Consider the following 72,089-nt stretch of genomic DNA (forward strand, 5'->3'; position numbering starts at 1 on the left):
GGAAATGTGGTGACTGGTTCTCAAATAAAAGGGTTGAAATAAATGTTGAGCAGAAAATGCTTTGACCCTGACCGACCCCCCCCCCCCACACACACACACACACACACACACACACACACACACACACCCACACACACCCCCACACACACCCACCCACACACACACACACACACACACACACACCCACACACACCCACCCACACACACACACACACACACACACACATTCAGTTGTGGAATGAGCTGAAGCATCGCAGCAATATAATTTGGGTTTAGTTTGGATAACTTTGAGTAAGGCATGTGATTAAGTAACACTCCTTGCAGCATAAAACCAGCAAGCAAAAAACAATTCCAGTAATACTGTACCCGCCTTTCCTTTGGGAATTCCAGTTCCACAACGCTGGCATTGCTGACTGCGTGTCAGGGGTCCTTTCAGATGACACAAACCCTGTATGCTATTTAGATATTATAAGCATTGATCCTCACTAGAAAGTTAGAGGGGGCCTGATTAGCAACTACGAATGTCTGTATCCAATTTGTGTGCAGTATAAAAAGTTGTAAAGGATCGTTCGAGTGCACCTTCTGCAACTTTCTAGTAAAGGTTCCCCATCCTGCAAAATCCAACACCATTAAATCTGCTGGTGCTATTACAGCTGCTATTCATTCAGTGTGTGCAGATTTTTCTGTCAATTCAGACATTTGCAATTACAATGAAGAATTAAAGAATAAAGAATATATGTACCAAAACAGATTGTTTCTAATAGAAATATTTCTATTTTAGGTCCAAAGCTGGCACTGGGCAATGGTCTGTGGGAAAAATACTTAAAGCCAAGGTGGTCCCTACATTGGGAAAAGGCTGGGATCCACCGGATTAAAACAAACACCATATTCCGTCAAGCAGGTCCTTAGCTGTGTGTTGTAAAAATGGGCTGTATGGCATTGTATCTCAGCTTTAACAAACACCACCATGAGACTATGGATTACACTGTCTGCATGTACAACGTCTTCCCCTGTATGTCCTGTAGCTAAACCGACACCCTGCTTTAATTGTGGGAAGGAATGCACTTCCTGTCAGTCTGTGATGACTAATGCAAAAGGTTACTTCACCGTTAAGGAAAGCCACAAAAAAAAAGAAAATTCTTAGCAAGTTATTGCTTGAGAAAGCAAACATCCATTACTTAGAGTGATCACATCTTTTTTTTTATTGTGATTAATTGCTGGTATGTTCTCATACCATGTGCCATCTGATGCCCCAAATTCAGAGAGCCAGATTTAAGACCTCCTTTTTAGTTTAAGGAACAGTACAAAAAAAATAAATAAAAATTGCCGACTGTTTAATACCTAGTTTATATTAAAATTATAGCTCTGTGACATGCATTCTAGTACGAAGCAATTCTACGCTAAGAAATGATCAAGGCATCTTTATCACACTGTTCTGTCATTTCTTCTGCTACCCTCCCTACCTCCCTCTTAATCATGCCAGGGTGTTCTCCCAATAGACAGTGTGGTTGGCAACCTATGCGCAAGCATTAAACTAGCAGTCAAAAACAGAAATGTTGTCAATTGGTAGAGCAAAAGACGATGTTGTACAAAACATGCGTTTGCATGGAAACTGGACAACAGTAAAACTATTAAGAAATTATATAAATAATCTAAACAGGCAGAATACATAAACTTTTGGGTTGTTTCAAAGGTTTTGTAGACCAACATAATTCAGTTAAATTAGTGTGGATGGTCCCAGATGTAAAGGCTGTATTTCCACTGCACCACCCAGGCTCCATTGTAGGTAACCCTAAGTGATTAAGAGCTAACAGCATGGCCTGCATGTGCTTTATTGCCAGTGTAGTAAGATCCAAAAATGCTAACAGAACCTTTTTTCAGGATTTATAACCTCAAACCAAAGCTGCATAAATGTTTTGGATCTATAAGCAGAAATCCAGATTGCCTAGGTTCAGTATAATTTGAAAGAAGATTTGTAACAGGCAATTGCAATGAACCACCCCCACTGCCATTGTCACTGCTTACTTCTTGTACCTTAAAAGGTTACGTAGCATATGTCTGTGTGAAAATAATTACACCTTTTAGAACAAGAGTCAAGTGAACCACTTACAATCAAGGAAAATCATTACATTTTAGAAACTTGGACAACATGATTGCTGCATCAAATTACTTCAACATATTTGCCTACTTAAATTTAGCACCGTCTTTCTTTGTGCTCGGTCTCCGTCTATTCTGTGTGGGGTTTGTTTGTGTCTTAGACAAAAAAAACATGTTAAGCAAACTGGCAGGAGGTATTGGCCTTCAAGTTAATTCTCCTCAAACAGCAATCAGCCATCATTCTGTAGAGATACTGTAGGTTTCAGCAAACGCCCGCAACATAAAAAATGTTCAATAAAGCTGCCCTTTTAAAAATACCCCTGCATAATAAGTTAATAACCTCAAAAATAGTGGCCCAATATAAACCCGTGGTGTAGACACTTTAGGATGAATTTTGGAAAGGGTGTGCATTAAATAAACATGTCCTGTGTCATCTCCTCTTCCGCGGTGTTGATCCAACTGGGAGGTTATCTTTTGGCTTGTAACTCATAGCAGGACTTTGTCTATACAGCAACTGGTTTACGGGCTTCTTGATTTTTCTTGCGGTTGTTTTTCCAGACTCATCTGGGGGTTGATTGAGGATGGGCTTCCATGGAATAGGGTTGTAAAAGCTTGGAGCTGGATATGAGTTACTCTTATAGTATCCTGCAATGACAAGCGATTTGATATTCCTGAGAAAAATGCTACATATTGGTAATTACGCCAGCGTTTGACATAACGCACCACTCTGCACCCGACAGATATCTCCTACACTTCGACATTACAGGCCTGTTTATTTGTCACACAGAGTAAAGATCAGCTAGGTCATCAATGGTGTTTAGTTGTCATAAATAAAATTAAAAAAAAAAAAACATTTTCAAACACAGTAATAGTCATCTTGCCCAAGGTTGTTACAACTAAATTGCTAATGTTTTTCATCCTGTTAAAATGAAGATATTAAATAATACACATGTATTGTTTCATAAATGCCAAAGGGGACAAGTTCTGGGTAATAACCTTTATCAAGTTATGCAAGTTTTAGGGATTTAAAATGGGTGAGTTTTTTAAAGCATTATTATTATTATTATTATTATTATTATTATTATTATTATTATTATTATTATTATTATTATTATTACTTCTCTCACTCATACCTTTAGACAACTCAATCACAAATTATTTTGACAAACTAGTCTGCTGGACTTAGCTTGTACATTTATCTAAAAACATTCAATCAAATTCTCTTGAGGTAAGTAATGGTCTGTGGGATAACACCCCCATTCCCTTGCACAGAGTGCTAGAAATGTGTCATCACAATATGGCATTGTATCTCTCTCACAACAGCACAACACAATGCTCAAACCCATCTGGTGCAGACAGCACAGCCAAGGGTCTGTTTTTTATCAACAAAATGAGCAGTGGTGACTGCTGACAAGGCCAGAGGTCTGTCACAGGGTGTCAAACAAATATGCTGCATTGATATTAATAGAGGTGGAAAATATTCAGGATATGGGATACAATCCATCCCCACATGCTGACTGTAATGCAATCAGTCTCACTAGGTCAGCATGCATCACAAAGCTTTAGTTAGTTATTGTGGCTTTTTCATTTGCATCTCAAGCACGGTGCACTTAGCACACTACCCTTGGGAGCACAGGAAACATTTACAACTGAATTCATAATGTCAACAGGGGACAATGTAATGGAATTGTTGGGTTATAAGAACTGTTGTGTACTTAAGAAAAGCAGACAGTACCATAACATTCAAGCCAAGTTACTTACCACGAGAATGACGATAAGATTTAAGCATGTTCAAATATTATGCCATCTTCTCTCCGAGACTTTCACAGGAATAACAAAAGACATCTCTTTCAGAAAATGTGCCTTTGGAAAAAAGAATAGGTTATTGCTCAAGGAAGTCAGTGTACTACAGATTCCACATGCATTATTCAAATAGTAATATAATAAGTTTTTTTGAAGCAGACCATTACCTGTAAGTTTTCCATTGGCACAGCAAAAACTAGTGGAGGCATGTCGCGGTTTGTCCTTGCCACTTTTTAACCAATTCACAGGACCTCTCGTCTGCTTTTCCTCTCCTCCCTCAGCTCCATTTCTCTTGTGGCTGCTTCTTCTTAAACATGATAAAATCCTCTTGGTTTAGCAGTGAAATCGTCTCATTTAAAAAGACCCTGAACGTGTTGCTACCCCCACAATGAACCATATCATTTCCTTTTTCTTTAGCCATGCCTGCTATTTACTTTCTTTTTGTCTTTTCAACTGCTTCTTGGTTTCAGTCTCTTCCACCTATTTGCTTTTCTTCAGCTCTTTTGCAAGATTTGCCTTTGACAGATTAAAAGATCCTTGTTATTTTTGTTTGCTGTGTTAAATGTTTTTTTTTGTTTTTTTTCATTTATTTTTGTGAGATTGATCTGTTTAATGCCATTCCCAGCTAATGTCTCTCAAGGCCAATCTCATGAAAACTGCTGTAAATATGAAATGTAAAATGTGTTACATTTACTGAAATTATTACTGCAAATCAAGACAAAGCAATTTGAATGTCCCTAACTGTTTGACCAACTGCTGAACACATAAGGACCGTGACCTCATACACTACAGTGCCATGTGGTCTACTTGAACTTTGCTTTTTAATACACCAAGACAAGTCTACCAGATTCTTTTGTGCTACTCAGAACAATTCTGCATTATACCTAACCCATAGTTTCCATTGTGCATTCATACATACAATTGTCCTTTACAGTGCTAATGCCTTCACAAAGCTCTTTGAAGGGGCTATACAATAGAAAGTGCACTACAGAAGCTTTGTCATTTTAATTATAATTATTGTTTACATCAAGTGAATTAAACCGAAACTCAGATGCCTGAATAAACACGTAATTTAAATGTGCATCTTTTTTTCTGATTTGCCTGATGCATTCGGAAAGATTTATGCACTACCTTGCCCAAGGAAAGTGATCTGTTTCGTCATAATAATTATAGCTTTCAAAATGCCAGCTCAAGCAAGAGTTGTTTTAACCAAATCAAACCCTTGAACAAAAAGATTGATCTGTGTGATCCTTTAACTTTTATCCTGGATTATCATACAGGTCTTATGTCAAATCAAAAAGAAAAGGGTTGACTGCAATGGTCTTAAAATCCATACCAGATTGATGCACGTATGTGGAATGATAGTTGGAGTATAACTGGGCTGGAAAACTTGTAACGAAGGTTGAGAAGTACAGTATAATATGTAACAAAAATCTATAAACATTAATAAATAAAATTGCAGAAGTCTATTTTCGACTGAGACAGTTCAAATCATGATGGCGCCTCATTTTTCAGACGTAATGATTTGTGATCTTGGCTGAACTAATGGGGAACACAAACTAATCCATCTCTGAATTATCCGCACACAGCCAAGTGGTCAGGACTAATCCATCTTAACAATACCAACATGGAACATTGGATCAGACCCCAACTTGAAACTGTTGCTAGATACCAAAAACATAGCAACCAAATGCGTAGAAATGACACCCATTAAGGAGGTGTAAAAGCACGTGGAAATGACTCCACTGAAGCAGATGCATGCGCTTGTATGAACAAAGAAAACTTCCCACTGTGATTTATAGTTTCTGACAACATGTTGTTCAGGGCAGGTCTTTTACTGTGTAAAGTAAATGCGTTGTGTGTTTTAGTTTTTATTTTAAACACTTGTAAAATGACCTTTGTGTATTGGGAAGGCTATAATTAAGAAATTTGCCACACCTGCTCACCTGCACTGCCTCCTTGTTTAAACATGTATCGGACATCCTTTGAATATAATCTGCCCATATTGGATGCCTCAGTCTGTCAGACAAGACACTTCCATATCAACATACTGCCAAATTCAACAAACGGTTCACCGCGGTATTGACTTCAAACCATCTCATGCAGTGCAGCTTTGTCAAATTGTGGGGATGGGGGTCACATGGTGACTTGTAATTGTACATGGCATGATTAAGCCTTTGTGTGGCTTTCTTTCTCGTACTTTCAGCATCTGCCTTTTGCTCAAACTCTCTGTAGTTGCGCCAGGTGTAATTTTACAAGATTTTGCTTGGAAAAGGCAATTAATTGGGCAAGCAATTTGATGTAGAAATTAAAACATTGGAAAATGTCTATAATCTTTCAATAAGTTAAATGCATGGGATTTAGACCAAATCCTTTTTTTTTTTTTTTTTTAATTCCGATTCCCACAGATTTGTAAACTTGGTTGCTTTTCTGGAAGGAGATTCCGCCCCTAACCAGTACGTCACCAGCATGCACATAAAAGCTCTGTGAATTGAAATTAAAAATATGTGAGTAGGGGTTTTTCCTTACCCGAGTGCTGAGCGGTTCATAATCAGTTCTGTGGGGTGCATGGTCAGGTTGGAGCAGCTGGGCTCTCCCCCCCAGCACAGTCATGCTTGGGGGACAGGCCATGTCTCAGCTGTGGATTTTCATTAAATTCAATATTTGGGGGTTAGGTGGCAGAGTGCCACTGTGGAGCAAGTTAATTATTTATTATCATTTATTCATGGTTTGACAGCTTCGCTTGTTCAAAGGTGCGATGTTACTGGTACAGTTCTGACCATTTGGCCAGCAAGACACCACAAACCAAGCGAACCCCTTCTTGACGAGCAGGCTGTTCCAATAATTGTCCTCCTCTCCCTCAGCAAACAGTTTCACAAAGGTCCCAGCAAGTAATGTTCAGTAAAGCATTCTCATTTCACCTAGAGGGAGACTCCTCGGGTGATTTATGACAGCCTGCCATCTACAACCCCTTTTACACTGCCACTCCTACCCAGGTTCTGGCTAACCGGGTCACAATCCCGCGCACCTGGGTCAGTTAACCTGGGTCCCAGCGACCCACCTCGGGACGTGGGTTGACACGCTTTGACCCGGGTTGAGCCTGGCGGCTGTTCGTGAGCCGACGCAATAACACACAGCCACGCCTGCGTGAAGGTTTCACTTCCACAAGGAACTTTTCTGTTTAATGTGTTTAGCCATATTTGTGTTGATTGAGACACAGCATGAGCCAGATTGCAGCAGGGATGAAGAAACATTTGCTCTAATCAACATTTGGGCCTACGGTTCAATCCAGAGAAGCTTGGATGGAAGTGTCCGTAACAAGCTGCTTCCGGGGCACTGATACACGCGTTGTGTGCTTGCGTCTGTCACCCAGCCCAAACCTGCTTTATCAAAATCGGTGTGAAATCACGTACCCAACCTGCATGACACCAGGTCCTGACCCAGGTAGGTTCTGACCAGTTTGAAAGGATCTTAAAGAAAGGAAAAAATGTAATCAATAGTATGCACATAGCAGTTGTGAGTTCACAGGCTGTAGCCACGTGGACTATTAAAAAAATATTTCAACATCATTTATTTTTTCTCTTTTCTGTTTTGAAGGAGATTCACTTTCTAACTTACCTATTTTAATATATTTAATTGGAAGCTTTTATTTTTTTATATTTTAAAATCACCTCTGCCGTATTTCAAGGCAGTGTTCAACTTTCTCCCCTTACTAAAACACAAGCTCCGACTGTCATCTTAAAAACATTTTATCAGTAAACTAAATGGTACTTCTGCTTGAGTTAAACTCTGGGTTACATCCTAATTAGGTTTGGGGCCCCAACTCAATGGACATTTTAACTGGAGGAAAATATTGATGAGAATTTCTAGGCTAACGCGATAAAATGCACATGAGGAGCGATACTGTATTCAGATTAAATTAACACTTAATCAATGAAATCTTCAGTGAACACAAATACTGTATAGTTTCTCAATAGTTAGTTAATCAGATGATTTTCCATCCAAGTTCATTATATTGTGACACACTAGTCTAACACAAAACCATTCTTTAGTCTTAAGCATTAAATGACATTCATATTCGGATTGGGTTTCATCTTTTGTCTTGAAAAAGTTTAATTTCCATCAGTCTTTGGAACTAAAAGATTATCCAGCCCTTACATATTCAAATAACCCTGCTATAAATAGGATAAGATTGAACTTCTGTTTGGCTGACCGTGTGTTTTCAAAACATTTTTTACTCTGATTGTGGAAAACGGAAAGTGGTTGCCAGACTTACTCTGGGGTACAGTACAGGGGAACAATACCATGTGCATTCAAATAAATGACACAATCAGGTTGGAAACGTATGCAAGTGCAAACAAACAAACCAAGACATTAAAAGCAATGATTTTCTTTTATATATGAATGGTTTACAAAAATTACAGTATACAGTACATCCATCCCTTCCACATTTATAAACTACAATTTTTATTGTTTTAATATACAATAATTCCAAAACTGCGCGACAATATACAACCAGATTTATTTACAAAAGCAACAGCGAAAACATCTATAGAAAAAATACAAATTTATCAATCCTGCTACTGGCAGCCACAACAGTTCAGGAGGTAGCTTCCATTGTTATGCAATGTATCCCATTAGGTTTATTTTTAGTAATTTTTTATTATAGTTTTTTTTAACCTATCAAATAATTTACAACATACACAAGCGCATACACCTCAAGTTAGGAATTTATTTGATGCAGATTATATACAGTTCACACCTTATTGTTTATTGTACGATTTTTCTTCTTTTCCAGGAATGTTGTTTAAAAAAAACATCAAAAGGATGTGGCAGTGAGCTTGCAATCCATTAAAGGAGCTAACCATTCACACTTCTCATTAGCATCACCATCCTTGTCATTGTGATAAAAAGCTGTTGGTTCATTTCATGTTTTGTCTTCCAGATATAGTTACAATACTGCTGTTTTAAAAAGAGGGTGATGTGTAAGGTGTACCCAATAAATGGTCCTTTCAGAAAAAAAAGAGCAAAAAACAAAAGCATTGTTTTAGCCCTTGCTAAGGTCTGCAGTATTGAAACACTTACTTCATACAAGAGCCACTAAAACTGAATTGGAAAGCATAAAGTAAATCATCATTCCCAACACAGGAAGACATTAAAATGAATTATTTGTTAACCCAATTTCTACCATGTTCTGCCCTAAAAGACAAGCTGCCCTAAAGGGACAACATTCTTTTAAATGAAATGCAGCCTACCTTGGCACACAGCACATCACTGGAAACAAATATGAAAATAAAAACAGAAGCAACAAACACAACAGTACATAGAGCTGCAACGGTTCACTAACGGCACTTCACTGACCCTGTTGCCATCCAATGCATTGAGACTGCTGAACGGTACATCTAGTTCCTCCAGGGGGAATCCACATTCTCCAAGATCTGGACATTGTCTTCTACATTTCTCTTAGGCTCCCCTCTACACTTCATTACTAATAATATATATATATATATATATTTGTTTTTGATATATTCTATGTTAAAGTGCTTTGTCCTGAGCAACTCAGTTCCTACTAGATTCTCTTTCACCGCAGACATGCGTTACACAGGCTAGATCAAAGAGCCTACAGAGTATAGTTAAGAGTCAATGTCACTTAGAACTGCTAATGTGACAGCAATACAGAGCCAAGCTTAGAACACAGTGGGTGTTAAATGGCTATTGCGGACTCGTACAATGAGGGATTTTGCTGATCTAGCATGTGTTACATATGTCTACAGAAAAAGAAACTGGTTGGAAAAAACATTGAATCGTATCAAAGCACCTTAACACAGGCTATATTAAATTAAAATAACATTTCAGTAATTGCAATAAAAACCCTTCTGAATGATTGCAAACAGTAAGTTAGCAGCAACACATATGTGGTTTCTGAATACAGTGTAAAATAATTGCGTTTGACTGCAATTTTGGTTTCTTTACATATCAAAAAGGCCAAGTTCTGGAGATATCTCAAATGACTAGCAAGGGGAAATCTAATGTCAAACACAAGGTGTTGTGGCACAACACAACAAAGCAGAACAGAACAGAACAAATAAGGGACTTTTCTGCACAATGTCTTCATATGAAGTGTCCCAGAAGGGAGATGTACTGTAGAAGCATGTGGGCCCGTTTCGTCCTGCCGTGGAGACTTCAGCCATCGATCAGGGGATTGTGACTAGCAACTGTCACCGTACACCTATAGCAAAAGCTTACCTACACCTTAACCCGCTAATTTCAAAAAGTAGGCGCTTTGAATGACAGGCGCGATAGCTGGCAAATGAAAGTGCACAGTTAGTGCAGATCTTTATGATTGACAGTCATTTAAACGAATGACAACATTCTAGCGCTGCTTCAGTCAACGAGATCTGTCAGAACAGGGTGAAATGGCAGTGATAGTGAAACTACAGCACTAATGGACCACTGAGATGACTGACAGCGACCCCTTTGCCAGAGTAGAACGGAGATGGAACAGACAGCAAGTATAAAAATAACACAAACTACAGATGGGATTTCAAAATTATTATTTTTGGTAATAATGATAAAAAATAATTGAGTGGTTTTACCAAGGTTTATCCTATATAAATTTCAAACTCAAATTTTTTGTGAATTTGACGTTTACCTATTAATATCAAAAAGTAGTAAGCCTAGATATAACCCATCAGCATAGAATTACATGTAGAAACACATTATCTAATATCTATTTCATTTTAAAAATCCTACATAAAGTTAGGAGGTAGCTACCCATTTCCTCAACTGAAATTTGTTTCGTCTTGGATTGAAAATAAAAGCAGAATGTCCCTCGTATTGTAAATAAAAAGCTTTTGCTAAGGCAACCATATCATTCCGAAGAGGAAGACAAGCCAACAAAGTGAATCCAAAGACAGTTCCAAAAGTCACAACGACTGGGTTAAAGATATCCAAAACCTTACTTAAACAAAAAAAAAAAACGGGAAACTCGTTTTGTTAAAACAAGGATTCATGGCTCAAGAGAAAGAAAAAAAATGTATTGCCAAATTCCCTTCTTAATAGGCAAGTCACATACTGATTACAAAAGTGTTTCCTGAACGTTGGCATATAGAGACACTACATGCGTTTCATAGTGTTTATTGTTTATTAAGTATCTGAACAGTATTGGTTTTGCTCTAGTCTTTGATTCTTGGAATATTGTACGAGTAGTGGACCAGAGGGATGGCGCGGCCCTGGTAAAAGCAGGCCCGTCCGCAGGCCTGCACTTGATCCGAGCTGTCCGAGACAAAGGAGTCTCCCTCGTCCGCGTACTCTGACTGGGCCGACTGCGTGCCACAGTCCGACCAGTAACCGTCCGCCCGCTGGCAGGGCACCACTGCCAGTGCCGGGCAGCTGTGAGACTTTACCAAGTGTTTACAGGGCATGGGCTTAGCGAGCATGTACGACTCGCAGCAGTCACACACGGACAGGCTGCCGCTCTGCAGCTGAGCGTAGATGTCACAGTCGTAGTAGAAATCCTGCCCCGCCGAGCACCCGTTCTGCCCACCGGCAGCAGCACCCACCGACTTGCCGGTCCTCCACCTGCCACAGTGCTTGAGCTGCCGCCAGTCCTCCTTGAACTGGGGATTGAAGAAAACATAGAGCACGGGGTTCAGGCAAGCCGGCAGGGGGAAGAAGATGAGTGTCACCGACTTCATGATCTCCGGGCTGATGGCGATGGCCGTGATCAGAGGGGCGAAGGAGAAGAATGCCACAGGGCAGAAGAAGATGCAGTTGGTGAAGATGAGCCAGGCCACGTGCTTGATCATGCCGGACTGTGGCGTCTCTGACACATCTGTCTTTTCGAGGCCGCAGTAGAGTTTGGTGTAGATGACGGCCATCAGGAGGTAGGCCACAGAGTTCAGGAGGACCAGGGTGACCGTGAACCCCAGGGAGGGAGTCTCACCTGTGGGGAAGGGCAGGCAGAGAGGGGAGGAGGAAAACTCGCCTACGTGGAAGAGGGGCAGGCAAGCCGCAACCATGGCAAAGAGGCCGACCAGTCCAGCCATCACCTGGAACTGCCTGTGCCGGCAGCTCTTGCCCTTCTTCAGGATGTCCTTCATGGAGACGCTGCGCTCAGTAGCTGCCAGGGTGAGGAAGAGGATGGAGGCTTCCGAGGAGAAGATGGCCAGGAAGCCTGTGGCCCGGCAGCCAATGCCCGTCTCCCACCAGACACCGTAGTCTGCGAAGCGGCCCCAGGACACCACGTCCAGCCCGCTCAGCATGCCCGTGTACGCGCCCATCAGCAGGTTAGAGGCAGCAATGAGGCCCACGAAAAGCTTGGCGGAGGACACAGTGCCGCAGGGGGCGAAGGTCGTGACGAGTACCAGGATGTTAAACACCAGTGCCACCAGGCAGATGAACCAAACCGTGAGGCGAATCATCCAGCTGCCCAGCAAGTGCTTACATGGCTTAAAAGCGCCTGCAAAAAGAAGAGGTTAGAGATTATGACATAGTGTTCAAGTAACCAGTAGTGGTACAAAACAAAAAGGATCAAGGACTATCATGTGTTACTTCGCGTTTCTTCATAGAATTATGTATAAGCCTTCACTTTTTAAAAAATAGGTTGAATATATGATCTTACCTGGAGAAGGTGTACAGTGCACAGAGAGCTGAATTATTTCCCCTTCATCTTCACTGATTATATCACCTTAAAAAAAGAAACACTTTTTTTTTTTAACAAAAAATTAGCATGAAACAACTGTTTGTTTGGTTATAACAACTTTTCTTCTATGGTCCCAAGCTTGGTTTGAAGTAGAATTTTGTAATTCCACTCTGGACTTGCAATATCAATTATTCTAAGTTCCTATATGGGTATTCTTTTGATTTACCAGATTTGTTTGGATGACTTGTTTTCAAACCTCAGCATCCAAAATCAGTAGTGGCCACGTTTTCAAGTCCACTAGATAAATGTCAGTGCATTCACTATGACTTCACCAGGATCTCAAGATGCTACAACTTACAACTATTTTAAAACGGACATCCTGGCATCCAGAGCCATAAGGCAACACAGAAGTATTTAATGTAATATACTGTTAAAAACAGAACAAGACGTATACTGAAGCCAACAATGACATGTCGGCATCCCTTACCTGTTTTTTTAAGGCTGCCGTCCTGTTTACTGGGATCTTCCACATTGGTAGTCAAGTAGGAGTTGCATCCACCAAAGGTACAGCACTGGTAGGCATAGGGCACTGACAAAGTCCTGTAGCGCCAAGATAATAAAACAGCAATTATCAGTCTAATGTTTCAGCAAGTGTTTAATACTGACCATGTGGACGCACAGCTTACCACAGCTTATTTGCACAGAATAAAAAGTTCAGTTTGGTTCTATTTTTTGGCTGGGGGTATCAACAGTACTTAAAAGAATGCTACCCCTGCCAGTGTGTTGGATAATTTTGTAGTTTCTTTACTGGGCTATTAAAAATGAACCGCTATATAATTCATTCAACAAGCTTTTAATCATTGGCAGATTTTTTTCTCCCTCCACATTTTATTGTGTGGCAATAAGAAAATCATTCAACAGCAGTCAAGCGAGAAAATTAAGTCAGTATATTACTACTTAGTACTACTTAATAAAATTTCTTAAAAGTACACTATTGCAATCAATAGTAAAACCTACAACAGCACGATTCTTACTGTGGGACTATAGAAAAAGTGCACTGCAAAACTAGCACTTTGGTCAAACAAGAAATGATTATTTTTGCCAGGTTCAGGTGATCTCATTTTTGCTCAGTCCCTTTAAAAGGTGACAATAGAAAGGGGGGGTTACTGTATGTACAGAAAACACATATTTAACACTGCCCCTTTAAGAACCTGGATGCAATTACAAAAGGCACCAGGCGCCCCCGACAGCAATATCAAAATCTGAGTCTAGGAAATGAGGGTGACAACATTCAGTTGCCAGACGGCACGCTGTACAACTGAAGCTGGCATTGAAATCGGTATGCAGCGGCGATCAGAGTCAACACCATGCCCTGCTAACCCCCCCCCACCCCCCCCGTGCATAATGAAGCATGTATTCATCCTTGCTAACTGCGGAGAAGCAGCGAGCTCTAAGTAAAACAGCCCCAGACTGTGTGCAATCCACACATGCTTTGCATCATAAGCTCGTTCCCACTTCTGCTCCATCAATCAGTCCTTTTGTTGATGCACAGGAATGCTACTTTTTATAAACACTTGACAGCCATCCATGAAAAGTAAGTTAACCAACCACAGGGCACAGATGCAAAGAAAAAGTGGTGAAAAGTGTTAGACTTGGATATTATGAACCAAGACAGAATGTTCCTAAACAGTATGACTACAAAACAGCATGCCATATCATAAAATATATTATAAAAATATATATATATATATATATATATATATTATATATATATATATATAATATATATATATATATATATATATATATATATATATATATTATTTTAATATCTATATATAAATATTTATGGAAGTAGTATTGCTTATGTGGATGAGGGGAAAAAAGTTACAAGAAATTTATTTCAGCAAGTTTTTTTTCCCCTCACAGCTAATAAAACAGTACCTTTATATTAAATGTGTATCCAAAGTTTAACTATGTCCCACTGAGGCTCAGCACTTGATTGAACAATAGCATAAATTATCAAACGCTTCCCCATCACAATGTTATGTGACATTATGTACAGAGCCAAAAAAGTGAGAAAAATATGTTTAAAAAATTCTCCTCTGTTGCTACTTTGAGACAAGAAAGTCCCGCAGCTCACAAAGGAAACCGATTTCGGCCCATTAGATTGATTCAAAAAGGAAAAAACGAAAATGTTAAAGCTAAGCTCTCCTTTACTGACAAGCTACTAGGGAGAATAAAACACAAGAACTGAAAAAATTAAGTTTTGTCGAAAGGCAGCCATCCAAAGCTAACACTGAGCTGGTGGCGATGGAGACAGTTTAAAGCTGCTTTCAGAAGCCTTGCTAGAGTACCTGAGCTTCTTGAGGTCCTTGGCTGCCAGTAACCCTTTCAGTGCCAGATTGCCTGCTAGTTTCAGCTGATTCAGTCCAGTCAGGCCCACAGTTGGTAAGGAATTCAGCTCATTGAAACTCAGGTCCCTAAATCAGAAGCAGACATCCAGGGTTAGAAGCCAACAAGCCATATGTTTTAGTAGGAAAGACTCTTGAAATTAAATTGCTGCAAACTATAGTAACGGTATAATAATTCCATATACTTACAGGTTAGTTAACGCAGAGAGTGATAGGAAAGCATCTCTTTGAATCGAGTCGATCTCATTTCGGCTGAGGTCTCTGTTAAATAAATAAATAAATAAATTTGTAAATAAAAAGCGGCAGAACTTAATTCAGCAGCTTTTTATTTCTTTATTTATTTATAATTAAAATGTTTATTATTTTCAATGAATAACTTTAAAAAGGCCATGGCTAGGACTAAAATATTACATGCACTGCAAAAATGCATACTCATAGCCAGTGAAAAAACATTAGCATGCATCCCTGCCCTGTCCAGAGGGCCGCATCTGCTGTCGGTATTACAGGGTTAAACTACCACACTTTACTGCAATACTCGAGAGCCACTACTATATAAAAGACAGACGGAGGGAGTGCATTCATCTGAAGCTCTAAACACTTTGAAACCTCTTTTCTTCTTCTGAAGGGATTGCATGTCTGATCCTTGCCTATAAAATCAAGTCCAAACACTTAAGGAATGCACAGAGATGCACCTGTCAAGATCCACACACACACAACCGAGCGCGGCCCTTCTGTCGCCTGTGATTAATACCGTCCTGGAGACTCATCCATCACTTCAGAGTCAGACTGAGGCAAACCCCCAACGCTTTTGCAATAAAACAGATCAGGCTGATTATTATTAAAAGGAAGATGTCAAAACTCACAGCAAGCGGAGGGAAACCAATCCTTGAAATGTGTCTGCCTTGATGTCTTTGATTTGATTGTGCTGTAAGGCTCTGCAAAAGGGAACAAAAAGAGAGGGGATTTATAGCAAAGACAGACAGACCTGAAGACTTATTGATGCTTCTTCCCATCACAATCCAAGTTCCCTCAGGGATTCATTGGCAGGGTCATGTGAGTGTGCACTAAACTACACTCCTGCTGTGCCATTTTTTTTTTTCCTTCCCAGTTGTCTTTCTACTCTACAGTATTTGAAAATTCCGTACTAAAAAATGTTTACCATATCAAAGCACCTCAAAACACGGTGAAGCATGGGTAAGCATTGTAAAAGAACAGAGCGGTATGGTAAAGCACATTAATAAACATGGCAAAGCAGGGTAAACTATGATAAATGCATAATATAACCATGGGGGGGGGGGGGGAGCATGGTAGAACTGCAAAATTAACTCACAAAATTTCGGTGGTAAACTTTCAGAAGGGGCGACGCACTAGAACTTGGGGGGAAAAACTGAAAAATTCTTGGTTTTGTGCTCTTGTTTCTTGTGGGGTTTAAACATCCCACTGGTACAGAAGTATCACTGGCAAGTTCATAGTTCCAGCACCTTATGACTAGTATTCTTGCTTTCATACCCCGTTTATGATCTTTGCTATTACTCTGAGCAGTTACTCCAATTCTCACAAATTGTGTGCTTACTTTTTGACGCTGCTCTTCAAAACTGTAGTTCTAAAAAGCTTCTGAATTGCAGCAAACATGCGCCATTGTTTAAAATGCCTCTATCAGGCTGCTTTTGTAACACATGCAGAGCCAGTGTGATTTAGTGCAAAGAACACATAAACAATATGACAGCAGCTACTTTACTGGCATCTCCTCTGTGGGCTGGACCAATAATACATGCTTGTAATGAGGAGTGGCTTGGCAAACTAGTGACACACATTTTCATTCTCTCTCTTTATTATATTACATATCCATATGTATATATAACCGTTTGGAGTACTGATCTCCTCCTAACAGTCTGTATGGCTTTGGTTAAGTGGTGCAGCTGTATTCCAGGTGAAGCAGACCTTAACAACTATTAAGAAAGGTAGAGCAAGCCTTAACAGCATTGGATAATGAGATCACACAGCTATCCTACCACTTTCTAAGTCTCCCTTTCGGTAAACATCTCGAATGCAATTCAAAAGGCAGAGCAGCTGATATAAAGCAGCATGCAGCCACCTTGCTGGCTCCCTACTCAGAAAGGCACTAACACCCCTACTCTGATCTAGTGCTGTCGCTGGCAAAGAAAACAGTTTGAAAGACAGGGACGGTGTGAATTCCAGAGACTTACATTTCTTCCAGGTTGGCACAGCTCTGAAAACTCGGGAGATCACTTATCTCGTTGTACGACAGGTCCCTGGGAAAAAAAAAAACAAACACCACACACATCAGAGCCTTTGACAGCAACTTCAAAATGAACTACATCAGCAACGCCAATATACTTTACACAGCTGCCCTTATAAAAGCTTACCACACAAAATTTTTGTTTTCCCCATGTACTTTTATCTATTTTTACATTGTACATTTATCATAGTTTACCATGTTTTCTAATATGCTTTACCATACCTCTCTGTGCTTTAAAATGCTTAGCTATGCTTTATTACACTTTGCGATTATTTTACGGCTAGAATTCTATAAAAGGGTGCAACTAATTCTCTTCTGAATTAATTAATCAATCCTGTCTGTTTATCCAGATAATTAACAAAATACCACTCAATCCCAAGCACAGCACTTTTTAAAAAGAATATTTACCCACTGCAGTGCATACCTGCTTTTAAAAACTACAATGAATGAAGTACTAGATAAAAGTTGCACATTAAGTGTGCCCAGTTCAAATAAATTGCCAAATGATGCACTACAGGATAAGATATGACACAGCAATGCACTAACATTGCATATTTTTTGTCTCATTATAAAAGTGAAGCCCGTAGTGCATCCTTAAAATGCTCATGAAGCGAGTTGAAATAGCTGCGTCACATTCCATATTGCAGGCATTTACAGCCAGGCTGACTTACAAGGTGCGGAGTCTCTTGTGATCCTGACACAAGGTAATGGGAATGCTGCTTATCTTGGTTCCAGTCAAAGTTCTGCGGAGAAAGTATTAAAATTAATACTTGGATTAAAAGAAAAAAAAAAAAAAAAGAAAAAATCAATAACTAGAAGTAACATTTAAAAAAAGACACAGAGCCCCAACCCTCAACTCAGGAGGTATTGAAAATGTTTTTTCTAAAGTTTGTTTTCATGGAAGTTTGATTCTCATCACACAGACTATCATATCAGTTTCATGAAGATCAAACTTCATTTTGTTTATAAAAACAATGCTTAAAATAACTCGGTTCAGGTATGAACAAATTAAGCAAAATGCACAGCAATATCCCCCCCCCCCCTTGCTAAAATGTTACCATGACTTGGGGTCCAAAGTCTTAAACAACTCTGCCAGAATTTCACAGTAAATTCACTTGCCACTAGCTACTCACAAGCTCTCCAGGTTCACTGTGCCAGTCAGGTTGGGAAACCACTGCACCATGCCAGCTCCTCGGACAATCCTGAAACACAAGGCAAGCAGGAGGAACATCAGCAAAATCAGCAAACAGGGATGGAACTAAGACTTTCACCCATTCCAGGTTTTACTACGAGCTTGATCAGTGTACAGGTAACAAGCGCAGGTGTGTCTTATTAAACCCATAGCAAAACCAGGAATGGATCAAACTGCTATGCAATGGGAGTCTTTTTTTCCCATCCCTGTAAAGGATTAGAAATGGAACAATTTTAAAAGGTGAGGATATTACTCCTTCAGAACCAGTACTTACAGGGAGTGCAATTCTGACAAGTTCTGGAAGGCTGAGGTGCCCACAAAAGAAAGTGGGTTATCGTACATGTGTCTGGAAAAAAAGTAAATAAATGTAAGTATTTCGGTTATTCTGATATATGAATACAGAATCTACAGCACATGCATTTTCTGGATTTTATATTACAACATACACAGCAACATAAGTTTTTAATTAAAAAATCTTCGACATGAGTCCACATAAATGTATAATGGTGAAAATGATCATCTTAATTGTCATTCGTACTAACTATTCTAGAAGTTTTAAAAACATTATTCATTAACATTATTGGAACTGCATTACAGACAGAGAACTGCAATTCACTTACATTGCTCTTAGCAGTGGGGTTCTGTTGAAAGCACCTTCAGGGATCACGGCTATGTTGTTACTGTGAAATCCCCTGGAATTGTGATAAAAAATTTTAAAAAACTGATAAAATACACAAAAAAAGTGCAATTCTACAAATGGGGACCTCAGCTGCCTTGGAGAGAGTGTGAAGAATCAGAAGAGGCCAGGCAGGACATTTCCTTTAGGTAACTGGCTGCACATCACACCCAAGGCCCAAGACCCAGCACAAGAGAAAAAACAGAAGCTGCAGGAGTAGGTGGCAGCAGTTAGCTACTAGAACACTAGACTTGTGGTGCACTGGCGGGTTTAGTGACCACCAGTTCTGTGCCTGGCACGAACCAATATTATTTGTCCATTTTAACACTTCATTTAGAAATGTGTTTTTAACGAGAACTTGAAGTTTGAGTCTAAAGCCTCACTTGCATGAGATATTTATAACTTGAAAATGCTGAAGACATTGTGCATTGCATGCAAGATTTTTCCTGTTTGTTTGCGTGTGTGTGTGTGTGTAAATACTTTCTGCTCCTACCATAACACAGATCTTGAGTATTTAAAAGGTTGCTGACAACTATCTAAAACTGGTTTTCTGACAAAAGGTAAATCATTAAACCTTTGTTGCTTTTTATGGGAAAAAAAACACAGGTTTCTTTCCATAAACAAGCAGTTTTAAGAACGGTCAATTTAATTAGAAAAGAAAAGTTAATAGGATCATGGGGGAGAAAAAAAAAAAAAAAAAAAAAAAAAAATCAGATTCCGTGCTCTGGATCAAGTAACAAAACACCCAAGTTATTTTTCTTTATTTCAATGAAAGGTTTCACAAGCAGGTTTTTTTTTGGAAGCGTAGGCCCCATCTGGTAATTCATCAATGTATCATCTTGGGCAAAACTTCTCACAGGTCACCTGAAGAGCACAAAGAGGCTTCCTGACACACACAGCTGGGAGAAAGAATTGAAGGGATGCAGAATGGATTACCGGAGTCCAATCAAGCAATGTTCAGGGTCTCTTCCTGTGACTGAGTGTTTGTTACTCTATTACTATAGCAATGGCATTGGAAAAACACTTACAGCTCTTTGAGGTTTGGCAGGGATTTGATTGCTCCAGGAAACTCAATCAGGTTGTTGTAGTTTAGGTCCCTGTGAAAGAAAGGGGGAGCAAGGAATTACTGAGATACACTTGAACTGTGCCGTACCGTACAGCATGCGGGAACAAAGCAAACTCCGAGGATTGGACAGCAGATACACTAGTCAGGGCTTTGGTATGTATTTTATCAAAACGGAGATAAAGCTAAATTTTAGCCAGTGTTTATCCAAGTACTGCACTAATGGTTCCAATCACTTGATTCACCTGACAGAACAGTACACTTCGTACAAATCACAACAAAAATAGTTACACATTTATTTGTGCATCACTTTAGCCCCAAATGCATTTTCAAACCCGTTTCTTGGTCAGAGGTTTGACACTCCTATGCGCACAGCCACCATGCTTGGGTGACTTTGCTTGTATGGAAGGATGTTTCTCTCAATTCCACATACCTCAGAGCCGTGACAAACTAAGATTTTTTTTTTCTTTTCTAACTTGATGGAAGCACACAGGGTCTTTCCATCTCCTGTTTGAACTCTGGTCAATCTGTCGATGAGTGTTTGTCGTTCTGGAGCCGATGATCGCGGGTCAGAAATGCTTTTGTACAGTTTATGATTTTGTGTCTCTTTTAGAAACATTGAGGAGAGTCCCGGAGCGGGAATACCCATCTATAACCTTCCATTCCCCCTTTATTAGAACCGCAACTTTTATCAGTCTAACCTACTTGCTTTATCAGGGGTTTGAATGGGCACACACAGAACCCTGTTTATTTATCATGTGGTCATCTCGTCACTTCCAAAACCCAAGATAACAATATTATAATCCAGAGAATTAGACTCATCCATGACTACAGCTTTAAGCAATGGCCTGTTTCCGTGTTTTTTTTTTTTTTTTTTTTCAAACAGTATATAGCTCATTTTATTAATGAACTGTCAAGACTCCCTGATGAAGACTGTAGCTGTCAGTGACAGTTTTTAGTTTCTCCAGCAAACGTTTTATTTTCCACTATGTGGAAAATGTCAAGGCGTTTTCATCCTCTCATCCCCTCAGCAGCGGGAGGAAATGAACAATGAAAGGGAAACGAGATATGGATCTTGGACGACGTGATATTTATCTTGGCAGCAATTATTGGAGGAAGTTGGTACACACGCTTCCTGTAACAGTAAAAAGAAGGAAAATGTTCTACATATCCACAAGTTCCACCAGTTCAGGGGACAATCCTGATTTTAACAGCAGCATGTTAACATGCAGGGTAGCTTTGCAGCTGGAGAACAGCAGGGAGATACATTCACGCCTGGCACTGAAACAGTTACTAACCCGTTGAAGTGAACTGTACAGAACCAAGAATATAATTTACTTCAAAAGCTTCCTGTTTCTAACAAACTAAAATGTAACACATTAAATCAATTCATAATGATTTTAAACAAAAAGGAGAGCACAAACACAGTTGATTTATTTGCAGGGGGCCACACCAGGAAACAATGGAGGAACATCTAGTGTGTTTCAGGCAATTCTTTAATGGCTGCATGCTTTGCACTGAAGGTTTCTTAAAGCTGTGTCCACGATGCGGTGACATCATGTGGAATATTGCAATACCGACGTAGTGGCAGAGAAACTGAAGCCACAACAATCTACACCTCACCGATACAGGTGCATAGCTTTCTAACCACAGCATAAGAATCTGGGCCATTATGAAGACTGTGAGAGAGCCTGCTGCAATCTGTCTTGCAGAAGCAATTTAGTTTGAGACTTTTTTGGTGAAAATTTCTGTTCCTCTAGTATCAGTGTTCATTCTCCTGAGGTATTAATCTGCTCTCTGAATAAATATCTGCATGCATCAAATTAAGAAACGAGAACAGTCATTTAACCCTTTAGTAGCTGACCTGATACTTAAGAAACATGGGTTAAGGAATAGATCAAGTGTCAAACCAAGTAACTGAACCTTCCATGGTCTTAGAAGGGACTAGACCATAGTGTTCTTGTATAGATAGTTTGTTTTATGTTAACCTGTAATGTCCATATATATATATATATATATATATATATATATATATATATATATATATATATATATATATATATATATATATATATATATACACACACACACACACACACACACACACACAAATACAAGCCTGTGTGTGTGTGTGTTGTAACATGCAAAACAGCATGACAGTGCATGACAAAAACATTACCATAATGCATGTATATTATAAAGCAATTATGTATTACAGCCACATAATTATGTTTGCATTATGATATGAAATCAGTGCAGCACTCGTGCATGTCCGCAACATTACAACTCTGTCAGATAATGGAGGATTAACTGAAGAGTGTTGATTGCACAGCAGGGTACTTACAGTGTTTCCAGGTTGTCTAATCCAGCAAAGCAATGGTCTCCTATCTGTTGAATTTTATTGTTATGAAGGTGTCTGAAAGAGGGAAAACACTGGGTTATTAGAGAACATTACATACACTGATGAAATCTGCAAAAGCAAGGCTGCCTGTTCTTGAACATCTCATTTCAAAATGAAGCTTTCTTGCCTCTGATGTTTTACAGCAGCTCAATCTTTCTTACTGCTTGAATCTGGTTGCAAACCAGACGTCGGTATCCAGTCTAGCTGAGAAACTCTGCACAGCAGGTGGAATTATATTAAATACATTTTAGCTCAAAAATGAAACAGAAGCAATTAGTTAGAGAGCGTCTGTCAGTCTGCATCTGGAGTGGAGTCAGGTTTGTGTCACGAGAACATGTTCCCCAGGTTATTAGCAGCAAGCAGCAATTCCAATTCTTTACCAGCCACAATCATCCACTGCACATTCAGCAATACTCAAAGAAACCATTAAACATAGCCTACCTTTTCAGTATTGCAATGCACAGCATGCCAAAAACTGCATTTGTGTTCAGAGAAAACTGTTATACCACATGCCAAAAAACCAGGGCAGAATCAAAAATCACAACATTTCTAGAAGGAAAGTATTAAACCAATGAAGGAGTTAGTATCCACTATGTAGTAATGCTAACTGAAGACCTTGGGCTCTGTTTAAAAAAAAAACTTTGAGGACTGTATTAAGGATTTTTTTTTCTATGACTGAGAATGACTTCTAATCAAACTCAAGACATTGAGAACTTGTAGTTGAAACGTTTGAAGAAGAATTGCAAGCATTAGCAAATAGGAATGCTTTCGAGCATGAATCTACGTAGACTGTGCTCAATGAAAGGGAGGAGGGAAGTGAGCACTCACAGCACCACCAGACTGGAGAGGTTTGCGAAGGCCCGGTCCGGGATGTTTGAGATTCTGTTGAGTGCCAGCGTCAGGGCCTGCAGGGAGGGGAGGTTACTGAGCGGACTGACTGGAACCTCAGTCAGGCTGTTATCATCCAGCCACAGGTGACGCAGCTGCCCGAGACCCTCAAAGCTGTCCTCCGGGACCACCGTGATGTGATTAGCATCCAGTCTCCTGGGGAAGGGAGAGAAAGAGCATAAAAGGATTTAGCGACAGGTAGTTTATTTTATCAAATGCCTTGTCAACTTTTTTCTTTTTCTATGGATGCTCATTCCATGGATGCTAAAATCCAAGAAGCTGCAAAGTTCTGAACAGTAGGAGTCCTGCTATATGCCTACTGTGATGGGTAAATCTACATCTATCTATATACATATACACACACACATACATTATATATAATACATATTATTAGACACTAGATCTTGGGTATCCCTTTTCTGTTGTGCCTAGCTCCACGCTACTTCAAAAAACAACAGTTTGAAAGCAATGACCTCAGAAGGCAGGATTTCCAAAAACATATCAATCATTTTACGACTATGAATCACGTTGGCTCTGTGTAAGCTTTTCAAATGCTTGCTACCAAGAAAAAAATACCTAAAATGGGTCGTGGAAGGGGAAAACCAGTTTCACTATAGCGGTTGACTGTTTAATTGGGAAAGTGGCAGTCATGTATTACAAGTGATACAGTACCTGTGTAGTGCATTGTATTGTATCGGGTGGGTGGGACTGATCAGGCTTAAAAGTACAGTGCCTGCCTGCCTTCCACACCAGTGTAATGTCATTGACGTAAAGACAGTGCAGATGTACGGACCCTCATTGTGAACAAAGCAGTCACAGAACCACCCCCCCCCCCTCCTCCTCCTCTTGCATTAAGAGCCAATAAATAAATAAATAATAAATAATAAATAAATAAAGACCCAGATAAGAAAAGGCCTGCGGCTCCCTTAGGAGTCTGCTTGAAGTGACCTGTCTCCCTTTTCTGTCTGTCATGTTATTACTCCTCCCTGGAGATCAAAGGCTTTTCCATTGAGTGGCTGAAAACATACCTGACAGATCTCCTCTGACATTGCTATTCATCAATTCCATTTGTTAAAAGACACCCCCCTTCCCCTTAGCACCGACACGCAGGGTTTTTAATGCACACATTCATCCAGCCTGTGATCATAAATTTGTTTAAAATCAGGAGTCATCTCCCCATAGGAACAAAAGCTGTTTATAATTAAAAAAAAAAAAAAACTAAAACACACACTACTGTGCAGGCAATCCTATCTAAAAACGGACAGAGATGTTCACGTTTAATCATTTTAAAAGCTGTGAAAGTGGTTTCTACAGATACAGTGCCTGGAGGGCTATTCAAGAGATATAAGAGTACAAGTAAACGCATAGGGGTTAATATTGCAACAAATTCTGAATACACCCCCTCCCCACAGATAAACACTTACATTATATTCACTAGTTTGGTTTACTTGGTCACAGACAATTGTCATTTAGTTCATAAAAAGTGTAGATAAATTAAACCTGACAATGGAAAGAGTTACACCAGTTACAAAGGGTCTCATTAAATTATAGCTGTATTTATCCAAATTGTAGATTGTGTTACTCTTATATAACTGATGGCTGCAAGGCAATGCAGGGAGAACATGCTCATCAGTAAAACTCAATGTATGTGTTTGTAACTCTTCACTTACTATACAAACGTTAAGAAGAAAAATGCAATTTAAAATGAAATACTTCATACTAAAAGTTTGTGTCAGATGGAAGACGACGGAAAGTTAAGAGACCCTGACTGACCACATAAACATTTGAAAAAGAGATATTCCCAACACAAGTCCACAGGCACCGGTCTTATTGGAACCACATGTCTGGAAGCATACATTAAAAAAAAAAAAAAAAAAAATAAAAAAAAAAAAAAAAAAAACTGCCATCTATCTTCTGATTTGAAAGGTAGTTTGAAGCCGGATTATCTTTCCTTCTTATTTTATTTCTTTTTAAAACTGTAATGTAAACAAACATTCCTGCTGTGTTATTTACTGCCGTTTCCACTCTCCGCAAATCACAGCCCTGTCCGACCCCTCTCGCGTCTCAGAACGTTCCGGACTGCGGCAGGCTTCCTTCACGCCACACCACAGAGAGATACTGTCGAGTCGGAAGACAGTATAGCTATTATTTTCTACAGGCAGCTCAGACATCATTGTTCTGCTACTGACACACAGGCATGTAAAAAGTAAAGCATTCTACTTAATCCTAAAAGCAAAAAGTAGTACAAAATAAAAAAGTGAAACAATGAAGGAAGATATTCTGTACCAGATTCTTAAAAGATTTTTATCTCAAAAAACAACAAGACAGTGACACCAGGAGCTCGGCGAGACAAACCTAGGAGAACCTAGGCAAAGCATCTGCATCCCTATCTCTGCTCATCTCTCATGCTAACTGATCGCTATCATCACTGCAACTTTGAGACATAATAAATGGAAGAATATTTTCAAAAACAAGGAGCAAACCTGGGGTGTCACCACTGGTAAGATCCTGATGCACATCTATAGCAGCATGGATTCTATTGGCAGTACTAGCTGTGTTTGTATTTATCATTCAGAACCTACTCAGGTTGCTTTAATTACTAAAGTTTTTTTGCATAAAAAACTTCTGATTGCAAGTTATTTAATCTGTTTAGCTCTTAGGCCCATGAAAAGAGAACATATATACAAGGTAGAACCACTTTACATGCAAATATAGTAACAGGAAGTGTTTGTATTAACGATCCAACAGGTTGCCAAGTTACCAAACATGGATAATCCTCCAAATTACTCCCAAAGTTATCCAGGCTTCCTACAACTGAAAGCAGGACTAGCTGACCAAGACTGCAGCAATCTCAAAGCGGTCTACCACCCTCTGAAGAAAAGTTTTGAAGCAGTCAGAACCTTCAGAAATGGTTAAAGGAAGGGGCATTTGTGGAAACGAAGAAAATGGCTACTGAAAACAAACTCTGGTCCTGTTGTTTTAATGTCCTGCACCCTACTCTTTCAGTGACTTCAAAAATGGCTTAATGTTCCCCCTCCACAAACTCCTTACTAAAGCAAGTTCCAAGCATACAACATTTTGTATTCATCCAGAACTAAAGGCAGGGCTTGTCATTGGAGGTCATTTAGGGGTCATTCTGAGAACTATGTTTAGCTATAAATGCTTGCTTCCTTTTCAGAGTCTAAAACAGGCATTCGACTTTTCGGACATCCAAGGACACTCAAGAGGGGAGATCTAAAGTTACTCAGTATATCACAACCTCTTCATGCTTTGACTTTACGACATGATTATTAAAATTAATTTTTTTTTTCTTGCAATACGCCCGGTAGCAAGGTGGGCTTATGACTGACAGCATGCACTCACAGGTTTAGTACAATACCAGAAGCACCCTGTCAAAATGCATTACTTAAGCTAAAAAGCTTAACCCCCTTAGGAAGAAAAGAACAATTGCCTGATTATGGAGCAATCCAATGGAGTGGTAAAGGCCTAATGGTTGCTGTCAAACCCTGTGCATCTTCCCGTGAAAACAATTTAGCAAACTGACTTTTATTAGCTGACAAAAGCCAGTAGGATGCCATAATAAAGCCAGGTGTCAGAAAATTAACCATCCAGAGGCTGCGTTAAACTGACGCATTTAACGCCTGTCATGCATCAAGCGGAAATCAAGCCTAAAGGGAAAACAATTACGTTCCCCAGACTTCAGACTCTGCCTCACCTTCCCTGATGCATGTTCACCACCTCTTACAGCCCAGCTAAGATAGTTCACTAAGGCATTCCTACTGCTCTCAGCTGGTAGAGTAAAACTACAGGACAAGAAAGTGAACACACAGTACCTGTTACACCAAAGAAAGCACTAGTCAAAACGTTTGTCTACTTGACAGTTTTACTAATTGAGTGTTTTCAAGGTATGGTTGAACAGCTAAAGTGTTCTAGGCCATAGGAACCAAAAGGGAGGCTTGTCTATTCTAAATTAGAGCAAACCGCATTCCCAGACCAGCCACTATTAGTACAACTATACATTTATGATCTACAATGATCCTGTTACGGTTTCTTTAGCTGAAACACATGCACCATATTCCTGTGCACAGCGCATGTTCCTCCACTGTAATGGTTTTTGATAATCCCTCATTGTTATTTGTTTTCGTCTTTTTTTGGAAATCACGTTGCTAATTCTTCTTTTCAGGGTGTTCCTCTTCTAAAAATAATCTTAATCCCTCCCAAGGCAGACAGACAGGCAGGCAGGGCATTGGAAAGTAAAGGAGGTAATTATGCTCAACCCTGACAGCCTGTTATTCCTGACACGCACCTTTGAGACAAGACCTTCATTCCAAATGGCGCCAGATACAAGTTTGGTCTGAAATATTTCCTATGAGAAGGTAATTCTTACGTGGGCGAGGGAGTGCGCTGCGTTTTAGGTTTCAACCCAGGAACCTCCCTGGATTTTACGGGACTGACCTGAGATAGGGTTTGGTTAGCTCTAATTGGGGGTACCTGCAGTAGCCCTAAAGAAGTACACTGCATGTTACATGCAGCTGCATCCATTACACTTTATAGATGGTTCGTCAAGGTGGATTTTACTGTATGAAAAAGCCAATATGCTTTTACGCATTCATAAATGAAAGACTAGAATAGAAATAACCTCTGCTATTAGAAGCATTAGTTCCCTAACTGTATAATTATCAATTTTTGTCCCACATGAAATGTTAGGACTTCTAACTTGGTGTGAAAAGCATACTGTATACATTGAAAATCATAACTCATTCATGTTTGGTACTTCATTGGAACGATTATTTACATACATGTTAGGAGTTAACATGACTGATGTATTCAAATCCTCAATGTAACAAGAGTAAAAACAGGACATTTGTACTATTGTCTAATGGGCTCGGAATAACAACCACAAGCCACTGTATTGTGCACAGAAAAGCAATGCTGACCAAAAAATGAAGCTCCCGGTTAGTGTCTGGAGTGAGAGGGATACTTACAGGGACTGCAGGGAGGTTAATCCTTTCAGCACCTTGCTGGGGACAGTCTTCAGCTGATTGTTCTGCAGCATCCTAGGAAACACAACACAAACCGGGTGAACCAGAGGCAAAACCTACCCTCGTATTAGGGAGCTTTCACTTGACTTAACAATTGGTCTTGGTGTAAAACTATCAAGCATCATCAATGAATCCATTAATCAATTAGATCCTGTAATGTTTCGGGTACGGGACATGCTGCAGCCTCCTTCCACTAAACAGGAAGTACAGGATAATCTGCTTCCAGCCCCATAGTTAACATACAGGTTCAACTGAGAACTGGCTCGTGAATCAGTGGGGGGTGGAATCACTGGGGCACCACAGCTCTCAATTCTACAAGAAGAGCCACTTTCTGTGTTGTGTACCAATTAAGAAACAACTAATTTAAATCGATTCAAAATTTGATAATTACTGGGTAGCATTTCCCTTAAAATCTAACTGCTCTCCAAATTGACTCTCAACACAGATCTGTGGTTTGGAGAGCTTCTGTGGCAAAATCATCGGAGGAATGTTCTGCACAGGACAGTGATCCTACTTCTCATTACAACAAACAACTGCCTTACACCCCACAAAAACACTCGCGGTAACCCCTTCCTCTCCATCTTTGCCAAACTGAGAAAGGGTTGTATTAAAGTTAAGCAGGAACCATTGTTTTAGATATTTCCTTTTCTCTAGTACTTCCTCTTGTTGTTGCAGCAAGTCAACCAGATACAAATAGTTTAAATACAGAGCAGTACTTTACATGACACTGTTTGTCCTACCTTGTAAAACAACTTGGGCCATTCTTGAAAACAGGCAACAGGCTGGTGTTGAAATTTAAATGGAATGTACGCATGAAAAAAACTACATAGATAAAGAATGTGTAACTGTAACCATAAAACTGGGGGAACACAAAGCCACATTGTGGATTGGAACTTGGTTTCAGGAGACACTGCACGGCTCACCAGGTGAGACTTGGGGGTTGATACAGCAAAGTTGCCTCAAGCTTGGTTTCCTAGAACCAGGTTACAGGCCAATGTTCCTGAAAAAGTGGCTTTATGTTCTCTCAACTTTATACAGTTAGTAAACAGTGGTTATGGACTGCAGCACAGACGGCTTTGATAACTGTAGCAGTGCGACTCAAACCAGGCTGAGCTCTGAAAGTTTTGGGATAGTTAAAGGACTTTAGTGAGGTTTGAATAGTCTGTCCTGCCCCTTCAGAGAATGTGTAATGATATGCACTCCAGCACAGTGGTGATAAGGACTTGTGAACAAGCATTGTTTCCATCAGTTGTGCAATGCAAAGCGAGTGATAAAGGTAATCTCTTCCTGTTGCACGTGGTATTAAAGGCAGATGTTTGGAAAGGGAGGCGGCTTGCGGCTGCAGATTTGCGAGTTTCTAAACTTTGAAGTGAATATACAGAGTTTAGAAGCATACATACATACATACATACATACATACATACATGTGTGTACGTGTGTGCGTGTGTATTGAGTTGCATTTCTGTTACTGAACTAGCAGGTAAGACTGACCTAATTCCGTTTCTTAAGTGTTCGTTATTCATCGACAAATTAAATCCCAGAAAACCACAAGCACCACACCTAACAAGACAAGACTCCTTCCTTAACGTTAAGAACACTGTCTACAGGGCACAGCCTTACAGTGGCCTGCTGATCACCTGGCTGATGGATCTTTCTAGACTAAGTGGTTATATCTTATACAAGAAAAAAACACACACCACAGGAGTCTGGAGATGTAGACAAACCTGTAAACAAAAGATCCTGCTGTGATACAGCCATGCAATGCATTACAACACACTTACTTGCTTGAACATTTTTCTATTTCCTGTGCCTTCCTTTTTTTAAACACATAGGGCTAGACCACCCCCACCTGGATACCAAACTGCCACATTTACACATACAGCATATTTCTATGGTTGGAGTGCAGCTGCATGGGGGCAATAAGATCAGCGTGGCACTCTGGTCCTGTATTGCAGTCGAGGCTGCGAGAGTGTCACGTAAATAATAAAAGCAGTCATTCCTAAGGAGATCACATAAAAGCATCAGAGGTTTGGTCTGACCCCAGGTGTTTTATGTTGAGGTGTGGCAGGGGACAGGGGGAGGATGTGGATTGTGCCAGCTCCAGCAGCCGTCCCTCCTGCCAATGCCAGAAGCTGGGAATGCTGAGAGGCTGGCAGGGGCGTGGCTGGAGTTCCGTCATTACTTACAGGACTTTGAGCTGGTGCAGCCCAGACAAGGCCTCGGGGTGGATGAAGGCAAGATCGTTGCCAGCCAAGCGCCTGCAAGAGACAAAAAAAACAAAAACAACAACAAAAAAAAAAAAACACAGTGGACATGTCAGGACTCCTGGGTCTCACAGCACAACAGGAAAAGGAAATGGCGTTCCAATCAACCAAGCAGAAAACTGTACTCAGGACGTGCCATTAAAACGCACAAAGCAACGGCTCGAACAATTTATTCCCTGAAAACAAAATCAGCTTAATATAAATGTCCCTGTACCACAACACTTCAAAAGCTCTTTTTTTAAACATAATATAAAGAGATGGTCATTCTGTTCATTTCAGTGCTTAAGGCAGGGATACACCATAAATACATAATGAATCCCTGAATGTAAACAGACAGTCACCATAGTTTATGTCCTTGTTTCATCACACACTTACTGTCCAAGCACAGCTATCCATAACAAAATGTAAACAGCGATTCTTTACAGTGAATCAAGGAAACGGAGACAGGGTCCTTCAGATCTTTCAAGTAACATCTTTGTTTATTTATTTATTTTATTTACAAGAGGTTGTCTCTCAGAGTCCTTTCTCCTGATGAGAGTCAGTAAATTACACGGGGGGGGGGGGGGGGGGGGGGGGGGGACAAAATCATGTGAGATTTCGAATTCTCACTCTAACTAGATTGTGAGACAGGTGCCAGAGTGTGGCGGTAGAAGATGAGCGCTTTTCCTGCAAAGCGCCACCAATTCTTAACAAGAGCCTGAACAACGTTTGAAAATTTAAATAAATAAAAAATCAAGAAGCTCAAGACACGACACTCAGAATTTATCTGAGCATTCCATCACTGCAATGGAAAGTTCTAATGCAGTCATGGCGATAGGGGAGATTACAGCAGTGCAGGATGTAAGTAGAGCTGCCACGCGATGCAGGGACAAAAAGCAAGAGAATTGCTATGTTTCCAGTCCACTTTCCAACTGTGTGTTCTTCCTCTCCTCCTCCAGCTACTATATATTGATAAACTGTATTCCTGTGTGGTCTCAATCTTTGATATGATGGTTTGCTGTAGGGCTAATACAGCAAAAGCAGGTTACATACCATAGCACCTGGAACAGCAGCAATGGACTACTTGCCAAAAGCGCACCAATACTGCAAGATGCAAATTTGAGCAGAATGGGATGACAATAACAGTTTGCAACTGCAGCTACTGAAATGCAAATGGAGCTTCAATAGAAGTAGTAATACAATAATTAATACACAATACACCTTCCGTATTCCCGCTGTCAAGACTGAAAGAGACTCCTAATACCTGGTGATAATATACTGAAATTTACCACTACAAATACCAGCACTAAAAATATCAGAAGTCACAAGCAGCTCAAGATACAATGCTGTTCTTGTTAAATAATGTGGGTTGTTTTTTTTTTGTGTCAGTTGGTTTTACAGCTTTGTGCTCTAAAACTCGAGAAAGGAATGGGTTTGTTGTACTGTTGTTAAATTGCTAATCTCCACTTTGTACAGGACAGGCATTTAAAAAACTTTCTGAAAGTTGAAGAGTTTAAAAGGACTGCAGTAAATTTGTCAGCGTCAATGTGTGACCACATTGTGTTTCACAAACAAGCTCCGACCAAGTACAAGCAAGGCTTATGTGACTCAGAATGGGAATATTTAGTCTGTCTCACGGCAACTCCTGTTTGCTCTGCCTACTGCAAGTAAGCAAGCAAGCAGTGAACTGCATTCCATTTCACTTCCGTTTCTCCCTGGTCTGGCCTCAATTCAGGGAACAGGATACAACTAGTCCATTACTCTGGAAAGAGTTTGGAAAGCAATTTGCAAACCGAGACAATCATCCATCCGCAGCACTAGAAACAGCATGCAGTTTCTACCCTCCTCTCTCTCCTTTTGCTAAAGTCTCACACCACACAGACATGTGGCGTTGCAATTTGAATATAAAAGGCAGCTAACTCCGTGTAACTTCTAAAATCAGTTTCCTTTATGGAAATGAGACCTAAAAAAATCGTAAAGGGACACGTGTAAAACCAGCCCCAGTTAACTGGTTAGGGTTACCAAGTGTAACCTTTTGAATCTTTTGAAATTGCGTTTTAGTAAAAAATCAATTTTTGTTGTATTTTGAAATTTGAGTAGCTACCCCCTCCTTCACTTTAATTGACTTTCCCCCCATTAGTACAGAGGGGAGTTCAAGTTTCCTTGCTTGATATTAAATAAGGCTTCATCCTCCCAGTCCACCTTAAGAAGCTCAACAAGTGAAATTTATAGCTAAACCAATAAAACATGACCAAGTACACTTAGAGATAAGCAATCATTATGCAATCTTTGCACTGCCAGAAAGTTTTCTAAAATTGGGTCTCTTAACTTACTGGACAGAGCAGCAGCTATGTCCGTGTAAAAAAGCACAGTGCTTGTGTCTCTTTTTGAAAGGCATATATGTAGAGGCTAGCCAGACTACAGCACTGCAAACAATTTTTCTTCGGGCCAACAATTCATAACCTGTCTGGGGACCAAAGGTTATCCATGGAAACAGCTACAGGAGAGTGAAGTTCATGTTTAGTTTTAGCTGAAACCTAATTCCTGCAATCTTGCAGAAGTACCAGGAATATTCAGGGTTGCTGGTTGTCATTAGATGTTTTTTTATTTATGTTAATAAAGAGGTGTGTTCGGGAAAGAAAGATAAGTTTGGCCATTTATTACCAACCAAGTACAATGTGTAGGTTTTTCCCACCACATGTCTAAATTCCCCACCCCACAAAATATTTTGATGATAATTAGTGAAAACAGGGTGAACTTGAAATTGTGGGATATAAAATCAGTACTAACAATGGAAACTAATTCTGCTCTAAGGCTTTTTGGCTTTTTAAACAAATCTCCACTATAAAACAGAGACCTAGAAGTGCAGTCTGTTGCATCGTACAGTTCTGTAGAAAAGTCACAAAGTCATCTGCTGAACTATTGGATTACTGGAGATAAAAGGGAAAGGCTCATAAAAAATAAAAAAAATTCTAAAAGGCAAATAGTTTGGTTTTGTGTTTGGCATGTTCCATTTGTTGTACAAGCACCAGAGAAGTCAACATTTACTCATACGTTATTTTGCAAAACCGCCTATACCTTAAAATAAAACATAACTTGATTTCTACAAGGCAAATTTAACAGATAAACAAATTGCACCAGTTACAGGCTTATCTTAAAGATCTAAAGTTCAACAGGTTTGAAACCGCATGTGTGTTTATTGATTTTCATTTCTGTAGATAATTAACCCTGTCCTGCATGACACTTTTTGAAAGAATTATTGTTATTACTACCAGTGTTTAAAGTATGATCAGAATCTAAAAGCAAAACAGAAACCCATTTGCTATAAAGTGGGTTAGGGTTAAAGTTAAGGTAAGAGTTATTCCCTTAGAACACCATGATTCAGGTTAGCTGTTACATATTTTAAAGTTTGGAAGCCTAAGAAATTTGATTCAATATGTTTTGGTTTAAAATTAGTTACACAAATACATGAAAATAAAAGGAATCCACCAAGTGCAAGCACCCCCTCTAGACAGCCAGCTGGCTTTGCCCAGACACCGCAACAGCAATGCATTTCCAGCATCTCAGACAGGCTTGTTTTAACATGACCTGCGTTCTGCAGCTTGGAACCGCCATACAGGTTTCATCCACCTGCACTGAAGAAAAACACAACACTGTCATCTGCTTCTGCGCTATTCCTTTCACACGCCACCCTAGTTGAAGAGCAAACCACCTCCTCCCGACATAGAAGCTGCTGCTGTTTATTAAAAGGAGGCAGACTTGCGTCAAAACAAAACACCAAAAATGACAAGTATGATTATGCACGAGCTCCAACTGCACTGCAACTCATTCCACCAGTCGCGTCGCCAGAACATTTGTGCATCTTGTTCTCTACTGTCAATTAAGAGTCCACTTATAATGGTTTCGTCTATAAAGCAAGCCCTTTGATGAAGTCAAAGCAAACGCCCCCCATGTACCCCGTTGTCAAATCACTTAAACCAGTTATTAATGAAAAACTGCCAAAGGCTCAGACAGATTAGTAGTACACACATTTACTATATATATAATTTATCAACACAGGGCCTCTTGTTACATGAAAGATTAGTTGTCATTATGATAATTGCAACCATACAATTAGAAGGCAATTTGTTTATATTCATCTGCAGTATAAATTTCTTAAATAGTTTTCAGCAGGCAATTGCAGTAAGTGTGGAACAAAGAGATTTTATACAGGTAGGAATCAGCAACGAAGATACAGGCTTGTGATCAGGGAAAGAGATGAAAAAAACATCAAGAGGACTAAAATACAAATAAAATAAAATAAAAATCACTCCTGGAAGTGTGCAGTGCAGGGGTTGATCTGATGCTTGTCTGAAACGGGGGTGCAAGCCTTACATTTCCCCACTGCAGCATGGAATTACAAGCAGGGGTTTTAGCCCTCAGGACACATTGTACTGAATGAATACGGACTTCCTGCATCCACTTTCACTGCGAGACTAGTTTTTATTCTGAAGATTTTGAAGGTATTGGAAATGGAATTGATTAAAAAAGGAACAGGAATTGGGAATAGATTTTAAAAAAGGAATTTTGGGGGGGGGGGGGTGGAGGAATTGACCCCAACAACCCTGAACAAGTGAATGTTTCATAAAAGTGAAGTGACGATACTAATTCTACCCCAGTTGCAAAATCAGTATTTCTAGCCAAAAGAAATAAAGAAATCAAACTAAAGCAACACTTTAGACGTGCTTTGTGGTTTGGCTGAACTAAAGCGTGTTAAAGTTTGGTTGATCTCCATTTGTTAGCAGCAATACAGCAACACCCAACAGTGCCAATAGCAATGGCACTTTGTAACTTTGTTATTATAGTATCTGTTGCACTGCATTTCATTATTTATTTATTTATTGATTAACCACCATATATATCGCATGCAAAAGGCTCTCTACCTTGATGCATTGCAGGCCATTCACAAACAGCAGCATTAAAAATATTTTTAAAGACAGACAAAAACACACCCCCAAGCCTACTATTCTGGCCTTTGCAAATAATCATTTGAAAGCAATTTTCAAAAAGCCCTCGGAAGGGCTAACAAAAACGAGCTCACATTACACATTTGTTGTCACAGCAGTTAAAGCAGCACAGCTTTGCCAGGCTGATGCCATGTTTCGCTGGCTGGCAGCATCAGATTGCTATTTGTAGTCTAACAAACAATTATGAAGAATAACAAGGAAAAGCACTGGAAGCTGTTCTGGGGCACAACGGACAGCTGCGTGTTTGACTGCATTCTGAAGGTAGCAGAAACCATAGGGCACACAAAGTCAATTAACTTTAGTGCTGTCTTTCTAGAAATTCAATGTAATAAAAAAAAAAAAAACCAATAATCTTTTCACAACATTGAACATTGTCAGTACCACAGCAAAACAGCTAAACCCTTTTTTGTACAGCATGCTGCAATACTGGGGGTTGCAAGAAGCAGGCAATATTGTATTTTTGAGAAAGATACTTACAGTTCTTCCAAGTATGGGAGGTTTTTGAAGACTTCGGCAGGCAGCTCTGTGATGTTATTCATACTGATATCCCTAGCAAATAAACAAAAAGAATGGGTATAATAAGAGGATAATTCAGAGACGTCAACATTGGATGACTTTATGAAAACTTACCCCCCCCCCCCCCCCCCCCATTTCCCCGTACAAATCAGCAAACAGTGGCATTCTGCTCTATAGAGAATGTTAACTTCTGTTTAAAACAAAAGACATGAAAGAATCCCTGAACTCCCAACCTGGCCCCCATTCCTTAAGGATGTTGTAACGATCCACTCCACTCCGATACCTATCTGCTGGAAAGCAACCTGACACCGAATGACAAAAGGAACAATACAGAAGTAACTCTTGTGGTCTCCGATTGCTGTGAAGCTATTTTATAATAGTTATGTAATTCATTTACTCCACAGAAACAGGGTATTTGTACAGTAGCTGCATTTGTCAGGACAGCACATTCATCATCCTGTCATTGGTGTCCAAATAGACAGGACTTATTTTAAATCCTTTGTGATGCACCCCACCCCAATGCATTGATTCTGGCAATTCACCTACACGCCATTGCAAAATATCGTGGAAGTTGATTGCGGGTTGTGTTCTGACAGGAGGAATGGTAAGCGTTACTGTCAGCAGATCCAATGCATAATAATAATTAAAAAAAAAAATAAAAAATACTGGAACTGCCTGACCTCAAGTTTAGTTAAATGGACAGTTAGCCAACTGTCTCCCGAGAGACCTAGTTGCAGCAGCCTAAATATTCAAAAAGCAATGAGATAATAATGAAAGCAGTGCCATTAACCCAAACAAATAGCGCCTAATTAAAATAGCAATAACTAGACTCCATTAGGAAGAACACACACATGCTGTTCGGTGTTTAAATCAACTCCTTACGAGACTCTGCGACTTACAACAGACACGCGATGACTGCCTCACCAGGCACCACACTAGCCCCCTCAACCTTAAAAGTGTGGAATAAGTAAGAGCAGCCAGAGGCAACAGGGATCTGCATTAGCACAATCCCAGGTCTTGGCTTCATTCTGCACACAGATCACCTGAGGCTCCTACAGTAGCTCCGAGTATGTGGACACAATTTTAATTTGGATGCAGAGGACATGTGCTTGCTTGAAAAAGTATGCATTTAAAAAAAAAAAAAAAGATTAAAAAAAACGCATGTAGGGCATATTCTCCAGCAGCTGGTGTAATTAGCAGATAAGATTTGCCTGCATACAAAACGTTGTTAGGACAGATCTAAAACTGGAGCAGATGACTTTTGGTTAATCATTTCAGCCTCACTCTCACACACACACACACACAAAAATCTCACAAAGACATACTTTACCACAAGTTAGGATTGTACTAAAACGAGAAACCCTAGCTCAATCTTTCCTTTACGGTTGCAGGAATAGCTGTATGAAAAAGTTCACAAGATGAAATGTTGGTGGTGAAACAAATTTGCCAAATAAAATACATTTTTAGAAAAAAAAAAATCACCCAAAAGTTTCTTAACAAAAAAATAAAAATAAAAAAAAAAAATTAAATTAAAATGGCATTTTGGGCTTCAAAAAAAAAAAAAAAAGTCTTTAAAAAAGTGCCCAAATGGCAGCAGCAGGTGAAAAGAATTTAAAAAAGATAAGCTTATCCGTCCTTAACGAAGTCAAATAATTCTACTATTACAATCTTGGGTTTCACTGGGAAGCCATCCCAAGTGCAGTCACTGTGCACGTGGGCCATATGGTGAGGTTGCATTCGGTTTCCTAGAAATCTGATTAAGAGCACACGCTTGCCAGGATGTCCACCATCCTTCACTACCATTATTTACAATCCTTCAGTTATCTTGCTATTGAATTACAGGGCAGGAGATTTCAATGCGGCTTTCAAAAACAACAAAAAAAAAAAAAAAAAAAAAAAAAAAAGAAAAAGCCACTAGCAGAGTCACGAGCAAGCCCCTACTGTGGTGGCAACCTTGGTGGTATCTCGGTAACATTCTGCTTCACAAATCAAACCCCTGCTGCTCCACTTCTTTTTTTATCTGCTGACAGGCTTTTGTCTCGCTGCCTTCCTTAAAAGGATACAGTACAGAGATTCTGCTCTGAAGAAACCACAGGTATCTAGGGGGCTGCCCTGTTGCCCAAACTGATGTCGATTTCTGTACATTGATTAACCAACTGATAGAATACAGATCAAGGGCAGACTTTCACGTTCTAACCACGTTGTAAAGGATTTAATTTAACAGATAAAATGTATTTTCTTTTAGAAAGTCACTCCAGGATAAGGCCGTACCTGGTATGCTAGAACGAATCCCTGGTTCAAATTTCACTTCAGATGCAGTTGGCACCTCCAAACTATTTCACCCCCTGATCAATGCAACACCCCATGATTTAGTATTGTATGGAAATGGATACAGACATTTTCCTGCATGTAGTGTTCACAGTTTAGGAATAAATACTCAACACCTTTTGCCAAATTTCTCTTTTTTGATGTGTGTAGCAATAAAAACACACAGAAGCCCATCAAATCGAGCCAATTTTAAAATCCTACATCCTGTGGCTTGGATCCAGAGGTTTTACACACTTGCTTCAAGTTGCAGAGTGTAATTGCAGTTTTTATTGGTCTCACCTGCAACCAATTGCTATAAGAAGTTTTGGCCCGTGACTCAATGGGATTCTGTTACCCCCCCCCCCCAATTAACTATTGATGTATATAAAATACTGTATAGGATGCTATATGATACAAGCCAATACACTCCAGAGCAGCTACCCACGAGTGAAAACCAGCTTGTATATAAGAATCATTTTAAAAAGTAAAGCTCATTTTAATGTGATGCCATTTCAATCCGTCTGGTGATCGGTTGAGATTTTTAGACATGGATGACTATTTTTTTTATTTTTTACTGTCTCACGTATTAAATCATTCATTTCGGGGGGAATTTAACCCCATAAAACCTCCCCCCCTAGCTATGCCACTGTTGCATAGGAGCTGGTATGCATTACTAGTTAGTATCTTTTTATATGGAAAACAGGAAAGGCAAGGTTGTGATGGTCAAACCACAATCACCACTCTACGCCTGCACTCCTAGACAGTAAGTAAAGCCTTGCTACGTGATGCGTGCAGTTGTTCAATTAAGAAACAGAGAAGCAAAAGAAGATCCGCCTGTCTGAAAGCAGAACATTATCCAAGCAAACATTTAAAAGCAGATTTCGTCTTGCATGCAAGTCTTCAGAAGCGTGCCCGTCCCTGGGTTTTAAAAGACGCTGGAGCAATTGTGCAGTGAAAACTGATAATCCCTGGGAGAATGACAGCTGAGAAGAACGTCTGTTCTCTCTCCGTCTGTCTGAAAGTGCCACAGAGCTTTATAAAAACCCTCTGTGGAGCAGAGGATCGTTTCAATGCAGCACTTTTTAAACCCCTGGAAAAACCTCCTGCAGGAAGTTTCACTTGCTTGTTGAAAGATAATAGCGTGTAATGATGTAGGCTCCATTCAGATCCAATTAAGACAGCCGGGCCAATTGCAACTAATGCTTTGGTTTGCTTTTCGTCTCTCTTCGGTACTTTAGAACCAACATTTGAAGGCAAACAGGTCCCTTTTTAATGGATTTTAATAGGGTGTTCTCTGCATTATGCGAGAATTGTCCAAACCACTTTTGTTTTTACAATATGAAGCCTGTTCACCTTTAGGACTCTGCAAATGTAAATGCAGTCCAGAGGTGTGATGACCATTGGAGTCCAGTTCAAAGTTAAAAGACAACATCAGCTTCATTTGCACTCTCAATAAAGACACACTGTTTCTGTACCCAGGAGGCGCTATAGTAATATGAATATTGCTATGCAGCCAACTTATTTTTATGGAGCCCAACTACAAAAACAGCATGTTACTCCTAGACCCACTGGGAGCATTCACTCCGCTTCAGCATTACAATTACATGAGCTAATTCCATTCCTCGAATACTCCGCCTCGAGCTGAATGCACATATACATGTCAAGTCCTCAAGTCAAGAGGACCGCTTGTCGGTACCTATAAAAAAAGCACTTGTTTGTGTGCTGCAGGAGAGAGATTAGCTCATTATAGAGTCATTCAAATGCACACTGTGCATATTATGCCCTATCAATGCACATCCAGTTGTCTTCATCTCAATGCATATTATCCATTGCAGCAACCAGTTCACTTTTGCAAAAAAACAGCAGGATGTGCATCTGATATCTTTTGGTGAACGTCGCACTAAAATAAACAATAAAAAACTGGAACATCGCTGCCTATGATACCATTTAAAAAATAGGACAGCTTGATTGTCACTTTTTTTTGCTGGGTAATTAGCTTTTTTCCTATTTTTTTTTTAAACCCATTAATGCCATTGTCCTAATTTGAAGGGCAGGCTACTTTGTAATTTTTTAGGAGCGTTTCAACGGGCATCTACCTTTTATTTTAACTTTCTCTAAATGGTATTGTGATAACTTATTAACAGCAAATGTAAGGTCTAAATGTAATTGTTAATTCTGCTTTTATAGTCTTTCAGATGCTTTTATGATGCCTCAGTATAAAAAAAGACTTTCTTTTGTGATCTTCCTCCCCACAGTGATGATAAAGCTCAATTTTCAGCGTGTTGAGAGTTATAGCTGGCATGAAATTTCACTGCTCTGATTACGAGTACGTCTAACTTGACTGCCCTCAAATAGGACCTGTCATTACATACAGCTTGTGTTCTGATATTTTTTTCAAATAAATTAATTTGGTACTTAGTTTGGTCATCTATAGTAATGAACCACGTGGGAGCCTGACAACAACAAAAATGATAACAATAATAATAATATGATTAGCCTGCACAATACACCACCAACATTAGTATTGGAAATTGAGAAGTGTCTCTTTAAACAACATCTCCTCAAATTAAATGATGTTTTTGGCTCAGAACATTGGTGAATGCATAACATCTGGAGCAAAGGCTAGTAAATTCTTGAAATAGCTGCCAGATTGGTCTGTGAACACTGGCATGCTCATGTTGGTCTGTGGAATGCACTGCGCTGGACTGTGCCGCTCGTGTCAATGTTTTGTGTTGCAACTGTTTGGGAAATTTAGCTCAAGTGGTCTCGGATCATTCTGCCACAGAATCCTCAAAAAAACCCATACCTTTGCAGAACCAGATGGGAAACTGAGCACTAGCAAAGAGGTTCTCAGCGAAAGAAGGGAGCAGCACTTAAAAAGGGTTATTAAAACACAGCAGCTGGATTAACCTGTGAAGTGCCGCCACTGTCCCAAAAGGCTCCATGGTTCACCCTCAGGCCAGTGCAAGAATACTTACAAAAACGGAAAGCTAACAGAATTACAACCAATACATTGATCAAACAGACAAGCATGTGCTATCCTGGAAAAGATGTTGGTAACCCTAATAACCAGTTTACCATGGTATTTATCCAATTTTACCAAGCTCTCACCCCCCCATTGGTTGTACTATGCATTTACAACAGCTTATTTATTTATATATTTATATATTTTGTAATACCTCGCTGTTCTTTCCAATGCTTCCACATTGCATTGCTTTTACTCTGGGAATCCTGACCAACGCACTGTCAGTTAGGTGGTTACATTTTTGCGTTTTGCTTCACTGGCCGCTTCACCCCAGCCTCCCTCTGGAAGTTTCTGTTGAAGATTTACAGCTGCTGCATCCCAGCATTCCACTTCAGGGAGCGCTCGCAGCTGGCCCAGCTCAGTTCTGTCTCCATTTCAAATACAGACAGCATCGGCATATGAATCTGCATGTGCGGCTGGCCCAATTCACAGCAGAGCTGCACCCATTAACCAGGGCGCATTTTACTCTGGGGTTGTATAGAAAAGGCAAACGACGTGCATTCGGCACCTTAACTGAAACATGCCACAAACATTAAAAAATGACCACCAACAACAGACGTGGACTGGTGCCGCTGTATTCACTCCTTCAACTCCTGACAAGGGTAAGCAGCGTGTACAGTATTCAAAAACACAAACGTGCGTCACAGTTCGCAATAGAATACGCTATAAATAGCATGTCAATGCTGCTGGATCACCGCTGGCATATCACAGCTTGACTTGGACGGAGTACTACACTGCAGCCAGACTTACGGAGTGGAAACGTTCTGCTTTTTTGGCCTACAGCCACACAGTGCTCCAGACACCTACAGTATGCTGTACTGCTGGAAGCCAACCCAACGCTGAGGAACAGTGGAATGCATTTCTTTAATTGATAGAGAGGACAGAGAGATAGATGGGGAAATAAGATGGAATATCACGCAAAATACAGGGCAATAATAACCTTAACGGCCACCACTTCACTGAGAAATAAATAAGGAATATGTTTTTTTGGGGTTTTTTTTGTAACTACTCATACAATTCTTTGAGGTTGCCAGAAGTTTTAAATTATTATCAGCTAGTAATAAAACTACCCTAGGTGGGTCACAATGCTACACACTGGGAGGTAAAAGACTCTTTTATGCAAACATAAACCTCAGTGTGCTTTTAACACATCTGCTATCCATCAGTGACAACGGCTTTGTAATTGACGCCAAAAACATCAGAACTGCAAGTTAAAATCAGGTGCTGCAGAAAGCAGGGGATGTACACGGGACGACTAGGGTCTGGTCTGATCTTTAAACAAACTGTCCCGAGATGGTTCTTCTGACAGCTGTCATTACAAACCAGTCCCCAGGTCACTGACACAGAATCCTTTAAGATGAACTCTGGGATTAGACAGCAACGGAGTGGTCAGGACTACTTGGGGGTGGAAATAAAAATAAAAAAAGTTTGGTGTGATCATGTGTGCTCCTCTTGGTACAACTGAAACTCAAGAGGATGCATGGGTCCCACGTTTCATCAGCGCAGTGCTGGTCCAGGTTATTTGATCCGGATGAGCAGCAGGGTGGGGTTTCAGGGTACCTGGGATTAATCGTACCTAAATTGTTGAAATTACATTTCGATTCAAGAAAAGATAACAGTAACATTGGTCAATTCAAAAGGGTATAATTTGCAACTTGAATTAAGAATACATCAGTAAATGGAGTACACATACAACCAGACTTTTTATAAAAGTACATAAAATTACAGACTTATTGCATGTGTGTATAGTATTGGGCGGATAGTAACTTTGGATGTCCAATAAAAAGCAACAGACACCCAGGGGCGTTGGAACTAGGGATACTGGAGGTGCAGCAGCAGCTTTGCATGGCTTCCATCATATGCAGGGGTTACAGTTTTGTTCAATGGCTTTCAGCACCCACACTTCAAAAATGGTTCCAGTGCCATTGCAGGCACCGTTGTGTTATTTACCTACGATTTTATCAATGCTGTTAAATACTAAAGAATTTTGGAAACACAAAGATTTGCATTCCAGTGTGGCTCCCAATCAACATTAGTTTTAACTAATAAAAAACAGTGTTAATAAAACAGCATGTTGTGTGGTCGTGGAATCCTATTACACAACAAGATCGGTTACCTGATCAAGAGTTGCAAGTAGAAATGCCAGCTCTCTCGTCGGCGCTGCCATGAACAACAACGTGGTTACGAGTGTCTCAATAAACACGACCGCAGGTAGTGAATTCTAAAATCAGGTCTATGTCGGAGGCCAGCCACCTTTTTGGGTTTCAGGATTACACACGGGGGCTCAGCTATTGAGCAGTGCAGAACAGCAGTGGCTCTCAAGAGCTAAAGGATGGGTGAGAACACTGAGCAATGACTGGAACCAAGAGTGGCCATACTGTACGATATAAAACAAACTATGGAAGGTAGGTCAGCATCACCAAGCCATTTAGAAAAATAAGTGTGCCTCATTCCTCTGCCTTACTGCAATAAAAACAATTACTGACAATGGAGAAAGAACTCAGGAGAGAGGCACAGAAACTGCCTGGGTTCAAACAAGGGGTCAATAAAGGTTTTAATGGGTCAATGACACTTTTAGCTTCATAATGGTCATTTACCAGAAGCTGTGGGTCACTCAGTTAGGGCAAGGAGATCGTCTCCCAAGCCAACTCAGATCCTTTAGCTCCATGTTAATTTCATCAGACAGACCAAACTGCTCAGCTTGTAAAAGCCATTTGATTAAAAAAACACAATACGACATGTAGATTAAAATGAGTCTCTTGCTTGTATTTTAATACGACTGCATCCTTGCCAAGCCAGAAATAGCAGGACTGTGTGATATTATTCATATCTGAATGAAGGATCTGCGACTGGGAATCAGCTTCAAAGCTAAACTAGGCAATGAACAGAAAGGGTTTCCATTGTGGGATGAACTACAAGTGGGGAGGTTGTTTTTAGGTATCGGCAAACAAGTAGCTTCAACAGCTGCCTCACATTACAGTACATTGATCGTACTCAACTTTTTATTGCCAACCAAAATTCATAAACACCAGTGCCAGAGCTCCAACTTGTTCAAAAAGGGCATTCTGTACGGAGATCACAACACCAGCATTTGTGTTCAACTTCTCCACACAGTCCCAGAATAAGGCAAAAAGGATTCTAATAAAAATTATCAGATTGCTGGTTGGATTTGGAGTGTGTTTGTACAGCACGCTTTTTGTATGCTTAATACAGGTGACTATTTAAAACTAGTTGAAAGTGTGAAACTGCTACACAAAAGGAGTCTCATTTCAATCCATATAATAATAATAATAATAATAATAATAATAATAATAAAATAGTTTAAAATAAATGAGCAAAAAAAAAAAAAAAAAACACACACACACAAAAAGGGTCCAACTCACTATCTAAAGCCCCATTGAGTAAATCTACATTCCATAAAACCAACAATTAAATGTCATCAGAATCAATGAATTATTGCACGCGATGGCTTGTACAGTTAACGAGCCATGCATTCTGCTGAAATGCTTCAATAATAGAGAGTGCGGCTGTGCAAGGTAACTGGGGCGGTGGGGGCATTGGGGGTCCCTGAAATAAAGGACTAAGCACCAGCTTTGCGGGCCTCAATTAAAACATTAACCGATCAGCCTTTCGCCTTGCTACTCTGTCAACACCTTACTCATATCTCAGTACTGTATTAAAATAAATAAAACGGCAAAAAGAAACAAAAACGTGAAACTGAGCTTCATAAACTAACATTTATTTACCCCGCCCGCAGAATCGAGCTGGTGTAAATAATAGGCAGCTGGTACAAAATGATATGCTGCACAGTGTGTGCTTTCTGTTGGGGCATGGACCCTGCTTCTCAGAATGACTAAGTGAACACTATTTTAAATCTGAAGTCCAACATTATGGAACAGAGCTGTTTAACCTCACTTGGGCAAACAGTATTTCTGCCTTTAAAAACAACTCGCTAAACTATAACTGCACCTAGTATCTCAGCAACTTCGAGCCAAACGGCAACATGAAACACATGCCGAAATTTACATCACATACTTCTGTATGTGCCATTAATTACAAGAACATCTGGCATAGATAAAGAGGTATTATTTACAGCCAATAAAAAAAATATATAAATACTGTATATTCATATAGATTTCAGTGATTATGTTTCCAATTTAAAAAAAACAAAACACGTGCGTACATTTCAGCTGCCGGTTGCCAGTGGTCTACTGCTAACATGTCAGCTTCAATACAAACCCCAAAGTACTCAAAGCAGACATGACAAATCCATATCAATAATGACTGAACAGCAAGGTTGAAATATCCATATTAAACAACGTAATTCTGCAAGTGGCAGCGTGTGTCCTTTATATGCGTTATGTTTGCAGTTTAAGTTTAAAAAAAAAAAAAAAAAAAAAAAAAAAAATTAATTTAAAAAATAATCCCAAATACATATGCACCAGTTCGCAGGTTATGAAAATATTACTGTGTCGACATGCTCCAGACCATATAGAATAAACTTTAACTTTAAAAAAACAACAAAAAAAAAAAACCACACTAACTGAAAACTTAAGAAACCAACGACTTGGTAGACAGTTTCGATACTCTGCACTCCCCCAATAAGAAACTCTGCATTCTATAGGAATGAGATTTTCAGCCGGTTGCTGAGCTGCAGTGATTTAGGAAGCTTGCTCAGTGGGCTCTTCTGCACTTTGGTTTAGTTCAGCCTCTCGGGGAAGCTTGGATAATGACACAGCCACTTGTACAAACACACATAACTGAAAAAACCAACACTAACTGAAAACTTAAGAGACAAGAAAGTAAGGGAAACCAACGACCTTCCCTTGGTAGGAACCGTTTCGGATTACCTGCACTCCCACAATAAGAAAACCGGCCAATTCTAAGGAAAATGAGAGGATTGGATTTTAGTGCGGTTTGCGAGCTGCAGTGATATAAGTGATTTAGGAGCTTGCTCAGGACGTGGGCTCTCTGCATTGGTTTTTTAGTTAGCCTCTCGGGGAAGAAGCTTGGCTGATAATGGACCCACAGCCCTTGTTACACAAACACAATTTTGATTACTTCCACACTCGTGTACTGTTATTACAACATTGACAGTTATCAGAGTTGTGTTTGATTCCTTCCACACTGTACTGTATACAACATTGACAGTCCTACCAGAGTTGTGTTTAAAACCTCCTCTCTTACAATGGTGCATTTTAGAGAGCCAGGCTCAGGAACAGATAACCCTGTGTGTGGGGAAGGGAAAGGGGGGGACGATACCCATCTCTTGCAATGAGAGATTTTAGTAAATGAACAGCTGCCTGCAGCGTTTCAGATGGTTTTCAAGCCAAGCTAGTTCTTTTCATTGAAAAATCGCCTTAATATGGTTTGGTCGCAAATCCGTCGTTCAGCTTTGATACAGGACCTGTGATCCCCTGGTATTCCAGTCTGTGGTTCTAATCACTGAGCCAGACTTGCTCCTTTACGAACATTCCATGCAATCTTTTGAGTGTTTTTCTTCATAAAACAACAGGAACAGGTAAAACTAATGCAAACTGAAGTAACTCTACTGGTGACCAGGCTTAGATTCCTGTGTAACTGGCTTCCAGTTTTCTACCTATCTATCTGTCAGCCCAGTCGCACTCCAGCATGTGAAACACCCCCAGCCCTATCTATCACCAGCAGGAGATACCCTGCAGACTAAAAGCTTCAAACAGTTTTCACACAGATTTCATGGGAAACAATGAGGTAATCAAATGTAAAGGGACACTGCCTTTGGAAATTTGGTGTAAAATCTATAGCTGGAGGACAGCACACAGCTCTCCATTCAGAAATCAGGCCAGCACAAGGGCCCTTTGTTTACCCACAGACTCGAACAGCCAACCCTCTAATAAATACTTACACACTAAAACTATTGCACTCTGGAGCAACTGCAATTACAAACATCTCAGAAACTATTCGCAGAGCAATTTACAAATTAAAACGCATTCTGCTTCACTCTCACCCAGGCTGTGTGAAGAACAAATATATACACATTATTTAGTGTTTATATATATATATATATACTATAGTCTATATATGATATATATATATATATATATATATATATTTAATACCCCACCAAATAGACGTCAGAGTTACTAAATATACTAGTTATTAATTCTAATCTATATATATATCATATATATATATATATATATATATATATATATATATATATATATATATATATATATATATAAAGTAATCTTGTAAATATATCGTTAGCAATTAGTGAGTAATTATTTATTTACTTTTATGGAATAATCTATTACCGTTGCAGAATTTTAATTGTAATTTTACTTGAAATCTGTGAACTGCAACAACTGTGTGTGTGCGCGCTCCTTGCTTCACTTCTCTATTTATAATGGAGCATTACCTTTTTATTTTTATTTTTTTACTGTTAAACCACAATGTTTTTATTTTTCTGGTGCCTACAAATTTTAACAAAGAAAAGGTGAGCTGCATTTCTGCACAAACCAGAACCAACTGAAAATGGACGCTTACAATTCACCGGCTTGCAGCTGCCGCAGTGAAAAAACTCAACAATTGGCTTCTTTCACCTCTGTTAACCATGAACAAAAGTGTCATTCAGCTTAAAAAACGGACAGAATGCACCAATGGATGGTCAACTAGCTGAGCCGACCTGCTGGAACAATAATAACCCTGGACGTTTCCCCCCAACCCCCCTCCCTCTCGGCTTTGTTTAGCCTTTCAAAGGTCTTAATTAAGACCTGAACAATGCACCCCCATGGGCTTTTCTAGAATGGGTCTTGCTTTAAAAAAAACACACACATCAGAACACAACATTACTGGGAACAGCAGGTTTGGCTGTGCATTAAAAACGGACAGAAGCTGGAGTGTTCACTTTTATTTTCTTTATTGATACAGCTCTATCCGGTCTCTGTTTAAAAGCTCCCTGTTTGAAAACAAACAGGTGGAACAAGAGATGAGGAGGCCCACAGACAAGGGGGGGAAATAAACTGAAATAATGACAAAACTGTAACGTAATCCCTGACTGTGTCTCTGTGCAGATCCAAGAGCGTCTAGCAGGAAGCCGACAGTTGAAGCCTCCTTGTGTCTCTAATGTGATGGGTTTCTTCTTGTTCATGGTTCACCACAGTAAAAGGGGTGGGGGTGTAAGCGATGCAGGGGGAATGCTCAGCAGGAACAAACACCTAACAAAGCTGTCATTCTGGGGAATCATTTCCAGTGCGTCAGAGGGTAATGGGGTCCCCCATTCTCCAGTAAAATGCAGAGAGAAGGAAGAGAGAGAGAGAGAGAGAGAGAAATCCTAGTCAGTTACCATGCGGAGGACATTGAGCAGCCAAGCCCTTCCAAGACTGAGTGAAAGAGACGCACACACACTACAAAGCAACCTTCCCTTAGTCGGGCCTGCAGACACACCATATCCTACAACAGTCAACCACAATGAACTTGATTTCCTCTCTCTCGTGCACAGTCCGCATTGTTACAGATTTCTGAAGTTCACATGCAATCACATCTCACACATCTTGTATTGTAAAGGATTGAATGTTTTCTGCAAGGGGGTAATGATTTAAATGCAATGTGAAGCCAAGTGTGTGTGTGTGTGTGTGTGTGTGTATATATATATATATAATTAACTGTATTGAATAGAACAGCAGTGAATATAGACATTACATGCAATTTCATTACCAAACACTGAACAGCAACTAGAAATGATTAATTCCTTAAGGGGAGCACAGATAGAGATCATCTGGTATTGGTAATCCAATTCCAGGGGTACTGCTGACTAATTAAAACTAAAGCTCTTTTAAAAGCAATTCACAATCCCAGCACTATGGCAGGGTTAGATTTCACCTTGATTATCATGATCTATAAACAGGTAAGCTCAAGACTCCTCTGAAAGCACATCCTCCTCAAGGGGGCTACACTCCCTGTGTCAGACACATAGCCAAAACAGATGCCCAGGAAACGGACGGATGTCTGCATGCAACCCATGGAAAGGGATTTAGACTCCCCTACCCCGCCCCTCGGGCTCCATTTGGCAGTGATTGGTGTAAAACATTCCCTAGAAAACTTTGTGAATGCTCTGCCCACAGGCTGTGCTGGACTACCAGGGTTTCATTCAAGGAAAACCTGCTTTTGATCACTTTATCAGGCTTGACCATCTTGGCGCTTGTCCTCAATTGCCCTTCAATACCAGCTGGTACTTTTTTTTTTTCTTAACCCTTTCATTGCTGTTGGCAGCCCCCCAAATATTTTGACTAAATACGTCAAAAACATTTTTTTTGTTTATTTTTAAATCCTAAATTGCCATGATTCAGAACAAAAGCAGAGGCCCAAACTGCACACACACAATGAATTTATGAATGACGATTGTTGATGATATGTCCTACAGCAAGCAAAACAGAGATTGGAAGGAAGGAAGGTGTCAGCTTCTATTGCACAGGTCACAGCAGTCTGTGATTTTCATCTTAGTAGATCATATCTGCAGGGTACAAACAGGTCAAGCATCTCCCTGTTAGCAGAGGGAAACAGCAGAAAAGACACAGAGTGCAAATCCGATTTTAAGCTGGCCCAATGGCGAGATCTTATCTGGGCTCCGGCTGTTGCTGGGCGACTGGAAGACACAGTAGACTTGAAATCAGAACACTGAGAGTTTGCAAAATTGCCAGCAGCTTTAATGCTCTGTAAGCTGTTGAGTTTACCAAGGCATTAAATACTTAAGACCCTTGTCGCCTGAAACCATTTAGACCTTCACTCTAGACTTCAGACCTGTGTCATACAGATCCGTTTTGTTTCTCCATTAGAAAACTTATGCTCTGTTTAAACCCAATCAACCCTGCGTCTGACAGTCTGGCACAATATTATTTTTTGCAACCGACTGTCTGCAAGCTTTTCTTTTATGTGTTTCTGCTTCAGAAATCAAGAATCACAGACCGGCAACAAATCTAAAACACATAAAATTTTTTCCACCTCCAAAGTACTGATTGATTCAGACTTCAGTGGGATTATGGGAAATGCAATTATTTGGCAGCTTGGCGGTGCAGAACACTGTAGCATGGTACACAGGTCAGAGCGACCTTTCAACCCCTACCTGCTTCCAGCTATTTGAAATGTGTGGGCAGCAGATTAACCTGACTGGAGTTTGCAACAGGGTTGGGGTGGATTCCTGTTCTTCGATTCCAAATCCTTTTTTTTTTTTTTAATTTTAAATCAATTCTCAATTCCTTCAAAGCCAATTTAACAGCAACTTCGATTTAAAGTAATTTATTTCCACCGTGAGAAGCTTGTTTGAACAGAATACTGCTAATTGCACTGTTGAGTTGGAATTCATTAATTGATGTTAAAAAGGAATTGGAAATGGATTTGCAAAGCAGGAATTGACCCCAACCCTGGCTTGCAGCTCACAGTATCCAGTTGCTGCCCCTCCCCTCCTCCCCCCTTTTCCTTAGAGAATACAGGGTAATAAAATGCAGACCGACTCCAAGCTGGCTTAAACAATGCAATAAATCAAGAGGCCAAAACAGCAGCTCACATTACCTCTAAAACCGCAAGACAAAGCAGAAATGTACCAGCCAGTCTTCTTTCACTGAGCTTCCGTAAACCAATTAACATCTCCTACACCTGAATACGCTGCCCCACCTACACCACCAGGCATGGCCGGAGGACAGAAGACAGAGCCAGGGGGACCCAGCCCCACTCAGCCCCCTGTACAGACACGCAAACACGGACAGGGTTTAAGCAGATTAAAAGCAAACAGACCTATCAGATGTCAAGCATGGAGGAAATTAATGGGGCCCTTGTTCGATTTTAATTAGCCTGTAGTCGTAAATATGCCACTTACCGTAGCTGTCAGTAAAGTCTCCAAGACAGAGTTATAAGACATCAATCTGAATTTTTTTTTTTTTATTATTATAAAATTACTCTTACCGGTAATTGTCAACAGATCATTTATTTTTAAATACCAGTTATATTTCTAAAATGAATTTAAAAAATAACTATTTAAAAAGACTACTTACTGTACAAGCCCCCAAAAATTATATGTCCGAGTTGCTTATTTGTAGTATGGTAAAATTATTGTGTGTTTATTTTATGAAAACATCGTGCCAACAACGATCATAAGCAAATATCTTTGAGAAATCGTGCCAGTTATTTCACAATGAGAGAGGTAGGTAAATGTTTATTCCACTGGTTATTACACTTTGAAACTGGTAACACTGCACACGTTACAAAACCAGAACAAACCTTCTGGGAAAGCTTGGCTTCCAAACCTTTAGTTGAAAATGGAAATAAAAATCCAGCTTCTGAAATTACAACTTTTTTTGGGGGCAATACAACACAACTGCCTAGTCTCTAGGTTGGGTCATGCAGGCTCCCAGACAGCCAGCAGCCAAGCAGAGTGGATTGACCCTCTGCCCTACTAAATGCACCAATCCTACCTGCAGACAAGCTGCTACTGCAGGATAAACCACTGTCTGCTTCAGGGGTGTTCCAGGGAATTCATGCAAAAGCAATTTGTTGGTGATCTGACACATTGTTCAGCTTAACAAGAACAGTAGGTTTTTGAAGTTCTAGTTTTATGCCGACCCAGTAACCAAGGAACAGTAGGTTCAGCATTCCAGGGGATATACCCTTTCAGTTCAGCCAAGTGTTTTAAAAGCTGATTGGAAGATTATTTAAATCTCATGTGGGGCGCCGACATCTTTACTGCCGTAGTGTCATAATGAGACTGTAAACTGACAATGAAAATGTGACTTCTTAAAGGCCATTACTACTACGGGCACCAGCACCCCCTAAGAACGCATCCACTTGAATCTTTGAGCCTGGGACATGCAGCCCAAACAGAGAAAAAAACGAGCTCTACATGCAATAGCAGCCTGGTTTCACTGCGGAAAGTATCAAACCTTCAACCACGTGTTTTGATTTATTTTCAAGCTCTGTGGAAGGAATTCAGTGACAGCAAACAGACTGTTTGACAGCCCTGTTGCACTCAGCTGCCTGCTTGTTAGAGGTGTCAATTATATTAGTGGATGATGCTCCTGGCAAGGCCTGCACTAGTTAAGTGAACATGCTGACCTTTCAGAGAAGGGCTGCCAATAACTCCCACCGCACAGCAGTTTGATCCATTCCTAGTTTTACTTTGGGTTTAATGAGACACACCTGAGCGTGCTACTTATACAATGTGGCTAATCAAGTTTGTATTAAAACCTTGCCTGGGTGAAACTGCTATGCAAAAGTAATATTATTTCCCTCCCTGTATAGTAACCTAATAGTGAATAATTACAGGGTGCCTTGAATACAAACAAACCAAAACACCGACTGGAAGCCAAAGGTGACCTATACACCACTCTGCTGGGTTCAACTGGCTGAGGCACACAATCACAATGCAGCTTTTACCATAAAAGCACTTTGGCTACTGCAGAACACTTGCCTGGTTTGGCTGTGAGATACCAGATATCAAGAAATTCCTTTTCCAGGCATGCATGTCCCATTAAAAAAAGAGAAAAGAGAAAAGCAGCAGATAAGCAGGAAGCAGACAGAGTGCTGCTTTTCACCTGGTAAATAAGTGACAGATTCAGGCTCCAGGATAGCCAATGGCTCATGGTAAACAGTTATGCATTTTAACACAGGAATGAGATTTTGCCCTTGAAACACCAATGCAAACAGAACATATATTAGGAGTCCCTATCAAACATTAACAGGTAGTTCAGTGCAGGCTCCTCGTGTTTTTAACCAGGCAAGATATTGCCTTTAAGCATACCACAGCAATATTCATACAAACACTAACTAAAAGTACCCAGAGAATGCATGTTCATACTTGCTAGGCGTATAGATCTTAATGTTCTTCAATATGTCCTCTTAGATGTCACAGATAGAGATACAAATACAGACGTAGGTATTGAATGTGGATTTTGCAAGATGTCCAATATGCAATTAAATGCAAAGATGAGCAAAAGAAACATAACAGGCATCATGTGGCATGTAGCAAAGCTACTGCACTTGTTCCTCCCTGGAATTTGAAAATCTGGTCCTTCTACTATTGCTCATACAGAAGCAAAAGCATTTACCATTACCTGTCATTTACAAAGTGTGCACCCCCGTGCTGTTTAGTGTCTCTTGTTTAAGAAACCCCATTAAATTTGAGCACTCCAGCTTAGCTCTTTGGCTTGGTGAGTCAAATTCTGGTGTGCTCAGGTCTGGGAGGTAAAACCACCACCCCGCCTAGCAATGCAAGATAACATGCATTCAAATAAAACTCTGCACAGTACCTTGGGACTGTTGCCAAGAGCATACTGTACTGCAGTTAATGAACCAGCTATTATAAAACAGGAAAAATCACATTTGAAATATATTTGCATAATGTGCACTCATACACTGTTAGTGCAAAAATGGGCATACCACCATCATCAAAAAATGAATGGGCCTAAAACAAATCTTCAGGGCCGGTTTCACAGACCCTGATTAGCACTAATCTTGGACTATCTAATGCTACATTACTTAAGGCAGCCCAAGATTCAAACAAGGTCTGTGAAACTGGTCACAGACTGCTGGAAAATAAAAATAAAAAAAAGTGGTCATTTTCTTTGCAAACCTGTAACACCCAAACCAAATCCTCCCTGGTGCAGCCAGCTTTGGTTTAGGACAGTGTGTGGAGAGACTGTCCTCTCTGTCTGTTTAAGGTCAACCATTGCTTACAAAAATTTCACACGTCTAGTCGAAGCCTCTCAAAATATTCCTGCTCCCATCGTCTGCAGCTGATACATGAGAGAGAGAGAGAGAGAGAGAGAGAGAGAGAGAGAGAGAGAGAGAGCGCACCTTGGCTGGAGCAACCCTAAAACTTGTGTCACGTAACTAGTTCCCCAGGCTGTAAGGGTTGGGATCGAGGTGACGTTAAAGGATTCCATATGTTTTTAGTCGCTGACACGGCTGTTGAAAGTACAGCCACATCTGATTCCCCGCTGGAGGCAAAGAGATCAGGGTCCAGGACTGGCTATTGAGATCCAGCCATGCAGAAACTAAACTGCTAGCTTCACATGGCTGAGGAAGGGGGGTGGGGGGGTTAGATTGCCTGCTCAGTTTTCAGAACACTGGAAATGCTAGTGGGGCAATAAAACTGACCCTGTAGTACTAAAAGCAAGGTTGGTGTGTCCAACTTAAATGAATGTACTTAAAATTGTATTCACTGGAAAAGCCTGGATAAGCACCTATCAGCTTGTTTACGTTCATATACAGAAGGGTCTTGCTTTCCACCCATTTTACAGCTAGGAGGGACCAGGGCCCAAGGAGATCAAGCCATATATACTGGAACCAGGACCACTTAGTTCCTTGTCCTCCCTGTTAAACCACTAAGACATATTCCTTCATTGGTGCAATTAACATATCATGTTCTATGTGAAAGAAGCTCTGTTGCAGATCTTTACAAATTCAAAGCATCATATAGTCAAAGACTAAACAACCCAACCACTGCTTCAGCCTGTGCTAGAGGAGATGAATAAATGTGCAAACAATCTTGTAACTTTGAAATTTAGGCTATAAAACTTTGCACCATACAATGCAGTACTTCGTACTAAACCAATATTTTTTTTATTAAAAAAAAAAAAAAAAAAAGTGTTAAAAAATGATTTCTTCTCTTAATCTTCATAATTAAGTGCACTCATCACACTTTGTGATTTCACTGTACCACAAAGAAAAACAAAATCTGCCAACTTCCTTTATATTTAAAAAAAAAAAAAAAAAAAAAAAAAAAAAACACCAGAGGGCATACTGTGCTAATCTATTGTCAGGGCCTTGCAGATGCATGCTGGTAATCAAAACAGCTTTTGTACCTGAAAATAATGCAGAGTGACAGCAGTATGAAATAGTAATTATGTGGAATGACATGAAATAACAGCTATATGATTGGTACCTGAAGGACTCCCGCCCCCTAGGCTCAATCTTCACTAACAAGCTAGAGTGCTGGCCTGTCTGCATGCAAACGCAGCCCTTTAAAAGACAGAGGGTAAGGGGTAAGGAGGGGCATCAGCGCCATGCTACTCAGTTTTTCCAATTTTTTTTTTTTTTTTTTTTTTTTTTTTTTTTTTTTTTTTTTTTTTAATATTGAATGGTGCTGTGAAATGTCATGTACAATATTATAATATACATATACAATATACACGTCACAACAGAAACTGTGTGCCGGCCACAAGTCATTTAGGGTACAGCACATTGCAGAAAACTCATCCCTTGAAAAAGTGCTCAAAAAGAAAGCCTGCAGGGTTGTATCTGATCCAAGATAGAAATAGTATAAAAAAAAAAAAAAAAAAAAAAAAAAAAAAAAAAAAACGCACTTAACATGGAAAGCTTTGAAAGGAAATATAATTTGCAACAGCACCATTAGACCAGGATTTACTCAAACACTTGTTTCTTTTTTTCTGTTAATGCATTTGAGATTTGCTGACTCAATGGATAGATTCCAGGCTATCTACAGTATTTAAACAGGAATGGTCTTGAATCTCAGAGGGATATTTCCATTTCGATTAAGCAGCGTATGAACAGCTAGCCCTTGAAAGAATAGAAGGTGGAGAACAAATTATCATCAATCTTAGTTAATACACAGATTTATAATCCCAATAACCCCGTGGGCATTACCAGATGTTACCAGTCTGTGACAGGTTACTTAGCAAATACATGTGTACTTACACAATTACAATGTTATTTTGCATAGTTACAATGTGCTTGGTGTAAATCTTTTTTGCACTATATATAAGTACACAATTGTATCAGAAAAGAGTTAGGGTTATATGGTGCAAAAAGAGTTACACATTAAGTGCATTGTAAGTATGCATGTATTTACTAAGCTACTACTGTGTAAATACACAAATGGAGACAATGTGAGGTGTTAGATTATATATATATATATATTCTCCAGAAGTCCCGCATTCTTGAACATTCCACCTGTAACCTGGCTACCGGAACACTGACCTGGGACAGAAAACAAATAACCCATCTTAACACTATTATTCAGAGACCCCTGTAAAACAAACAATAAGAAGAATCACAGCTCCCCCCACATGCAAATGTGTTACATATTGTGATCAAGTCATTTCAGGTGCATATTATAATAAAGAGTACCCCCACCCTCCAGATTAAAACGTGTATCCTTTATAACAGCACCCCATAAACAAGTGTGCAGGCACTGGAGCACAAATACAACTGTGGAATGCAATGTACTTCTCTTAACCATTCAGCTGGGATCTTTGAAACCCTAACCTCAAGAAGAAAATGTTTGTCTTTTTTTTGTAACTGTGTAAGGGCAATGGATGTTGCACAAGTTCGTTGGACTTCAGCGTCCAAAAAAAAAAAAAAGTCATATTTAAAAAAAAAAAAAAAAAAAACACACCACACTCTGGTTGAAATAAATTACTTTCAAACGTGCCATGCACCTCCACACGGGACAAGTCAAATGTTGTTTTAAGAAGGACACCACCGATCATCTGGAGAGCAAAAGAACGCTGCCGTGGTTTGACTAATTGTTTCAATGTCACCCCTCTGTGCAGAGTTTACAGCAGGAAACACTCTCAAGCAGGAAGGTCGTGGATTGCAGGTACGCAGTGTATAAATGGCATGGCATTAACCACATACTTTAAAGACATGCCCACTATTTTCAAACACTTACATGTCTAATATTTTCAGCGCTTGACGGTACAGTACCTGTAATTGTTAGCGGTACCCATAACTAATTAACCCAATTAACTTTGCTTTGTGTTTTTTACACTGCCTGGTAAAAACTGCAAAGGGGGTTTGCTTTTTTTTTGTTGCAAAAAGGTAAACATGAATCAAGTACAGGTAAGCTGCATTAAGTTAATAAATAAATAAATAAATAAATAAAATAAATAAAAGCCGTCGTTTTAAAAGCTCGAGTACGCGGCCTTCGAACTACATTCGTTTTGATTTACTGTCAACTTAAAATTACATATGATTTAAACCGCTGAAACTTGTGAAACACACACACACACACACACACACACACACACACACACACACATATATATATATATATATATATATATATATATATATATATATATATATATATATATTATATATATATATATATATATATAAAAGACTTCGCTATCTTCTATAAAACGCTGCGCTATCTTCCTAAATAAAACGCTATAACTGCTGGAGACATAAGTTTATTAAAACAATGGCTGAAACTGATTACAAGACCACTTAACTGAATTTTGAAGATACACACCGACAGTTATATATCATATTTGTTTAACGTGAGTTCTGCAAGTGACTCTTTAACAGTTAAACTATTTTTTTTTAAAGACATAAAATAAATGACAGGCGCAAATTGGCCAAACTTCCATAGCACCCTGAAAACAAACAAGTAACGTTGCGCTGTTTACAACAGCAACACATCGTAACAAGGGCTTGTGTTTTAAGTATTGGTATTATTTCGACTTACAGATAGTAGGTGAAGGCGCTTAGCCCCACTGGAACGGTGGTTAGTCCTTTACCAGAGCAATCTGCACCTCCGTCCCCGTCGCACCGGCACGGAGCCGGGCAAGGAGCCGGGGAAGAGTCGCCTTGTCCTGCAGCGTTTCCACAAATCAGGATCAAACCAGAACACAGGATACGTGCAGCCAGCATTCTCACAGTTAAGTTTGTACTAGTCAACAGTCGAGCGTTGCTATCTCCTTGGTTAGTTGTTCCAGTGTTGTTTTCTAGTCCGATATAGCACCATGAAATTAAGCTGGCTAATGTATTTGTTCTATTTAGAAATGGTAATAATAATAATAATACTAATAATAATAAAAACACTTAAAGCAAAACATAATCCAACTTGTTCTTAATTTGCCGTTTTGTCCTTAAAACCAAAATATGCCAGTATATTTATTTATTGTCAAAAACATGTCTTGTTTCGCTTAAATCCACGTTAGGCTGACAGCCTAGTGCAGCCTTGCCGCACAGATAGTGAACACTTTTTTTCTATTCACGTTTCTCTGTCCCATTAAAACGAGGGAAAGCAAGATCTCACTCACTATTTTTTTTAACTCAGTTCACTGGAAAAATAAAAATGGAATTGCCTCCTTTTCCCTGCGTTTGGTTTGCTGTAAGATAGAAGGGAGCTTTTAGTCATTCCACAATCCACACGTTCCTTCTCTCTCCTCTCGCACAACCAGCATTACAGCAAGCGCCGTTCCCTGTGCCAGATCTACTGAATATGCAAATCCGTGATTACATATTAATGACGCTCTGACGATCCCCATTGGCGAACCTGTCGGAGCGATAATTAATATGCTAGCAGTGTTGCACAAAACGAGCAGAACGTGAAACTGGTGGGGGAGGGTTGTGGGTCAGTCGCTAGTGGGGGGGCTTTGGCACGTTTTCCACGGCTTGAGTGGCTATTTTGCAGTGACTGGCAGACGCTTCGTGGTTTTCTGTTTTTTTTCAATAGCTCTTGAAATGCAAAATATGGCCTGCAGATTGAACGGCGGCGCTGAGCGCTTCAGGCATTGTGAAGTGGTCTGTGGCCTCTCTTGTACTCATAACCTCCGCTGATTCGGCTTGCTCCTATTATTAATGTAAAATAACCCATTCTGACATTGGTTTTTTACAGACTGTTATAAAACAGCATTTGGTTTCAGGAATAGGCCTAATACATACAAATAAATAAATAAATTGGTCTCTTTCTTGAACTTCTGACAATAGACTTATTATATATATCTATATATATATATATATATATATATATATATATATATATATATATATATATATATATATCAAACCCCCCCACTCCACATGGAAAGAAACAGATATATGTTCAATATATAAGAACACAATGCTCACAATATATAAGTTTACAAACGAGAGGAGGCCATTCGGCCCATCTTGCTCGTTTGGTTGTTAGTAGCTTATTGACCCCATAATCCCATCAAGCAGCTTCTTGATGGATCCCAGGGTGTCAGCTTCAACAACATTTTTCATACATACATATGAAAAATATATAGGGTCCATTATATTTATGTATAGCTTTACAACACATTACGTGAAGCTGCAGTTAAAATATATGAAACACATGATAACTATTTATATGTTCTTAAAAGTTAAACATTAATCTCATTAACCTCATCAAACTAACACACCCATTGTTTTTCTGTGTACGCTACTGAGTGACGATGTTTTTTTTTTGCCCGGGTATTTACTTGAGCTTGATTTTTCCACCTGGTGGGTATATATCATAATCCTAATAGTACTATTTATTAGGAGAACACTGGTATTACAGTTAATGCAAAGTGCAAGAACCCTTGACTGAGTCAGGAAGCCAGAAACAGCAAACAGCACACACACTCCAGGCTTGATTCGTCACTAGTCCAACATTCCAAAGCACAGCAAATGAAAGTAAAAGCACAGCAAAATACAGGGCGAACAACCACAAGTGTGGTAACTTGAAAATCACTGTGCAAATATACCTTGGTGTTAGATAAACCATATTGGGTTTGGAACTGAATGGGTCCCTGAATTATCTATTCCAGGAACTTAGCAGAGGAAATGCCTTATACAGTTTCTTGACACAGTTAATGAAACCGCACACACACAGAAACGTGTTGGACAGCCCAAACCTAAACTTTAAATGGGGCCCCGAGATTATAAACGAGAACCATAAGCACATCCACAACACTGGCACAGGAGCCTTTGGGGGCGTTTCTACTGCCAGGAAGAAACACCCAAACACAGCTTCCGCTAAAATCAGGCTTGAATAGTAGGACTTTGTATTTTAATTACTGACCTTAAGTTTAGCAGAAGGGAAATGGGTAATTATATTAAAAATGTATTTTGTGCAACTAACTGTCACAAGGAAATCAATGCCTTAGTGGCAGTAAAAATAATAAAATTCCTTCTGGTAATAACACCTGTTAAAAGAAAAGAAAAACAGTCTGACACTGCACTCGCTGTATAGGCAATATCTGGGCCTTGTTTTGTTAATAAATACGTATCTTCAAAAGACAATTAATCTAAGTTAAAAAAAAAAAAAAAAAAAAAAAAAAAAAAAAAGGCATCACACCCGTGGTTATTTCAGATGCAAATCATATTTGCATAATCCGCTGCAGTTGGCCAGGAGTGAATAGGCACTTGTACAACATGTACATGATAGGCTTTTAATAAGCAAATTGCAGAAAATGTAATCGATTTACATAGCAAACAGCTGTGCTACACACATAGGCATTCTGTCCCGGGATTGCTAACCCTTTTAGCAAAAGCTTCTGTTTATACCCGGCGCCCGGTTGCCTCTGGACGCTTTAGGCACGTTTGTGTGTTAACATCTGCTAGTTGTAACCACAGCATACGGGAGTGTAACGTTAATCTTACCGAGAGGAAACGGCAATGTAAACAGTGGGTTTTTACGCAAGTAAATGCTTGATTCAATTATGTAAAGCGGATGATTTTTAAAATGTCAGACCGCTCTGCGGAACACCTGGAATCGATTCCCGTTCTCTCTCTCTCAGTAATTTGATTACTGAAGACCATAATGAATGAGCATGCACCCATACTTCATACAATCATCTTTTTGTTTGTTTTTTTTAGTTGAGTAATTAATGACCTCGGTCTCGGAGCGAGTTCACTGTTTCAGATGCGCTCAAGTCTGTACCGAGGGGGCGATTCGAGGCTCAATGGTGACATCTGGTGGTGTGTTGTTCAACGGCACCAGCGATTTCCCACGTTAATCAAGACAAACGTGTTTTGAAGTAACCTCTTTTGTAAAAGGGATTAAAACAAGACAGCGATTTTTTTAAGTATATTTTGCTGTTTCAGAGAACCACCCAGTGAATCTATCATGCAATGCTGCAGAAAATAAAACATACCAACTACAAGTCGAAACAAAACACATCCGTTTCGCCTCCCGGACTTGCCAAAATGTATATATTTTAGAGTTTACGGTTTTATTATTATTAGTTTATTTAGCAAACACATTTATCCAAGAGGACTTATAGAACTAGGGTGTGTGAAATATGCATCAGCTGCAGACACAGCGAGTGAGCCAGTCTTTGAACCGGGAACCCCTGGTTACAAGCGCTGTTCTTTCACCACCGGACCAGTCCAGGGCGTTGTTATCACTTCATTATTGTCCATGTAGTTTTCTTGTTTCCTTGCTGCATGCTATAGTGGATTTTTTTTTTTTTTATAACATTAGCTGTAAATCCCAACATTCCTCTGTACGCTCAGCAAAAGATTTGTTTCACCAAATCACGTCATTGGCACCACCCGGTGGTCAAAATTTGTAATTGCAGGATGTGTCTGATTTTTATTTTATTTTATTTTTTCTGCAGTGCTGCACGTTTCTCTAGATACAACAGATATTTTTTTTTTTTTTTTTTTTTTTTTTGTAACAGTAAAATAACATCTTATTAATTGCATTCTGCACATTTTCGGGATGGAAAGGCTTTTATAACTAGGTGGTTTGACAGTTTGCAGTGCGAGACAGGGCTCCGTTTTCTTCTCGTCTCAGTTTGAGATGGATCCCCTCACCCCCTCCTGGCAGACTGGCACCAGAAACGACCCTGTTCTCTTCTAAAAATAAAACCCGCTATTTTCACAAATCCAGGGCTTGCAATTCTGAATGTTGCATGCTTGCATCTAAACTGAAATTATTACTAGGCTTGTACTGGTAACACTTGAATCATAATACCTACAGATATACAGAAAATAAGAAAGGTTTGTAATCCATCCATTTACTTATTTGAATATTGCCATTTTCATTTAGAAACATTACACAATAATGGCAAAAAAGCAATACTATTTGACAAGTTTGAAATCTGAATGAGAATCTGTTTTAAAAGAGAAACCACAAAAAAATAAAATACATCTTGTATCTTAATTCACAGTGCGACACGAACAAAGAAAAAACGTTCGTCTTTTGTGATACAATTTATTTTGTGCAGGTTCTATTCAAATAAACACGATTTGCATTACCTAATTCTTACATCCCCAACTGTGTTATAAAAATAATAATAATCACGTGATCTACTCAACTAATCTAACGTAGCAAATCAATCCATCCATACACTGTTATTAAAATTCAGGATTTTGGTCTTAATACTCGAAAAGTGTAAATAATGCCATCAGGAAAAAAAGACTAAAAATCATTTAAAAATGATCTATGAAACCATTTATCAAAATGAAAATATCAAAGTCGGAACAGGTGCTAAAAAAGACACTCATTCACAAAGTAAACACAATGGTGGAATTTGAGTTACAATAAATGGCAGTTTATACTTAATTCATTCTATTGGACTATAATTGCCCAGACTTTCAGCAAATAATAATAATAATAATAATAATAATAATAATAATAATAATAATAATGTAAAGTCAGAACTACAGAAATGGGAATACTTGAAACATAACACTTAAAGTCGAGCAATCCAGTTTTATATTACATATAATTTCTTTGTGATGGTTAACTGCATTCTCCCAGTTTATCCCCCTGCATACTAACCCTGGCATGCCAGATTGTGTTGACTGTCCAGTTGTTTACATACTCCAAACACATAATTTTTTAGCTGCAGGGACAGAAGCGTTCCCACCCCTGTGCAATGGACTGGCTGCTATAGTACTCTGGAAGCCAAATGGGTACGCTCCAGCAGTTACCTGCAGCAGCAGGAGGTTATAACAGACATCAACAAGTTCAGTTACAGTTCGGTAAGCAAATTAAGAGCTTCACGCGTGGCACTGTTTTTGCAGGAAAAACCTACAGATCTATTGCCACCACTCTTAAAACTGCACCATGCAAACTGAATACTACAGGGCCAAGCTCACTTTGTATCAGTGCAGAAATATGTAAAACAAAAACATCATGTTCTCAAGGCCTGGGAGACTGCTTCCACTGTTGAAGCCGTTTCGAATTTCTCCTCCATACTGTGAACACCGTAACCTTTCAATTGCCATGCATTTACACACTAGAGCCAACTACAGATTGATTGGAATTTCAGCTCTTACAACTGCATTTAAGATCTTGTTCAGGGGCTGATTTTGCTGAGAGATGGAGATAGAGGAGTGGGATTTTCTACCTGGTGAAACGTAAACTAATCATTTTAATCCTCCCTTGTTTTCTGTCACAATAGTGTGTGTATATCCATTTATCAAGCATGTGCAATTCTCTGCTTTCAAGCACACCCATGTGATAACTGACATTTTTATTTTTCTTGTAACTCTTGCATTAAAAATACTACCAAAAGTAGAAAAAAAACCATAACAATAGAGAATTGAGGTTAGATAATAAAATCCAGTAAAGACCATGGGATCAATGTATTACACCTTTACCAACATTAGGAGAGATATTTATTCCTCTAGTCTCTCTTTTGGGTTATTCTTTCAGGCAGTAGCAGATGAAAGATATGCTCACTGTCTGCTTTACAAGGTCTCAGTGCAGGAAACTAAATGCACATCTGATCTGACATTTGCATAAAACAGCAGACTGTGGTTGTTATTCTGCTAAAATCAAAGCCACCTTCTCCATAAAGCTGCTAGTTCAAGCCCAACTGAGAGTCATCTATCACTTACAGAAATAATACACGTCCACCGTCATTGACACCTACTGTAATTCTGAAACTAGATCTGTCCGGCAAAAGCTCCCGGTGTTACTTTCAATAAGTGATTTGTTTGTACAGATTTACTTATCCCATTTTGCCTGAACAGAAGTGTCTATAGTCTACGTGTCTCTACAATTTCATAACAGCTACTATTTTGCAATCAAAACATAGCAGACTAGGTCTTTTTAGATAGATAGATAGATAGATAGATAGATAGATAGATAGATAGATAGATAGATAGATAGATAGATAGATAGAAATAGATAGATAGAAAGTGTGTTCTTTAAATAACAGTGACAACAATAACAATACAAAACAGTGCATTTCAATCTTCAATAAGGGAATGATATGGTACCAAGAAAAAAAAAAAAAACAAACAACAAAAAAACACTCCATTGAAAAAGATTAGTGTGAAAGTTGAACTGAAACAATATGCTTACAAACATTCAGTACAGTGCTTGTGATCCCAATTTCAAACAGTCATTCGCGTTGCATAGGAACTGTCTGACATTAACCGAACCAAATATTAGGAACACCAATCAGTAATATAATAGAAGTGGCTTCTCCCTGTAACAAGGCAGTTTCACTCAAAATGTGCTGTTAGAAGCTTGGTTGTCAGGTGCTTTTTTGGACCATTCTGGAGAACGCTCCTGCAGAATTCCAACTCCCACTGTGCCAGAAGAGACTATTTTTGGCTGATATGTCACAAAGCTGTATCAATACTCCCTGGCTGCCTATGCTGGGTTCCTACTCTAGATGTTTCTAATTCATTTGGCCAGTCCGTGTATCTCCCACACTAATGTCATTATAATTTAGAAGTTTTCGCTTTCCTGTTGCATGGAAATTAACACACACATATATATATATATAGACACACACACACACACACACATCTCAAATTCTTAATTTGTTACACATTTTTACCAGTTATTATCACAAATTATCCATGGACTAAAAATGTCATAATGCACACACCCACACATACTCACAAACACACGTCACTTAGTAGCAATAATAGAAAACAGTGAACAATGTCTTTATTAGTAACTGAGATGTTTCCCGTGAAGAGAGCAGAAGAGACCTCTGTGTGACACCGAGTACTCCAGGCTACTCAGGAAAGCTCATCTGCTGCCTGCGTTTGGCCGACCTCATCTTCTCGAAGCGGGACTCCATTTCTTCCAGGACTCTGGGCGTGTATCGCACCACTAACTTCACCGTCCCCTGGGCTTCCTTGAGCAGCTCCACTGCCTTCTCGTGGTGCTCACCTTCAACACTCTACAGAAGAAAAGAAAGGAAAAGCAGGGATGGGAATAAGACTCCTGTTGCACAGCACTTTCAACCATTCCAGATTTTATTATTAAACTCATAGTAAAACCAAGCATGGATCAAAGTGCTATGCAATGGGAGTCTTATTGCTATCCCTGTATTGCAGATTCTCAAACCCAGTCCTGGGGACCCACTGTGTCTTCTGGTTTTCATTCCAACTGAGCTCTCAATCACTTAACTAAACCCTTATTGAACTAATCATTTGCTTAATTAGAACTTATTAAATGCTCTCAGCTCTTAAACAGCTGCACAGTTCAAGTTACTTATAAAATGCTATAACTAACTTGAAATCTGCAACTGTTTAGGAGCTGAAAACAAGTAAAAAGGTCTAATTAAGCACATTATTAGTTCAGTTAAGGGTCTAGTTCAGTTGTAATGAATACCAGCAGACACAGGGTTTGAGAAGCCCTGCTGTATTGCATAGACTAGATCAGTCAAAATTATAGATGCAAGAGACAGTCTATTAAATTATATGGAGTCTAACAGTCCATGTCGTTAGTACTGTTTCATGTCCCTCTTCTAAGCCGCTGGCAGCCCTACTCACCACCCCATTGACAGAGAGAAGCTGGTCCCCTCTCTTGAGGCCCCCATGCCTGTCTGCGATGCCCCCTGGGATGATGCGGGAGACGTAGATGGGGGAATTCTGCTCCTTCCCTCCCATGATGTTGAAGCCCAGCCCCTCCTCTGTCTTGGGCAGCTCCGCTACCCGGGGGTGGGAGTGGCCCTCGCTGGCAGCGAAGGCAGCCACAGTCGCCTGCAAGGGCCACACACAGAGGGGTGGAGAGCTGACCAGCACGCAGCAGACCACATCGGATGCAGTGCTTGCACAGGCAGTTTTGGTTTTCCAGGTGTGCATTCTTTCAGCAGGACTGCAGTGACTGTGCACAAGAATCACTTTAAACCCCCTTCTGTGAACCTCATAGTACACTTTGTGTATATAAACAAGTATTATCTGATGAGTAAATGTTCATGCATACCTTGGCAGTAGCATTGGCTCTCACTTCTGGACTGCTACTGATATCCACTGTTTCGTACACATGTTCGTACACCTGGGAGATAAAGGCGTTTAGTACACATTGCCACTGAAGACTGGGTAAAGGTCCGCCCGTTAGTGTTCAACTCTTTGTCCCTCTTACCTCTCTCACTGCATTGCAGAACTCGCTCTGAAGGACTCGCTGTAAAGCTTGCAGTTTCTGCGGAGGCACCTCTCCGGTCCTCTGCAACTTATCCAACAGCTCGATGGCCCGAGAGATGTCTGTGGATTTGCACAACAAAACGCAATGTAAGGAAGATCCAGAAATGTCTACCCATTGTCTTCTTCTGACAGCGTTCACTGCATCGCTGTTCCCGTTATTGTAGAACTGAAGGCTATCTGGTTCTCTGGTTACATTTTTCAGGCTATTCATATTGATAACACTACACAGGTATGGAAATATGACTCCCATTGTGCAGCAGCTTGATCCATTCCTGGTTTTTCTATGAGTTTAATAAGACACACTTGAGTTTGGTAACTATACACTGGGGCTAATCAAGCTTGTAGTAAAACCTTGAATGGGTGGAAAGGTTATGCGATAGCAGTCTTACTTTCATCCCTGCTACAGATTAAAAGCTGCTACCTTCTTTCCTCTGCTGTAGGTCACATGGTCCAATTGCAGTTGTGTGAATATGATCTGCTGTGCATAGAAAACGATTAAGTACCAGGAATCAACTTTTAACCTATTGTGTTGTATTTGCATCTGAAATTGGATCCACATTTTCGCCAGTTTATTATTATTATTATTATTATTATACAATTCCATTTATCATGCAATCACCAGATCATGCTTGACCAGATCCACTGAGATTATTTTAAACTCTACCATCATTTCACTGTGAGATTAACAGTACCGACTCATCTGTGCCACACAATACATTCGAGGTTGATTTTAATGCACGACTAGAAAATGTGATTAGGGGAGGAGAGAGAAATGCACACTGTGCAGCGGTACCCCTCCCCCACATCCTCAACCCAACGGGACCTGTAACATGATTCTTAACCCCATTACGTGCTCAAGCGCATGTATTTTTCTTTACCGTGTATTATATTGTGTAAATCGAAATCCATCAACCGTAAAATCAAATTATCCGCTACAGCGCATTTTCTGCCCAAACTCGCTGTCGAGTTTTAGCCGCAGATTTAGAATCAGGACCTTCCTCTGTAGCAACACAGCTACACTACATACATACACTTTCCAATAAAGAAGTGGTGTATTATTATTGCGTAAATCTCTTTCATAAGATAAAAGTAACATTTTATAACTGTAAATTAAAAGTTCAGCTTGCGATTTTAAGGCAAGCATACTAGCTAGAACAATCTGTAAGACTTTCTCATATATACTGTATATATTGTCAGATCACGATGTAAACAAACGGGGTAAAGACTTAATTTATGGACCACTAAGAACTACCCTAACTCCAAATCACTGCCACCGGCAGCAACATCTACTGGTGTTTATTATTATTATTATTATTATTATTATTATTATTATTATTATTATTACCACATGTTTTTACACTTCTAGTTTTACAGTTACATGTTTTGTTTGTTTACCTATATAAATGCGTTTAGTACTGTCTGTACCCTGGAATGGGATAATAGCACGCCATTGTACAGTACTGTGCACACAGACACATAGAACCACAGAAATACAGAAGGGGGCTACAACAGAAAACAATAATTGTAAAATTGTATTTCTTACATATTTTCAATTCCAAAGTGTCAGTAGAATATATACCAACAGAAACACTTATTAAAATAATAACTGGACTTCAGAAAAATACAGTATAAATCATTAATAATAATAATAATAATAATAATAATAATAATAATAATAATAATAATAATACTAAATAAACGTGCAGCGTATTTCTGGAAGTTCACTCCACTGCAGGTCAGTTGGTTTTTTTTTCCGGTTTTACGGATGCGGAAGCATTGTGCACACGATTTATATCAAGTAATTTTACACAGTTGCTCCTATTCAGCTATAAACACCTGGTTTGTTGACCGTAGCACACTGCCAACTGCTAAAAAGAGAAATACTACCCCGTGTGCACAGCCCTTACTGTACAGACGAGTCTTTTAAATATGTGTTAGATATACTAACACACCCTTAACAGGTCCAATATCATCGTCATTTTAATACAGGTAATGTTTTTCTGGCGTTTATTTACCTCGCTCCAATCTGACAGGTTCCCCGGTCGCAGACATTTTGTGCCCAGTTCTGCACCGTCCGAACTGGGGGAGTCCCGGGTTATATTATATTACAACAAGGCAAAAACCAATCTGTGTGTCTCGGCCACACAAACCAAATTCTACATGCAGGCCGAACAAAGATTTTTAGTTTCCCAATTCCTGTCGCGACACCCCACTCACTGGCACCCTCTGCTGGTTTCAGTGGAGAATTTACACATGATTGAGATACAGTATTGTACTGTGTGACAGTTTATATATATATATATATATATATATATATATATATATATATATATATTATATATATATATATATATATATATATATATTAACCATTGCCGTAAAGCACATTCACGTATTAACACTCTTATTATGCGATATGAACTTCTGGGTAACTAATTCCAGAGGGCATCACAGTCTTGCTCACTGGAAAATCACTGCAAGAAGTCCAGTATTACTGTGTCATGCAAACGCAAAATAAGGCTCCGATTGCGTAGCAGTTTGACATTATCCTTGTTTTACTATGAGACACACCTGTGTTTATTATAGCCTAAACTGTGGCTAACCCTGGGCTATTAAAACATACACACACACACACACACACACACACACACACACACACACACACACACACACACACACATGCCATGGAAAAATCTTAAAAGAAGAATAACAATAACTTAATCAGCTAAAGTGTGAAGAATTATCGGCTGTCTAAAATCAGACCTGTTAATTACTGTAGCGCGCCACTGTGTGAAAGTCGTAGCGAGCGGAGTGACGTTGTCTGAGCGCAAATTACAAGATTGTGCTGCTGTTCCCAACAATTTTTAACAAGCACCTACTGCCAGGATGTAACACACAGCTATTCCGATTTTAAACTCCATTTACTAATTAGCAGGATAAAAATAACCAGAATCACTCCGCAGGTTTCATGTCTCCACATTGCATGTCGCTACTGAAGCTTGGTTTTGTTCAATGGTTCCATTCCAGTTTTGAGAAGACGCAGCCGAGGATATCACCGAAATGATTTTCTTAGGAGCGTGATACCTTTAAAAAAAAAAAAAAAAAATACTTTGTTTATTTTCCCTGCTCCGGTGTGATGCAACACCCCTGAAATAGCACACTTGTAGGCAGACAGGTTATACTTCCGTTAAGAAGCGTGCGTACACATAATGTGTGTCTACTGTTTTCCAAGGAGGATTCAATGACAATAGGAGAGGAGAGCGGGGTGGTGTTGCAATGACCGTGCATAAGGGCAGCTGCAGAGGCAGTATGCAAAAATAGTGCAGTAACGGTTATAATGACTTGCCAGTGGTACCACAATGGTAGAATTACAGTGGTATAAACAATTTATTTAACCTCGTACTAAGTATAGTCTCCAACGTATCGGTTATGAATCATCTGCAGTAGCATTCCAGCAAAGGGTTACATCCCTAATGTCTGCCGTGCAAAGAGCAATTATATCTCACAGGGACAGACTTGGGCTAATTCCCTTGTTTTAACCCTTCCCTGTTATCTGAAGGCAAGCAGCAACATGCAAGTATTGTATGACCTCTGACAATCTAGGAGACTACATTATGTGCTCAGGGTGACCTAAGGTGGTGGGGTACATCCTACACACCTGCAGCCAGAGCATTGAGATGATAGAAATGTATTTTATTTGTTTTGTAAATTTCCATGTTTCTACTGATACAGGCTCATACGTTTCGCAAAACACCAACACTCGGCCACCAGATGTCACTGTTTCTTTGCAAAGATCACACCCACTAACATGGCAGTTACACCTTTTGGCCACTGTGCGTCTTCACAAAGACAATCATGAGTCTAACAGGATTGATTCATTTACACATTTAAAACCACAATCGGCACCAGGTGCAGAAAACTGTACTACACTCTTTCAAACGCATGAAACATTCTCTTTGAGCCGTTGCCCTACGGCAACGTTGAGCCTTTTATTTGGGAGGTGATTCAAACTGATGAAATTTTTGGGAAAATGGATGGCCGGGCAGAACACATTCTACACTCTTGTCGGTTTTCCAGTTGCCGTCTCCAAAGACATCAAAAGACGTCAATGCAACATCACAAGCGTCCAAGCACCCTAACCCTCAAGTCGTTTTTTCTCCTATGTCGGACCAGAAAACCTTTCATCATCAAAAAGACGTCAAGCACAGGTTTCTAGTCGTTTTTTCTCCAGAAAAAAACAGAGAAAACCTTTCAATGGCCGAGTGAGACATCCATAGGAGCCAAGAGAAGACAAAAACAGGTGTTTTTGAGATGTCTGAGCAATAGAATAATAGCTGGATGCATTATTGGGAGTTTGAGATAACACGGACAGGAAACAAAGGAGATAGCTTTTTCTGATCCATCAAAGTAATAAAATAATACATTGCTGTGGGGCTTTGCTAGAGATTTTTGGCCGATGTATAGTAATAAAATAATGACTTGGATCGCATTATTGAGGAGTTTGGTGATAAAACAAGTGATCAGGAGAGGATTTATCAGTATGCACGATTATGAAGAGGTATGTGAAAAATACAGCGAACAAGAGGTGGGGCTTGGCTGAAGATGCAGTACTGAGCTGTCCTTTTGCAATGCAGTGCCTTTTAAACCTGTTTTACTCTGAAAAAAATTATTTTAAACAGAGCATATAAAATAAATTGGACATATTGCATTGACAAGCGCTGAATAAATGGACTTAAAGGGTTAAGAGTAGGGTTTGGGCCCCACAATTTGATTTTAAAATGTTTATTTTTTATTGACGTTCTAGTTTTACTGCTTCATTAGGGAAAGTATGAAAGTCTCTTAAGACTTGTCTAGAAGCCTTTTGTGCCCTGTGATTGTTTCCTTATCGGACGAAGACAGAAGGTCGCGAGTTTCTGGTAGTGTCTGGGAAAAAAAGATTCTATGACATTATTTACGTACTGAACCACTAGCTTAACTCCCAATTGGAGCAGGTTTTATGACACTAAACGGCGGAACAATACTTATTTTACAGTTGTTCATGAAAATTAAATCCTAGAAGCCTTTTGTCCAAAAAAAACAAAAGTTCAGATTGATCCACTGTTGACCAGCAGGAGGAACCATCCTATTAGATGAGTCAAACAGAGGGATATCGAGTTTTGTCCGTGTCTCTGAGGGCTGGATAGCCTGCTTGCTAAATAAAACAAGGACCTGTTGGAAAACACCATCTCAACGCCATTATACTTTTACAGTCACTAATGCAACCCTCCTGTGTTCTAAAAAAACCAGGGTCAAATGCAATCCATTTGTGATCTTTTTGGAACGCAGAGTAACCTCGTCAAGCTTGTCTTTTGCAACCTTGCAACGGCTCCTTGCCAACACAGGTAAGCGTTCAACTG

General features: G+C 39.6%; 2 protein-coding genes across 4 annotated transcripts; both read right to left on the reverse strand.

Moving 5' to 3' along the window:
- Positions 1-10,241: 10,241 nt before the first annotated feature.
- On the reverse strand, positions 10,242-58,769 carry lgr4 (leucine-rich repeat containing G protein-coupled receptor 4). Its single transcript, XM_041218241.1, has 18 exons — positions 58,043-58,769; positions 36,207-36,278; positions 30,667-30,738; positions 28,424-28,495; positions 23,379-23,594; positions 22,494-22,565; positions 20,115-20,183; positions 19,031-19,102; positions 18,685-18,756; positions 18,352-18,420; positions 17,890-17,961; positions 17,166-17,231; positions 15,822-15,893; positions 15,148-15,219; positions 14,902-15,027; positions 13,032-13,144; positions 12,524-12,589; positions 10,242-12,361 (listed from the first exon to the last, which is right to left on the reverse strand). The coding sequence occupies exons 1-18, from the start codon at positions 58,225-58,227 to the stop codon at positions 11,076-11,078; spliced, it is 2,844 nt and encodes a 947-aa protein (XP_041074175.1). The 5' UTR covers positions 58,228-58,769; the 3' UTR covers positions 10,242-11,075.
- Positions 58,770-65,184: 6,415 nt separating this feature from the next.
- LOC121294924 (protein lin-7 homolog C) lies at positions 65,185-68,934 on the reverse strand. Of its 3 annotated transcripts, XM_041219130.1 has the most exons (6): positions 68,709-68,934; positions 67,115-67,168; positions 66,635-66,753; positions 66,476-66,547; positions 66,043-66,252; positions 65,185-65,447 (listed from the first exon to the last, which is right to left on the reverse strand). In XM_041219130.1, the coding sequence occupies exons 1-6, from the start codon at positions 68,743-68,745 to the stop codon at positions 65,280-65,282; spliced, it is 660 nt and encodes a 219-aa protein (XP_041075064.1). In that variant the 5' UTR covers positions 68,746-68,934; the 3' UTR covers positions 65,185-65,279. The 3 variants fall into 3 exon arrangements, with proteins under 3 accessions (XP_041075064.1, XP_041075065.1, XP_041075066.1); XM_041219131.1 differs by lacking the exon at positions 67,115-67,168 and having other exon boundaries at positions 68,709-68,930; XM_041219132.1 differs by lacking the exons at positions 66,043-66,252; positions 67,115-67,168 and having other exon boundaries at positions 68,709-68,932.
- Between the last annotated feature and the right edge of the window lie 3,155 nt (positions 68,935-72,089).

Source organism: Polyodon spathula, chromosome 19, assembly GCF_017654505.1.
Source record: "Polyodon spathula isolate WHYD16114869_AA chromosome 19, ASM1765450v1, whole genome shotgun sequence".
In the NCBI taxonomy this organism is placed as follows: Eukaryota; Metazoa; Chordata; class Actinopteri; order Acipenseriformes; family Polyodontidae; genus Polyodon; species Polyodon spathula.

What these genes read in the sequence shown, in the direction of transcription:
- lgr4 (XM_041218241.1), bottom strand. Translation starts at nt 58,227, where the DNA reads ATGCTGGCTGCACGTATCCTGTGTTCTGGTTTGATCCTGATTTGTGGA. An exon ending in TTAACCTCCCTGCAGTCCCT is followed by an intron (nt 23,595 to 28,423) that starts GTAAGTATCCCT and finishes TCCCTTCCCCAG; the next exon opens with GAGACTGGATGCTAATCACA. An exon ending in TTGTCAGAATTGCACTCCCT is followed by an intron (nt 18,421 to 18,684) that starts GTAAGTACTGGT and finishes CTTGTGTTTCAG; the next exon opens with GATTGTCCGAGGAGCTGGCA.
- LOC121294924 (XM_041219130.1), bottom strand. Translation starts at nt 68,745, where the DNA reads ATGTCTGCGACCGGGGAACCTGTCAGATTGGAGCGAG. An exon ending in ACCTGTCAGATTGGAGCGAG is followed by an intron (nt 67,169 to 68,708) that starts GTAAATAAACGC and finishes TATGCACAGCAG; the next exon opens with ATCATATTCACACAACTGCA. An exon ending in TCTGCAATGCAGTGAGAGAG is followed by an intron (nt 66,548 to 66,634) that starts GTAAGAGGGACA and finishes TTTATCTCCCAG; the next exon opens with GTGTACGAACATGTGTACGA.